Source organism: Taudactylus pleione, unplaced genomic scaffold, assembly GCF_031769625.1.
Source record: "Taudactylus pleione unplaced genomic scaffold, aTauple2 ptg000095l, whole genome shotgun sequence".
Lineage (NCBI taxonomy): Eukaryota > Metazoa > Chordata > Amphibia > Anura > Myobatrachidae > Taudactylus > Taudactylus pleione.
In genome coordinates, this window is record NW_028284497.1 from 5,521,147 (window position 1) to 5,593,235 (window position 72,089).

The 72,089-nt window shown below is 46.1% G+C and overlaps 1 protein-coding gene across 1 annotated transcript; it reads right to left on the bottom strand.

The window, feature by feature from the left end:
* Nucleotides 1-19,910: 19,910 nt before the first annotated feature.
* Nucleotides 19,911-59,408, bottom strand: LOC148526531 (protein kinase C delta type-like). The gene is made up of 9 exons (XM_088470165.1): nt 58,796-59,408; nt 57,068-57,168; nt 46,427-46,597; nt 37,923-38,014; nt 30,208-30,270; nt 27,574-27,712; nt 24,760-24,903; nt 21,767-21,895; nt 19,911-20,072 (listed from the first exon to the last, which is right to left on the bottom strand). Exons 1-9 carry the CDS (start codon nt 59,406-59,408, stop codon nt 19,911-19,913), a joined length of 1,614 nt encoding a protein of 537 aa, XP_088326291.1.
* Nucleotides 59,409-72,089: the final 12,681 nt, after the last annotated feature.

The following is a 72,089-nucleotide window of genomic DNA, read 5'->3' on the forward strand; positions in this document are numbered from 1 at the left end:
AGGGGAAAGCCCAAGGTGCCGTATGCAGCGATGGAAGACCGATCTAAATTGGAATTTAGTCAAAGGACTTCCGTCCTCGTGCATAAGCCAAGCCCCCGGCCGCATTGGCCTGCAAAGAGTATATTGGGAGGCCAAGTGAACCGGACAAATCCCGTCATCAGGACAGGACTTCAGGAAAACCCAGCGACCTCTACCCAACTGATCGGTCTTCGAACGCCGAACACGGCACAACAGCGTATCATGCAGCAAAATGTGACAACGAAGCAGAGGGGGCTGAGCGCGGCGTGAAGACGCTACCAGCTCGCTGATGCGAAAAGCCATGAAAGGCCATCGCAAAAGCGAGGCGGAATAACAGAACCTCGAATTGCGAAGAACAAATGCCCGTCAAACTTTCACCTAGACGCGCTAACAAATCAGGACCAATAGGACGACGCTGGTCATCCGTGGCAGGCCTGGCGCGAGACCAACCCCTAAGGGCCCTTTGTATTAAAAAAAAAACAAAAAAAAAAACCTTTAGTTATGTCCCTCCGCCCCGCTAGGCGCAAAAAGAACGAAATCCCAGCAAGCCTCTGGGCAACATAAGCCCGCGACCTGCCGGAATCGAACAAGAAACAAACAAAAGCAACCATATTAGTATCACGAGAGTTACCTGACGAACTCCGTCCTTGCAAAAACTTCTCCCACTGTTGCCAAGATGTCTGGTAGGCCGTCAACGTCCGTGGGGCCACGGACCGACGTGCGAGATCTTCCATTCTGGTTTGATGATCTGCCAACAATGAAATGAACAAAGCTCACCTTTTAATGCCGCGTACGGGGCCAATTCGCGGAACCTTCGCCAATCCTGTCTGGAGAGCGCATCAGCAATGGAATTATCAGTACCCGGCACATGACGAGCTGTGAACAATATGTTAAACTGCAAAGCGCGCAGAACCAGCCAAGCAAGCAGCCGCAACACTGGCAGCGACGACGATCTTTGGTTATTGATCGCATGTACTACCCCCAGGTTATCGCACCAAAAAACTATGGAACGGTCGCGCAACCGCTGACACCATAGCTCTAATGCCACCACTATGGGAAACAGCTCCAGTAGGAGCAAGTTCTTGGTCAATCCTGCCTGTACCCATTCAGCCGGCCAAACTGAAAAACACCAATCTCCTCCCAAAAAGGATCCGAAACCTGATGATCCAGCAGCATCCGTGAAGAGCTGCAGGCAAGCATTAGGCTGAGGATCCGCAGGCCAGACGCGCACTCCATTAAAATCGACCAAAAAAGCGTCCCAAACCGCCAGGTCCAGCTTTAGTTCAGACGACAGTCGCAGAAAATGGTGCGGGTGACGCAGCCCTACCAAAGCCCTCTGTAGCTTCCGACAGAAAATCTTCCCCATCGGGATAACTCGACACGCGAAGTTAAACAGCCCGAGCAGGGATTGACCTTGACGAAGAGTTACCTTTCCTCCTGCCAACGCTAGGAGTATAGTATCCTGCAAATGACGAATCTTGTCCGGCGGCAGCCGGCAAAGACCCTCCAAGGTATCAATTTCAATACCCAAGAAAACCAGCTTAGTGACTGGGCCCTCAGTTTTATCGTGCGCGATAGGTACTCCAAATTCCGAGAAGAGTGCTTGCAATGAAAAAAGGAGACGATTGCAGCGACGCGAACCAGCTGGACCTACGCACAAGAAGTCATCCAAGTAATGGGCTATGCTCGTCTCCCCAGACCCCACCGCGACACACCAATGGAGAAAGGAACTGAAACGCTCGAAGAACGCGCAGGAAATAGAACAGCCCATCGGAAGACATTTGTCCAGGTAATAGCCATCCGTCAACCGAAACCCCATGAAGCGAAATGATTCAGGATGCAGGGGCAACAATCTGAAGGCGGACTCAATGTCCACTTTCGCCATAAAAGAACCCGGACCCGCTGCGCGAACCAATGCTAACGCAGATTTGAATGACTGGTACTGTACGCGGCAGACCTCAACATCTATGGCGTCGTTAACCGACGTGCCTGACGGATGTGACAGGTGCTGAATTAAACGGTAACTCCCGGGGGCCTTCTTGGGGACAACACCCACAGGGGAAAGGACCAGATCGGGTATCGGAGGCTGCGGGAAAGGTCCAATCATGCGACCCAGCCCGACCTCCTTCATAACCTTATCCTTTAGCACGTGAGGTAAATCGCAGGCCGAGCGTAAATTCCTAGGGGACCCGGAACCGACAGGCCGTATTATTGGAAGCGAAAATCCCTCTGCAAAACCCTTACGCAAAAAGGCGGCGTTGTCCCGCACAGGATACCAGTCTAACCATTTTGCCATGGCATCCAGACGAATGGGAGTCGACGCTTTACTTCGAAGTCCCAGCCCCCGACCGTTTGGCAGAGGGTGCTGCAGAGGAGGCCTGAGCTCCTCCTGGACCGCGGGAGCAGTCCTTACTGGGGTGTGCCGCGCCGCAGCGGAGGCACTGGTGTCGAAAGCGACACCTGTTACCAAGGGTACAATTCCCATTGTTGTATGCGTAACACTTCCGCTTGTTTTGCCATCCATTGACTGTCCTTGGTGCCGAGGGGGACGAGGGTTGAACTGGCCGCCCAGGGGACTGATCAACAAGGACGTGTGTAGGCTGTGTCACCTCCATCCACACTTCAACATCTTTACAACCCAATTCCATGACCTTAACCCGATCTTGCTTTCGACGAAACTCTTCGTAGTATTGGCGCCACGCCGTACTGCGTGAGGCCTTGAATAGGCCATGTATCAGGTGTAAATATCTTATCACATTAAGGTACTCGGAAGGCCTGGTTTTGAGATAGCAAGTTGAGAACACGCAGAACCCAGATAACCAATTCGTGTAAGACTTAAAGGCCTCCAGACCAATACCCCCTTTTGCCTTTGCGGTCGCACCAGCTTTCTTCGCCGTAGCTGTAAGGGTGAACATATCTACGTAGCGCCCTTTTTGATCCGCTGCTTAACCCTGGTATGCATACCTCGAGTGACAGCTGTATTAGTGCAGTGTACAACATCCTCCAAACCCGCTCCGCGATCTACACTGGTACTACTGCCAGAGGACCGTTCGCTAGTATGCCTGTGACGACGTGAGCGACGTCTGCGAGACCTCCTTGCCCTTTTACGCCTAGCCTTCCGCGAACTATCGCTTGAAGAGGAGGAGGAAATGGAAGTAGACCCGCAGTCAGATGTACTGTCACACTCACCAGAAGCACTGGCAAGGGCATTGGTAACTCCAGCGCCTGCGTTAGCTCCGACTTCCGCCGTCGCGCTTCTGGTCGGGGCTGCGACCACTGTTAACTCCTCCAGACTGTCGTCTGTAAAAGAAGAGACTGAGGCGGCATCGTGCGCATTGTCTGTGTCCGTAGCCTGATTGGGCTGTGGAAGGGAGATGGCAGAGGGAGAGAAAGAAACGGAAGGAGCTGCGGGCATGGGAGCGAGGGAAAGACCGCAAATCCTGCCTAATTGCTGCACCAGAGGGCCAAGCTGCGTCTGCACGGCGGACACCGCCGACGCAGAAGGGCCTCCAGTGTCAGCGTTTTCGGGCTGCTGGGTCAAAAGTGGTGTCAGTGCACCCACCACAGACACCAGCAGTCCGGCTATGGCACCAGCATCCAGCAACGGAGCGCTCCCTGGTGCCGCAGGCCCTGCGGGCATAGCAGACGCCGGAGCAGCTGCCACCCCCGCAGGCCTGGAGGAGCTGGCTACTGCAGACATGGGGGACCCCATGTCTGCATCATTATAAACAGAGGGCAGCAGAAGAGGGGGCGGATTAACCTGCCTGTCACATGCAGGCGTTGGCTCCGCCCCCTTCGTCTCCGCCCCCCGCCTGAAGAAATATTGGCCTGCGTGCAAGCCGGCGCCATGACAGGCATCCGGCCTGCACGCTTATGTGGCCGCTTCCGCCGCCCTTCCCCCCGGACTTCAGCCGGCTCACTCTGAGCGGCAATTGGGGGAGAAGGGACGGGCGGTGTAACTGAGTGCTGCTGGCCGCGGGAACGGCCGGAGTGCGCGCCCGCTACTCGCGCGGGCGCTGTATTATGCCCAGCCACCCCCGATCCCCGCCTGCCCTGGTCCCCAGTCGCACTAGTACTGGCGACCAGCGGGGAACCAGGGGCAGGCGAAGGCAGCAACTGTGGCGCCTCACGGGACCGCCGCGGCCGCGCTGATAAGGGGCCCGCTGTACCTGACCCTCCCGAACGCCGGGAGGGCAGGACCTGCGGGGAATAAAGAGCACCGGGCCCGACACCGTCTGACAGACGGGCGGGTACCGAGCGCGCGCGCTGGGGGCGGCTCATAGTGCTAATGCAGGTTAGCAAGATAGGTAGAGCAAAGAAAGAGAAAGAAAAGTTAGCTAAGAAAAAAGAGTGTAGATATAGGGAAAGTGAGAAGAGAGTAGGGAAAGATATAAAGTAGGGAAAGAGAAAGTAGGGATGAGTACAAACGGTTATCCCAACAAACAGATCTGCTAAGAAGGAACTGTACTTCCCTGGTCGCAGATCAATTCAAAGAGGCAGATTTTCCACAGTAGATTCACTACACCCTCTCACTCACCCCGCCCCTAACCTAACGTCCTATCACATCTGCCTACTACTGTCAACAAACATTTTTAACTTTATTAACCCCTCTATCCCTGACTAGAAGTTTATGTGCCGTCGGCTCTATTCCTAACCTTCGTTATATTTCTCCCCAACAGCTGTACGCATGCTAAACTATCAAAATGTACTGATTTGAGTTTTATAGGAGAAGATATATTGCTTGTTTTACTGTGTTGGGAGTGTTTTTACTTAATATTTCATTGGCAGTTACCTGTTGTTTTGTTAATGACAATTGTATCGTACATAGGCAAAGTTCTGGAAGGGTGTGGCCATGCAAATGTGACCTGAGCAGACCAGCAAGTAATCATTTCTACCTACAGTATTAGGAGGCGTATCTGTTGTACCTGCTATAGGTGGATGCAAGTACATACTAACAATGATGACTTGGCAGATGAGCATGTACCATAAGATACATACAGCTCTGCATATGTGGGCAGACACAGTATGTTACCATGCAGTATTTTTAGTCATTACTCTCACCTTGCTACCAAATCTGCATCGGCCCCAAAGTCTGTTGGAAAAAATATTGGAAACCACCTATATCTCGGGGTACGTCCCACTGATAAAAAGCACAGGTGTTTCTGCATCAGGTGGGTGTCAGGTGTACAAATGCATGTACATACACCACACAATAGCACTGAGATGTGACACTGTTAGTAGTAAATAGGAAAGTTGCATTAACCTGTATTGGTGCTCAATATAATGTAATAATGTGTCGTGTAGAAAAGAGACTTGTGTACTGACAGTGTTATCATTATTTGTTAAATTTTCCTTATAATTTGTCATGAAATACACCTTACAAACATGTCCACATCCAGGGCCACCATCAGGGGAGGACTGCTGGGCCCCCAGTCCCGGACCCGGAGAGAGAGGGGGCCCGGGTGGCAGCGGCAAGCCGGCAAGGAAGATCATCAGCGCTGTGGCATGTGAATGGAGCTTGCCGTGAGACAATCATAGCTCACAGAGCGGCAATCAATCAGAGCTGCCGCTACTGATTGGCTCCTGTCCCGCGAGCTGTGATTGGCTGCCGTTCCGCAAGTTGTAATTGGAGCCAGTCGTAAGCCAATCAAGAGCGACTGCCGTGATTGGCTGCCATTCTGTGACCTATGATTGGCTCACGGCCAGCTCCATAGTTCACATGCCGCAGCGCTGATGCTATCTCTCCCTGCCTGCCGCCCAGTGAAAAGAGAAGGTATGTTGATCCTGCCTTGTGTGCCCCCTCGAGTCCAACCAGCCTTTCCTGCACTGCCCCTCCAGTCCAGCCAGCCATCCAGCCTTCCCTGCACTGCCCCTCCAGTCCAGCCAGCCAGCCATCCAGCCTTCCCTGCACTGCCCCCCAGTCCAGCCAGCCTGCCCACCCCCCAGTCCAGCCAGCCACCCTGACTTCCCTGCACTGTCCCCCCAAGTTTAGCCAGCCTTCCCTGCACTGTGCCTCCCAGTCCAGCCAGCCTTCCCTGCGCCCCCCCATTCCAGCCAGTCATCCCTGTCTGCCCCCCAGCCCCAGTCCAGCCAGCCTGCCTGCTTTCCCCACCCCTCACCCAGTCTAGCCAGCCTTCCCTAAGCCCCCTTCCCAGTCCAGCCAGCCTTCTTTCCCTGCCTACCACACCCCAGTCCAGCCAGCCCTCTAGTTTAGCCAGCCTGCCTCTCTCTCAATCCAGCCAGCCTTCCCTGCGCCTCCCCTCCTACTCCAGCCAGCCATCCTGTCTTCCCTGCCCCAGCCCAGCCAGTCTTCCCTGCATCCCCCCCATGTCCAGCCTGCCTGCCTTCTCTGCCCTGCCTCTCCCCTAGTCCACCCGGCCTTCCCTGCCCTTTGCCACCCCAGTCCACTCTTGCCAGTCCAGTGCCCCACTTGTCCAGCCTTCCCTGCCCTGTCCCCCCCCCCAGTAATGTCCATCCTTCCCTGCCCTGTACCACCCTCCACCATGTTTAGCATCCCTGGTTTATGCACCAATTGATGCACCACCCCCACAGTAGCTCCACCCACATTATCCACAGCTCCACCCAAGTCTGCCCTATTCCTCGGAGGGGGCCCTGCCTATTTTGTCAGTACCGGGCCCCACAATTTCTGATGGCAGCCCTGCCCACATCTGCTGTGTACCTTCTTCATAACCCAGTAAGAATCTTCTTTCCTGCAGTAGTCCAAATGTAAATGGCAAAGACAAAATCCAAAGAGATGGTTGTGACCTGATATAATGTAGCCGCAAATCTAATTAATAAAGCTCTGTCAGCTGGAGGGGTCAGCACACAAGCAGCCAATCAGAATCAGCTACTGTAGGTCAGTGGTCTCCAACATGTAGCTCGCTGTCTTAATTTTGTTATCTCACCTAGCTGCCGCACTCTGTTCCGCCTGGGTAGTCTTTCCTGCACCATGCGTGACCGGAAATGGGGTGTGGCCTCATTGCCATAGGTCACCCCCCCTATATGACGTTATTTGGGGACGTGCCCGCAGCCCTCTCCTGGCACTGAAAGGATGCTGTGTGTATGCGCGCAGCATCCATTCAGCTACTCCAGATTCCGGTGCCCAACCTCCCGACCAGACCACCCACGGGACACTTGGGCCCACTGGTGGAACAGCGGGACAGTGCTGTCCCGCTGAAATCATGATGTTGGGAGGGGGTGTGCCCTCTTTGGGGTGGCGCCCCTGTTCGACCGCACTGGTCAAACATGCCTCGGGCCGGCCCTGGCTGAGTCAACTAGGAAGAAGTGACCTCTGACTTTTGCTCCTCTACTGCACGTACCTCCTTGAAACCGGTAATTAACAGTGAAATGTGCCTGTGCTTAAATTTTATTTACAAACTACAACAATATCACTGTAATAATTAAATACATTGTTATTTTCTCTAAAACATTTTTTTTATTATTTTCATTACATTACCTTCAATTGTTCGGCTATTACCCAGATTTTTTTTATTCTACAATTTTAGTAGCTCTTCAGGAGGTTTCATTTTGCTAAAGGTTGGCGACCACTGAGCTAGATGGTGTCACTATCATCCTCACGTATCTTTGCATCAGTCACCCTAAAGCTGGGTACACATTTAACCTATTGTGCGACGGGACACAGCGGGGGTCCCAGCATCGGCAAGTGCATACACAATTGCTGATGTTGGGAGTGACAGCGGGGGCCAGGTCCGAAGTGCGATGGCGCTTTATGATGTGAGGGTGCACACATCATCAGTGACATTGAGGGTACACACTGACTATGTGGACGACATATCGTCTAGTGTGTACCCGGCATTAGAAGTGTTCAACCAACTTTAAATATTGCCCAATGAGTTCTAGCTGTGTCAGGGACTACTAGGTAATGACATTTATTTTCATTGTGTAAGGTGCTATAAGATGATACTTAGATATTAAGATATATAGAGGTCTCTTCTTGGTTGTCTTGTTTTATTTCCCTGTCATTCTATATGTATTTAGCAGCATTTATGTGAATGTATGCAGGTAATAATGTGACAGCTTGGGAACTATCACACATATAGGGGTATTCAATATGGGTTCGATAACATAATTTTTTGCGTTAATATCACACTTTTTAACGTTTTTGCGTTAATATCACTTGTTTTAGTTTTACACCGTATTCAATTTCAAAGACTTATCGCAGTTTTGAAAAGTCTTTGATAAAAAACGGTGATAACTTTTCACCATTGAATAGGTGTCGAAAAAAAGTGCAGAATTGGGGTTTAGGGGTGCAGGCTTAAAAAAAATAGCCTGCACCCCTGAGATTGACATTTAAAAAAACTGTGTCAAAAAAAGTTTTTTAAAAAAAATAGCGACACCCCAAAAAATTAATTTAAAAATTGGGGTGCAAAAAAAAAATATGGGAAAAAATTGTTAAACAATAGGGAAATACGTTCAGGGCTATTCTGCAAGTATGCGGCAGATGTTTTCTAGAATAGAATTATAGCGGCAGGTGCACAAATGCAGAATTTTTAAAAACTGACTTTAGGGACACCAAAATATGCTAGTACCCATTTTCATGTACCCCAAATTTGATGGGACCACTTAAAAAAACGAAAAAAATAACCTAAGTGCTCTTCTGCATCACTTCTTCAATGTCGGAAAAAAAACACCTGCTGCGGCTATTTAAATCCCCGACTTTCAATTAAAGGCTAAAACGGGGGTACCCATAGTGATCCCCCATGTTTTTGCAACTTTAGGGGGGTCTTACAATTTTTTAAGGAAAAATTCGTAACGCAAATCCAACTTCGGAGTTTCCCGTTTTTGTTAATTTTATTTTGAATAGGGGGATAAGCGGGAGCGCGCACCATACCTTTACGCAGTAAAAAACTCCGATATGAAACGTTAACTTCGCCTGGGAAGTTAATCTTTCATATTGAATACCCCTCATAGATTCCTATAGAACAGCACCCCGTGTGGCCATGCTTATTATGATGACCTGTAGAACGCTTCCTATTCGTAATAAATATCTAAATAATGCATCACTTAGAAAAATTATCCCAGAACATCTCCTGCTGTTTATAAATAATTTTCTTTTATTGAACATGTAGTAAAATGCATACAAAGTACAAGCAGAGGTAGACAATGTAAGTGTGATACAGTATCACAGCATGGTAATGATACAAACAATAAAATACAAACAATGGCAATAAAACATGAGAACAGATGTAAATGTTGTACTAATAAGAAATATAATATAAGGTATACATACAGCCAGATCATTATCATATATTGGGTCTGATTCAGATGTGGACGCAATGCTGATATTTACACAGTTGAGTGATTATCATCTGACTGCGCATACCTCATGGTCGCACTGCGCATGCGCCAAGGTACCTCAGTGGTGAGGATCTCTGTGCAAAGTGATTGATATTCAGGGATTATTTCCTGATGATTACAGGAAGTGGCGGCAAAAACGTGGGCGAGTCGTGACCATTTTTGGGACGTGTATCTGCCTACATTCCCATTCCCATACACAGAAAATATAGCGCCAGCGTCTCGGTTTCCATTCTGCGTGACCATAGGGTTACTCAGATGGTCGATTATTGAAGAATTTGCGACCGCCGCTGCGCATTTGTACGCACTTGCTGGGATCTGTGAAACCTCTGCTGGGCGTCTCAATACATTTGCAGGCGGCTGTAGCATCAGGATATTATCACACAACAGCTGAGTACCAGATCACAGCTGTGATTGCATTACTGTCCACATCTGATCAGGACCAATGTTCATGCAGTCAAATCATTTATGCAATTTGTGTGGCAAGATATTTAGTAACTCTGCCACCACTGCTCTGGCATATGCTATAGTGTCTGTAGCCAAAAATGTGAGGGAAAAGGAGGAAAAGGTGAGGGGGTAATGTAATAAGCCTGTGCATATTGTGAGACATGTGTTTTGTGTATAGCTAATTAGAAACTAAGACTACCTGGAGCAAAATATTACAGCACACATAGCGGCCTATTCATGATGTTAATTATCGTGGTCCAGACCCCAATAATTAACATTCTAACCTCGCCACAGATTCTGGACAGCTGATGCGAAAATCGGATGTCCAGCGAGCGGCTTCACTGCTCCTTTTCGGAGGAGTAAATGTTTTCACTGCTCCTTTCGGAGCAGTGACGGGAGTGCGCATGCACAACCTATAGGTCGCACATGTGCACAAGAGCCCCGACGTCTGGCGGAAGGAGCCGGATAGGGGCAGAGGTCTCTCTTCGCAACCTGGGACTCCTTCCCATAGTAAGGAGCGGGTATTAGGAGCTTTTGGCATCTGAAGATGACAAATGCTCCCGCACTCAAGCTCTGAACATATAATATTTTTGGAGCTTGATGAATTCTGTCCCCATACTGGGTATGGGGACAGCGAGCCATTCCGCCAGAGAAAGGTAAGCAGGAAATATCTGTGATATCTCCTGCTTTACCTCCTTGATGAATGGCCCGAATACTTAATTTTTACAATTGCAGGTGAAAATGTTAATTTTCACCTGCTTTTGTAAAAATAAAGTGATGATGAATAGGCCCCATAGCAACATAGGAACTGGGCGCTCACCGCAATTTCTGACTTCTAAGTGCCCGCTGCTATATATATTAATGATGCCATGCTCCCACACTAAACAACATGTCCCAAAAAGGCCAAATGTCTGTCCGGGACGGTAGAATTATTTATCATGTTGAGCCACTGCAGCTGGGAGGCCGCTGCTCACACCCACAATGCCAGGGGCTACAGTTACCACAAATTTATGTATGTATGTATGTATGGTGCGGTTAAAATCTAAGTACAAGTAAAGATACTGAAAGTGGGTACCAGATGGTGCAGATGGCAACCAGTGTGCAATGGGAAAGGTATCAAATGTCTCACTTGATATGAGCCCGAAGAAGAAGGAGGGCGGTCATAGATGCCTAAGGCTTTTAAGGCTCCAAAGATGGTGGAGGGCAGTCATAGACACCAAAGATTTTAAAGGCTAAATTCCAGTGCTGAAAATGTCTCTGAACCCAATTGCTGCTCGAAGGAATAACCCATAGATGTTAACATGACCACTAGTTAGGGTCAATTACAGGAGAGAACACTTCTAAATAGAGGCTATTAAAGTGCTTGGCTGCAGGAGCCCAGATAAGATATGGCCGCACTTGGTGACCCACCCACAGGAAGTCTCTAGAAAATATTTAAAGTGATTATAAATTCTTCATAATTTATTTTAGTGTCCATTCAATATTATCTATCCAGCCTCCGCCACCCCTACTAGCCGTCCAATCACACACCTTTCTATTGTGTTATTACTGCCTTCTGAAAATGAAAGTATACTAACATACTAAATATTAAAATGTAAATGTAGAAGAAGTAAAAAACATAAATAGCATTATAGCTATCCGGCCTCCAACCTCCCCTTCTAGCCGGCCAATCACACACCTTTCTATTCTGTTGTTATTGTCTTATTAAAACTAAACTATTCTAACATACTAAGGGGCCTATTCATTAAACCTAAAAATTCTCTAGAGATAATTAGGTTTAGAACTCGCATGGAGTTCTACCTAATTATAGGTGGAATTCATCATTCCACCTCTCCATAAGTATCTATTCCGAAAAGCTGTCATTTTTGCGATGACAGCTTTTCGGGAAATAGATACTTTTCCCTGCCTACACTACCTTATCGCATCTGGAAACAGTGCTGCGCATGCGCTGTTCCATCTGTAAAACCAGCACATGCGCAGCACTGCCTACAGATGCGTTAAGTTTGTGTACCCCCCCGACCCCCCCCCCACCCTCCGCCCCCCTCCGCTCACTTCCCCAACTTACCTGTCCGCGCAGCAGCCTCCGGCTCCATCCTGCTGGTCTGTCATGTGGTTTCCCAGCAGACCACATGACAGATTAGAAAAAAAAACAACTTTTTTTTCTTCTTCAAAACTTTCTTGTGCTGTGCTGGGGAGCACACATGTCCGACCAGCCTCCGGAGCCTGAGGACGGAGCAGAGCGCCGGAGGGACTCATCGGGGGACCTGCACACGCGGATACAGGTAAGTCGATTCTGCTATTCGCCACCTCACAGTGGCGAATAGTAACTGCATCAAATTCCGAAAATTCATAATTTTCGGAATTTGATTAATACCACAATTTCCACATCCCCATACTAATGTATGGGGAGTGTGGAAATTAACGCAGGGGAACTTAGCAAGGAGATATCTGTGATATCTACTGTGCTAAGTCTGTTCATGAATACCAAAATAACGTTATTTAAGGAAAATGTCCTTAAAAACGTTATTTTAGTGTTGATGAATAGGCCCCTAAATATTAAAATGTAAATGTAGATATAGTAATAATATAAATAGCATTATAGCTATCCGGCCTCCAACCTCCCCTTCTAGCCGTCCAATCACACTCCTTTCTATTGTGTTGTTATTGTCTTATTAAAGCTAAACTATACTAACATACTAAATATTAAATTGTGAATGTAGAAAAATTTAAATATATAAATAACATTATAGCTGTCCGGCCTCCAACCTCCCCTTCTAGCCGGCCAATCACACACCTTTCTATTGTGTTGTTATTGTTTTATTAAAACTAAATTATTCTAAAATACTAAATATTAAAATATAAATGTCGAAAAATTTAAATATATAAATAGCATTATAGCTATCCGGCCTCCAACCTCCCCTTCTAGCCGGCCAATCACACACCTTTCTATTATGTTATTATTTCATTACCCCCCTTAAAGAGGGATCAAGGGACCCCAATAACAGGGTTTATCAGGAACCCTTCTATGAAAGCCTCTCATCAAAGCCTCAGCATGAAGATCTCTACCAGTCACCCGGGAACATTCCTGAGGTCCATACCCCTTCCAATGTACCAGGTAATACCAGGTAATATCTCCGCATAATCTTAGAATCAAGAACCCTTTTGACTACAACTTCCTGGTGACCATTCCCTAGCACCGGTTTTGTATTTTCTGGTAGGCCTAGGTGGAAATCTTCAAAGAGGGTGGTAACTTCACATGAAAATGTACAGCATTTTATTTTACTGCAAATTCTAAATTAAAAAAACCACCCCTTGGGTAATCGACTACCAGGAATAAGTTCAATACTGCAATCATAGGGCCAATGTGGGGGTAAAACCTTAGCAGCGTTTTTATTGAACATGTCCTCAAAATCATGATAAGTACTGGACAACTCAGCAAGGAGAAAACAACTCTAACCAGGAGAAAACAACTCTAACCAGGAGAGCAATACAGCACTTTCTGCATTTCTCACTCCAATGAGTAATCTTACCAATCTTCCAATCAATAACCAGATTATGCTGACGTAACCAGGGAAACCCCAAAACCACAAGAAATAAAGAAGACTCAATAATAAAAAAAACGAATGGATTCCCTATGTAAGCCCCCCAGAAACATTTCTACTAGGACGGTAACAAAAAAACTGTTTTACCAGACAAAAGTTGCCCATCTAATCCCATTACAGAAAGAGGATTTGAAGTCTCTCTACAGGAATTTTATGTTTTTAAACCTCTTGCTGATTAATAAAATTAGTTGCAGCCCCAGAGTCAATCAAAGCACTCAGAGCAACAGCCTCCTTGTCAGGGGACAGAAGTGTGATGGTAAAATTCAAGGAGCTAGTGGCTTGATTCTTCATGGTACCTAGGGGGCACTTCCCTTCACAACCTAGGCTCTGAAGTTTTCCACCTTTTGTGGACACTTCCTAACCCATTGAACTTTATTGCCACAATAAAAGAATAAGCCACCAACCTTCCTCCTATTTTTCTCTTTGACAGTTATATGGGTTACCTCCAGTTGCATAGGCTCATCTTGCTCAGTCTTTACATTGCCAGAATCACCTGATTCAAAACTTTTCTCTGATCTACATTCTCTGAAATGTCTATCAGTTTTAATAGTGAGTTTAAGAAGATAGTCTAAGGATGTCTCCTGTGGATATTGGAGAAGAGCATCCTTGATAGTCTCAGTTAAATCCCAACAAAATTGACTCTGTAAAGCGGCATTTTTCCAAGTGGAATCAATGGCCTACCTACAAAATTTAGTAGCGTAATTCTCAACTGACCCAGAGCCCTGCCTCAATGACTGCAGCTGCCATTCCGCTGAAGCGACCCTATCAGGGTCATCATATAAAATGCCTAAAGCACTAAAAAACTTCTCTACAGAGGATAATTCCTCACAACCCGATTTAAGCCCAAAGGCCCAGATTTGAGGATCCACCTGCATTAGTGAAATAATTATACCAACTTTCTAAGTTTTAGAAGCTGAAGAAACAGGTCTTAATTGAAAGTATAAATTGCAACTATCCTTAAAGTTAAATAAACTGCAATTCCCAGAAAACCGATCTGGCAACTTAATTTTTGGCTCAGGGGATAAAGTCTCAGTTAATCTAGAAACAACTTGTTCATGAACTGCACCCTTCTTAGACAATTCCTGAACATAATGAGTCATTGACTGCACCTGACTCTTGTGCTACATTCATCTGCTGGGGTTCCATAATGTCAGTTCCTGATAATATCAGTTCCTATAATAGTGGTGGGTTGTAATGTTATGACACCTGATGAACTCCTGCACTGTCAAAACCTAAACAAAGTGCCCTTCACCAATAACAACCCCCTTTCCCGGAACACACACTTGTTCGTAGGTACTCGGCTGCCGCCTGGACTTCGCACTTAAAGTAATAACAGTGCAGGAAGCACAGGTATCAAAATATAGACATGGGAATGTGACACTCTAAGAACTCATATAGGGAGCTACACCTAGATTCTAAGGATGTCTCCTATCCAGGAAAAAACCCAAACCCTTACTGCTTAGCTTCCCACACTAGACAGAAGAAGTCTTTCTAAAACTAATTGATGAAGTAATACAAATAGCACTCCTAAAGAGTGATTACCAGAATACTCTCCTGCAATTAACATCAAGCTAGTAACAAACAAGGATTCAATTTAGCTATTGAAGCAGCAACAAAAGGGTATGCAGTTATACTTTCACTACATTAGTAATATGTACATACAATAGTACTAATTCCAGAATGATCATTTAAGAAACATGAGAGTAATTGCAAAACTCAGTAATTTCTTTAGATATACTACAAACTGCAGTATAAGACATTTCAAAACACACTGACTATCCAGAGTAGTATATTAGCCAGGTGTACATTGCCTAGCAATAATATGTAATAGAATATTTGCAGAATACTTAGCAGATGAAGAAATCAGTAATCCTTCTTAGGCAGCTTGCAAACAGCTAGAATCAGGGACCAGGCAAGAAATGTAATCCTGTGGGAGCCACAGCCAGAACAGGACAACCCACAAAGGCCCAAGAGCCAGCACCTGATTAAAACTGCTGGCAAACCATTCATAGTTGACAAGGCCAACATGCAGGCTGACATCATCATAACAGGTAAACAAGTCAGCAACCATTCCAATGATTCAGTCTAGACTCGACCAGCCGAGTACAGATACCTCCCCTTCTAGTCGGCCAATCACACACCTTTCTATTGTGTTATTACTGTCTTCGGAAAATGAAACTATACTAACATACTAAATATTAAAATGTAAATGTAGAAAAAGTAAAAAATATAAATAGTATTATAGCTATCCAGCCTCCATCTGTTATGATACCTGATGAACTCCTGCACTGACAAAACCTAAACAAAGTGCCTTTCACCAATAACAACCCCCTTTCCCGGAACACACACTTCTTCGTAGGTACTCGGCTGCCGCCTGGAGTTCACACTTAGCAAGTAATAACAGTGCAGGAAGCACAGGTATCAAAATATAGACATAGGAATGTGACATTCATATAGAGTACTACACTGAGATTCTCGGGAGGTCTCCCATCCAGGAAAAAACCCAAGCCCTTACTGCTTAGCTTCTGACACTAGACAGAAGAAATCTGTCTAAAATGAATTGATGTAGTAATACAAAAAGCACTCCTAAAGAGTGCTGCAGTTAACATCACTGTGAGCTAGTAACAAACAAGGATTCAATTTAGCTATTAAAACAGCAAACAAAAGGGTATGTAGTTATATCTTGACTACATTAGTAATATATACATTCTTAAGCAATAGTAATAATTTCAGAATGATAATTTAAGAAACATGAGAGTAGTTGCAAAACTCAGTCATTTCTTTAGACATACAGCAAACTGCACGATAATACATTTCAAAACACATGGACTATCCAGAGTAGTATATTAAAATGTAAATGTAGAAAAATTAAAACATATAAATAGCATTAATGCTATCCGACCTCCAACCTCCCCTTCTAGCTGGCCAATCACAAAACTTTTCTATTGTGATGTTACAGTCTTATTAAAACTGTACTATACTAACATACTAAATATTAAAATGTATATTTAGAAAAATAAAATGTATAAATAGCATTATTGCTATCCGGCCTCCAACCTCCCCTTCTAGCCGGCCAATCACACACCTTTCTATTGTGATATAATTGTCTTATTAAAACTAAACTATACTAAAATACTAAATATTAAAGTGTAAATTTAGAAAATATTTAAAATATAAATAGCATTATAGCTATCTATCCGGCCTCCAACCTCCCCTTCTAGCCGGCCAATCACACACCTTTCTATTTTGATGTTATTATCTTATTAAAAGTAAACTATACTAACATACTAAATATTAAAATGTAAATTTAAAATTTTTTAAAAATATAGATAGCATTATAGCTATCTATCCGGCCTCCAACCTCCCCTTCTAGCCGGCCAATCACACACCTTTCTATTTAGATGTTATTATCTTATTAAAAGTAAACTATTCTAACATATTAAATTTTAAAATGTAAATTTTGAAAAAAGTAACACTTAAAATATATAAAGTTTTCATTAATTATAAAAGTACTTCAACAGTCTATGGAGATCTTATGTCCTCTTATGCTTATCTTGTAAGTTTCTTCCATGCGCTGTATAATTAGAAAATAATATTAGTACAATGTATCGATTATACCATGTGCACTCAGTAATATTTATAACAAGATATTATATAACATACTATAAATTTTTGTTTCTATGTAGAAAAAAATATAGACCTTAAAACCTTATGATTATTTAGTAGAGTGTAACATCAGGCGTGCACGCAGGGGGGGGTTTCCGAGTACCTAGAAATCGGTGGCCAGGGCTGTTTCCAGAGGCGGGCTGCCCATGCAATCGCACGGGTGCTCCGCCCTGCCCCTAGCTGTCAACCTGTCACAGCAGGCATTCTGGTGCAGCAGCTGCAGCGCTGCGTGGCTTGCCTCTCCAACCACTGACTGTCTCGGCACCTGCAGAGCCTGGGCACTGCAGGTGCCATTTCTGAGAAGGACAGGAAAGGAGAGACACCACGCCACCACTGGCCAGGCACACGGGCATCCAGGCAGGCGGCAGCAACAGCACTCAGCAGGCAGCCAGTCTCTCTTATAGTGAGGGTGAGAGAGAAAGTAGAGGGGGCTGACACTCTGCAGTAACATAAACATCCCATCTGAAAAAAGTATGTGGTGTGTTCTGTGGGGAGCAATGTGATAAGTTCTGTGGGTAGCAATGTGGTATGTTCTGTGGGAGAGCAATGCGGTATGTTCTGTGGGAGAGCAATGTGGTATGTTCTGTGGGAGAGCAATGTGATATGTTCTGTGGGGGAGCAATGTGGTATGTTCTGTGGGGGAGCAATGTGATATGTTCTGTGGGAGACCAATGTGGTATGTTCTGTGGGAGAGCAATGTGGTATGTTCTGTGGGAGAGCAATGTGGTATATTCTGTGGGGAGCAAAGTGGTATAGTCCATGTGGTATATTCTGTGGGGAGCAATGTGGCATGTTCTTTAGGGAGCAATGTGGTAAATTCTGTGGGTTCCGGACTATAGATAGATAGTAATAGATAGACAATGTCTCAATAGACACCAGGTGTTAGACAGTCATTAGTTAGAAAGGGACAAAAGGTCTCCAGGGACAAAAGTCAGACACACTAAAGGTAGACATGTAAAAAGATCGACAGGTACAAAAGGTCGACAGGGTCAAAAGTTTTACATGAAAATGGTCGACACAAAAATAGTTGACATTTTTATTTTAATTTTTTTTAGGGTTAGGGTTAGGCACTGACTGGAGAGTTAGGATTAGGCACCAGGAGGGAGAGTTAGGGTTAGGCTCCAAGGGGAGGGTAAGGGTTAAGGTAAAGACTAGAGCTAAAAAAAAAAAAAAAAAAATTGTTGACCATTTTTGTGGTGACCATTTTCATGTCGAACTTTTGACCTTGTCGACCTTTTTACATGTGTAACTTTAGTGTGTCTGACTTTTATCCCTGTCAACCTTTTGTCCCTGTCTAACTATTGACTGTCTAATATCTGGTGTCTATCTAGACATTGTCTATCTAATTACTGTTTATCTCTTATACCACACCCATATTCTGTGTGGTATTTTCTGTGGGGGAGCAATGTGGTTTTTTCCTCCTATGGGGGGAGGGACTGATGGTGTACCTTAGAACAGGAATCTGGAAAAAAGCAGTTGGTTCTGCTGCCCCTAATCCTATGGTTATGTTGATGTCATTTACTCATAATGTAGTCTTTTCGTTTGAGGCGTGCACCTTATTGCAAGGCCACACCCCTTATTGTGAGGCCACGCCCTCTTTCCGACAGCACCTGATTATTTGGCACCTGATCATTAATGATGGCAACAACAGCAGCACTGATCAGTGGCTCAGGAGCAGTGATGTCGGCATCAGCAGCAGTGGTGGCCTTTTCTCCCCCACGGTGGCCTGTCAAATGTAAGGAAGTGAACTGCATCCAGGGGCGCCAAGAGAGGGGGGAGCGGGTACAGATTACACGGGCCCGGGCTTCTTGAGGGGCCCGGCGGGGCCCCGGCGGGGGCCCAGGTCCGACGTCGCCCCCCCTCCCTCACAGCAGCCCAGCACACAGCGTGTGCTGAGCTGCAGTTGGAGACTGCTCGTGTCTCCTATGCCTGTGCGGGGGAGCGATCGCACTGATCGCGCCCCCCCTGGCTTTGCGCTGGGCTGAGGGGGCTCAGAGCGCCCCCCTCCTCGGCGCGCAGCGCCGCTTAGCGGTGCTGCAAATCTTTTTTATTTATTTTTCGCCAAGGGGGCGTGGTAACGCCTCCCGAGATTAGGCCACGCCCCCTATTATCGGGGCCCGCCTTGGCTCTTGGCGGCCCTGACTGCATCATGTAGTCCATGGTGCCTAGTGCTGCTGGTGCTGAGTGTCACTCACCGGCATTAACTGCACTCTGAAAGGGCATTCACTGACAGCCATCCATTACATGAATGCCAGTGTGTGCCCTTTCAGAGTGCAGTAAATGCCTGTGATAGGATATATAAAAACAAGGGAGCTCTTAAAATACAGCTGCCTATTGAAAAATATATCAATAGAATTTAAATATATTGTTGAACTAATATTTAAAACACCATCTGGTCACATAAAGCCATTTGCTGTTATTTAATAATAAAAAATATATATAACCATAAAATATCCTCAGACAATAGTATCCAATGATTAGTGTTTGTAGAAAGGTGCTCAGCATTCCCACCCCTACATATATTCAGGCCCTGTAGTGATCACACACAATGTGTTTTCATCAACAAATAGATCTTACTAACTGCTTTGGGGATCATTTATATTTGGATGTAAATCAATTTTATGACACGCCTCTCAGATGTAGCAGCACACGTCCACTTTACCACCGCGCTCATAGGTGTTGCTTTCACTATCTCCCTGAAACTTTTTTCAAAAGTTGGCAAGCATGACTTGTACCACTATGTCATGCTTCAATAAAAGGATGTTTAAAATAACAATAATAATAAAAGAAATATATAATGTACATACATGCAGAGGATGCCATTCTTACACCCAGCAGTGCTGCAGCCTCAGCTCTACGTTCTTAAAGGCCAGGTGGCTTTGGCAGGGTTCTCCAGGTGGAGGTGACGAATGAGAACCCTACAAATCCTTCCTGCTCCTCGGCTGTTAGTGGTGGCTTACGGGCCTCTGCTGCCTCCATTCTTTCCAGATGTTTAGTTTTGGAGGCAGGCGGTGGAACGGTTGGCTACAGAAATAAGAAATAAAGTTTATACCAGTGACTATTGTATCTTTTATTTGACTTTGTAAGAGAGAAAAAGCGGAATTTACAAAACTTCCTTTTGTAGAGGTTTTGTACAATAGTTTAAAATAGTTTAAATATTAGATTCTTACAAGAAGGTACATTTACTACAGTGCAGGTTTTTAGAAGTGGAGTTGTTGCCAATAGCAACCAATCAGATTCTAGATATTATCTTCTAGAAGATGCTAGATAAATGATAAGTAGAATCTGATTGGTTGCTATGGTTAAAAACCCCACTTCTAAAAACCCTATATCAGTAAATATACCCACAGATGTCTATATAAAGCTAAAGTAAGTGGCATAAATGTTGCACAAAGAGCTGTCACTCAGACCATATATAACAGTATTGCAGTAGATGTTAGATTGCTCTGTTGCAACTAAAGTTGTTTGTCTACTCTATGCTCTCTGTAGAAGTCTATGGGCTCTATTTATTAACATTATTTTTACTAAAATAAAGTGAAAAAGGGTGTTTTCACACCCTTTTCACATTATTTTAGTTTCACCTGTATTTATTACAGGGCAATTGGAGTAGAATTAGTAAAATTCTACTCCAACCCCCAGTATCACTTATTTTTAGTAAAGCAGATCGCATTTCCCATAATTGTAATGGGAAATGTGATCTGTGTGCAAGTTACTAAAAATAAATTGTAAAAAAATACCGGGGGAAGCCCTGTGATAATAACGCCACCTGGAGGTGGCGTTATCCAGGGTCTCCCCCGGTTACCGGGCTCCCACTCTGCTCTAACGGGGAGAGCAGAGCCGGGAGCCGGTACCAGTAATCAGCTATGTGGTCTAAATAGACCGCAAGCTGATTGCTGTAAAAAAAAGAAAAAAAAAATTAAACATTTTTTTTTTTACTTACCTGAATCCAGGGACCGGTGATCGGGCCTCCGGTGATGGCTCCTCTCCGGTCAGCTGGTCTCCCACAGTGCACTGGGGCCCGGTCATCAGGTGATCGGGCCCCAGTGCAGTATGGGAGATCACCTGATCGGGAAGCCCGGAGAAGACCACCGGAGGCCAGGAGGATGCAGGTAAGTGTAATGAAGGGAGGGGGGGTTGCGGGGGTCCGCGATCGCGGGGGGCGGTGATTAGCGCCGGGGGGCGGGGCTTAGCGTCGGTGGGGGGGTAGTAGCGGTGGTCGGTCGGCGCATGCGCGGGCTCTTAGTCGCTGTATTTTTTCCGAAAATACCGCGACTAGAGTGCGGATGGGATCCGCAGGGACAGAGCTTTATCGCAAGCTCTGTCCCTGCAAGGGATTTATAGTAAATCCCTGTGATATTACCTGAATTCGCAATGCGAATTCACTCGGTAATATCACACTACAATCCGCATTCAATATGCGGATTGTAGTAAATAGAGCCCTATGTAAGCTAGAAGTGCACCTTGATGTTTATAGAGGATAATTCGTTTTTAGAGGATCACCATGGAAAAGAGTAACCTAAGCTTTAAAGCCCAACCTCCAACCACTTTATTTACACCTATTTATTAAATGTCACTAATAGGTTGAGTGACAGCTGGAACATACATGCACATGTGCACATCTCCTTAGATCCATGTGTCTGACACGTATGCATTATCTGCTGACCAGCATTTAGTTACAGGCTGTACAGTAGCTCATGGAACGTCTGTGCTATACTTACTGGTGCAGGTATGTATGGGGGTACGGTGCTAAGGGCTTCAATGGCGACCCAGTCAGTTGGCTGAAAAAAGGGATGGTGGCGGATGTTGCCATTAACTCCTAGTCGTCTGGATGAATCTTTATGGAGGAGCTGAAAAAATAATTAGCATTTAATTTAATGACTTATACAGCACAGTAGCTCAATATAATAGTTTGAGAAACATTTCTACTGCCTGACACAGAGGAATATAAAGTTGTTTGTCCATGGCCACAGCATGTTATACTGACATTCTATCTGTGGTTGTAGTATGTCTCCCATTATCATTGCCCATTCCAAGAACATCTACATACCAAGCCATTTCTTCTCATATTGGCCCTAATTATGATTTATCTGTGTAACAATGGGTGGTCAGTATGGGTGTTTCTATAATGGGTGCAGGGTGTACAGTGAAGACTGGCCCCTGGGTTCAGGGAGCCTCACACCGGATACTCTGCACCCATACATTATAATACTCTTTCTGGCATTGGCCTCACAGAAATCACTGGGATAAAGGTGCTTAAGTAAATTTTCCAGAAGATCTGCACATGTGCAGTAGAGAAGTCCCTGAGAACATGGCACCATCGCTGTGATCCCGGAGTCCTGCATACGCACAGCAGACACTGGCACAGTCCCAGAGACTACTCGGCAAATATGCTGGAGAGAGGGGGAAGAGCCATACGGAGTCAGCACATGGGCCCCCTCCTCACTTGCACCACACCTGGTGCTCAGGCTTTTTTTGGAAATGGGAATATTATTTTTACACTTATTAAACAAAGCATATGAATTATCAGCAGCATTATGGTGTACTAGGCCCAGTGGACACTGCCAGAGCTTTCCTATGACTTCACCTGTGATCACTAGAAATATATTTATTGGGCTTTGTAAGAAACATTCCTGCAATTATCTGTAATGTCTCCAATTTTTCTCACTATACAACAGTCTTCCATTACTTATGCCAATGGTTCCTGAACTTTTCTGAATCACGGAACCCTAGAGTATCAGCATTGTTTTCACAGCACCCCTAAGCCAAAAGTTTGTTATTGAGAAATTCAGAAAAAATTATAGTAAAGTAGTAAAGTGAAGTAATTGTACTTACCTGTCATCCTTAGGTTATGTTACGTGGTGGTGGACTGGTTTGCACTTCTGTTTGTCCACATGCTTACATTACATTGACCATAAATAATTTGATTTGGTCTGGACCACCAACCTGATGCACCCCTGCAAGGGTCCCGAAGCACCCCAGGGTGCCACGGCACGCAGTTTGGGAACCACTGACTTATGCAATAATTGTATTTCTGATTGCAGAGAAAACAGTTGGATGATACATGTAGCTGTGTAGGTTTTGCACTGAAATGTACTTTATATTTATTAAGTATATTTATTTAAATGAGAAAAGCCATATCTACCTATCTATCAATAGTGACAGCATTGTTAATTGCAGCGATAGCCCTCATCAGAGAAAAGATTAATTTATATTCCATAAAGGTACAGCCACGCTCTTTCTTCTGTCAAATAAAATAGCACTAAAACATAATATTTTTTTATATATTTTATTGCCATTTACTTTCTATATATTTTATCATCTATAAGTGGGCATAAAAACCCAAGGCTATCAGTACCATTGTGCATGTGTGAGCCAGCTAGAAGCTGAGTTTGGTCTGGAGAAGAAGTAAGTTAAGCCTTACAGCTTCTGTCCAGTATTTAGTAGCATCTGAGTATCACTAAGCTGACCAGGTGATATTGCATTAATAAATATATCACTCTGCATGCCTGAGATTTCGCAAACATTGCGAGATCTCATGCACAGACGGACTTCTACAGAATCCATAGACTGGAGTCCTGTTCCTGGACAGAAGGGGGCCAGCCCGCAGTGTCACTGTGTGGCTGAGATCAATCACCCCTGCTTTTTGTATTCTCCGTATGCTAAGCTTTGCCAGGATCAAAGATTGTGGATTGATTATGCTGTCTGCCAAAGTCTGCATGTTTTGAGTGCTGAGCTGCTCATGACCCAGGCACTGTTACAGTGTGTGTATGAAGCCAGCCCCTCAGCCACAGAACTTGTGTGATTTAAGAGTGTCTCAGTTTTATTGGATTATGTGAGAGTGTGTGGCTCCGAAGAAGTTCAAACCTAGGAAAAATCCTAATCCTGGTCAAACTACATCACCATGCCAAATTTGGTGGAGCTAGGTACAAAACCCTGGCTGTGCATAAAGGAAAAACAGACACACACACTTTCTTGCTTAGATTCAATTAGGTCGGCGATAAAATTGTCTGATTTTACAGCAAATTGTCGCATTCAAAGTCCCTATTTTTGCCTGAAAATGTGGGGATTTCTGTCAGAACCCTTTGTGCACCCCCCCAATGATAAATGACACCAAACGTTTTTTGGGTGAAAAATAAATGGGTTTAATGTACTGGATCTGGTATTTCGAGGGGCTGTATGAATGCGTCAAGTATTTTAAACCTTGCATGTGGTTACAGCAGGCGCTTTTTTAATAGTTTTTAAAAGTGCGCTTTTACGACACAAAAATATACTTGCACCCATTTTGACATACCCCCAATTTACATGGAACGGTCATTTCCTGGAAAAAAATAGCTTTCTTTAATTTTTTAACACTTTTTCATATTTGCAAATTACTGCCAACCGATGCAATTTAAGTCCCCAAAATACTTTTATTACGGCCAATCATACACCTAAAATAATTTTCAATGTATGTCAGCCATTTTTGGGGGTACAGACACAATTTCCTGCATGGCCCTGACTTTTATGCCTTTTTTCGCCTGTTTTTTTTCACATCTACCCATTTTCGCCTGGTTTTTGGCTAAAATCGACCAATTCCACACCTAATTGAATCCGGCCCATAGATGTGTATCTATCACTTCCCTCTTGCTGTGTACAATGTCATATAAAGTTATCTATAGCCATTAAAATCACATAAGTTACAGTAGTAATGTATAAATGTAATCTTAGTTACCTCTTCAATGATGTCTTTGACTGCAGTGCCTGATGCAGGAAGTCTTTTAGGATTGTATGTCAGACTTCCGGTAATCATTTGAGTTAAAATAACTCCAAACGAAAACCAGTCTGCAGCGGCATTATACTCCTCACCAGAACGCACCTACCAGAAGAGAGATATTCATTATCAGGCTTTTAGCAATCAGTTTTACATTACAACTTTTTTTAATTGACCAAGTCCATCATTCTGTATAATATGTGTTTATGTGGAGACAGAACACACAAAAGTAGAATCATAATACAATGTAATGTGCCAACTGAAGACACTGATGTGTGGCTTTGTGCAGTCTTGTAATCGTATTAGCATGTGCTATGTTTCCTGCGGAAGAGTGCATGTATATTAACCTAGCATTATATTTGTGTGTCGACCTAATGACCCTGTCGACCTTCTTACTAGTCGACCTTTAGTGTGTTGACCTTCAGACCCTGTTGACCTATTGTCTGTCTAACGTCCATTGTCTACCCAAACATTGTCTACCTTTTTACTGTAGACCTAATGACCAGATACCATCTCCCCCTCGCTGCCCTGACCTCCTAGCGCCCAGATCACCTCCGCATGTCTCCCCTTCACTTCCCTGACTGCGTCCTCCAGTGTCTGATATCTCACTGTGATATCTCCTGCATTACAAGAATAATGAATGGGGTTGATACTTGAATTATACAAAATGAGGTTCAAATTAAATTTTTCACCTGCTTTTGTATAAATTAAGGGTTTATATTTACTATTGTTTGATTTTGATTTTAGTGTGATTTCACATTCGATTTTCTTTTGAATTTGCATTTGGAGATTTACTAAAGGCAAAATCGAATGTCAAATTGAACATAAAACCTCACTCAAAATTGAACATCGGAAAAACATTGGTACTTTTACATAGACCAACACACAATTTCCTTATTTACTATTATTCAATATGAAAATGAACTTCAAATCGAACTTCAAACCCCCAAATGAATAGACCTGCTTTATGCTTTCGATTTTAGCATAAGCAGGTCGGATTGACAGAGATACATGCATACATCTGTGAGATGCATGAATGTCTCAGTGTAAAATGCTAAGTGTTAGTTTTTTTAAAATAAAATTAACAAGCATTTTACAGTAAGATACATGCATGCATCTCACTAATGTATGCTTGTATCTGTGTGAAATCGAACTGTTCATGCTGAAACTGAAAGCATTAAGCTGTTCTATTCATTTGGGGCTTTGAAGTTCATTTTGAAGTGGGATTTGCTGTTGGATTTGTACATGAACATGCAAAATCGAACATCAAATCACTGTTCAAAATCGAACCAAATCGAATTTTAGTAAATGTGAGATTTGATGAGGGATTTCTACATTCGACAAAGATTTGATTTGAGGTGAGCTAAATCGAACATCAAAATAAAAGTAAAATCAAACTTTGATAAATATACCCCTCAAAGTCTTACAGATCTCTATGTTCTGTTACATTAAAATTGTGATGTGTATGAATTTACCAGCTGATTAAATCAATCTTATTGTAATGTGTGTGCTAAAAGTATATATTTCCTAAATGCATTTTGATATCTATATATGTACTTAGCGTTGTGTATTTCAGTTAGTAGATGACACAAAGAAAGCGTACACTCATCCCCAGACTATTTAAGCCTGGGTGGTAAAAGCAGCTGAATGATGGCTATATTCCTAATGCAGATATCTTGCTAACGCAAAGCTAATGCAACTTTATGTGCGTCTTCGTGCTAATGCATCTCGCCGCCACACTGTTTCCTGTCTGCTAGCGTAGCTGTCATCATCAGTATTGCCTCTTACACCTACTGTACCCTATGCCTGGAGGAACAGATCAGTGTAAAATAGGTGTCCCTCAGGCATATGCATGACTATTCCATGACACTGACATAAGTCGGTCCTCTTCTGTGCTTCCGCCCAGTTATCACCCAGAAACACCCATTCTTGTATGGAGAGAAATAGCCGACATCCATAAGACTCAGAATCGCCCAGAAATACGCAAATATGCATTTATGTACTACAGTGCATGCCTAGTTTGCTAAGTTTGGCTGGATGTGGCTGCATACGTGGGTTAAAAGCAACTTATGCTGGGTACATCAGAGGGGCAGATTGGTAACCTATACAAACTCGCAAATTGGCCGCTCAACATATCTGGGCAGCCATCACAATTAGCGGGTATTTAAATTTGCCCACCCAGTTGAGATGTCAGTGTTATTGGTCCTTGCAGCAAGTGAATGGTCAGCTGCTGGGCCAACCTGATATGTCTGTGAATTACATCGTCCACAGACATATTAGGTGTACACACCTGCTGATGCACTCGCAATATATCGTTCACCGATCGAACACCAGGACCGGTGCAAGGTTTCCGGGCGCCCTAGGCAACATTTCACCAACCACCCCTGCTCCCTCCAATTAATAATATGCCATGTATTAGTCTCCCCAGTTAAATAATATACCACACATCATTGTTCTAAATTCATGATATACTGTATAGAATATTGCACACAGCAGAGCAGCAGAATCATAATGTACCTCATAACATTGCTGCAAATTCATAATATGCCACACAGCTGTGCCATAAATTCATTATATAACACTCAACCATGAATTATGCCATTCATTTTTTTTTCGTGTGACTCAGCTGCGCCCTCCAGTGGCTGGTGCCCCTAGGTGGCCGCCTAATGGTAGCACCGGCCCTGTTGGACACAATTATATATTGAAAAGTGTGTGCCCAGCATTAGAATCAGGCCCAATGTGTGTAGTTACATGAGAAACCCATGTGCACCTCACCTCAGGAGCAATGTAGCCACGTGTCCCAACACAGCCAGTGGCTCTCCGGTCTCCATGCATGTTCTCAATTGCGAGACCGAAGTCGGCGATCTTGATATTGCCCGTTTCAGCCACAAGGATGTTCTCTGGCTTCAGGTCGCTGTGAAGAAAGTAAAATATTTGTATGCATTATGCTTCCATACAAACATGATTTATTTTGATACATAGAATTATATTACACTTTATATGTGTATTTCAATGCTAATATGTATGGGTACTGCATGAATGATTATTGATATTGACATTTTAAGCCCAAAAAGTGCAAAACTAGGCTCAGCAGTGATGGGGTTTAAAGAACCTTTTGTGCTCTGCACAGGATTCCATTTACTGCTGCCAGTAAAGGTGACAAAAGCTGTTTTTGTCACTCTAAGAAAATGTAGTAGAATGCCTCTGCCAGGCCGTCAGTAGCCCAATTTACTATTCCCATCATTATTGTTCCCAGTCCTATACAATAATCTCAGTAGTGTCCCCACACATTATACCAGAAGTGATCCCAGCACATTATCCCTAAACAGTGACCCCACATAATATACCAGCACTGGGCCCCTGTGCAGGGCCTGTCCTGTTACTAGTGTACAGCATGTATTCCCCATCCTCTTAGCCACATATTCTCATTAACTTATTTATTTGCTGAAAGTCCATCAGTATAACACATACATGTTTTATAACATTAATTAAAATGCTCATGTACGCATGTTACTGGTGTTGGTGTGTGTGCCTTAGTACTTATGTGAAAAAAGTTTAAACAATGTGCTGTGATGATAACACAGTGGCCAGCCTGTATTGGACGGCCCAAGTCTTGTGGCATAGAGAAAGCACGATCAGTCAGTAATCACAGAAGCTGGTAACTGCTCCAAGACCAAGTTTCTTAGCCCAGTTTTCCTGCAGTTGTTGGCAGAGAACTAATCTGCTAGTACAGTGATTCCCAACCTCGGTCCTCAAGGCATACTATCAGTCCTGGTTTTGGTGATATCCATGTTTCAGCACAGGTGGTTAAATCAAAATAACTGAGGTACTAATTGAGTCACCTGTGCTCAAGTATGGCTGTCCTTAAAACATGGACTGTTAGTGTGTCTTGAGGAGCGTGGTTGGAAAAACCGCTGCTGTAGATCTTCAATCCCTGTTTCACATAGCTCTTATACCACCTAGGGGTCTTTTACAAAAAAGCGATAAGAATTATATATATTTTTTTAAATTGCAGTTTATAAAAAAAAATAGCTGAGTAATACTGGGTCGGGACAGTGGGGGTCATTCAGAGTCGGTCGCAAGCGCTGAGAGCTCGCAACCGACTCGATGTTGCCCCACTGGGCATGCGCACAGCGGAGCCGGTACCGGCGTGCGCATGCGTGAGACCCGGCTAGCGACGGGTGCTCCGTCTCTAGGGGTCTCGCTGCAAACGGGGCGAGCTGTCGATGGTGAGTGACAGCTCGCCCCGTTTGGTGGGCAGGCAGGGGGCGTGCCCGGCCAAACGGAGGCATTCCAGTCGGAACGCTTGCCCTTTGGGGGCGGCCCCACTGACATCATTGCTGATGTCAGTGGGGAGCTTCCTGCTCTGATCGAGTGCCCACATCCAACCTTAGGGTCTGTTCGTAAGCCCCGATGGTCACGATGGTCTTGACCATTGCGACCATCACCAGTGTCAGTCGCTAGAGCTGTGGGTGTTAACCCACAGCTTAGTGATCGACAAGGAGGCGGTCGTTCAGGATGCAAGCGGCCGCCCTGATTCAGTGCGACCACTTGCAACTAACGGCCGCCTCTGAATGAGGTCCAGTATGTGTTACTTACCCCTTTGCCGACCCAAAAACTGCCAGTATGCTCATGCACTGTGGAACTGAAAGCCTAGACCAGTGATTCCCAACCTCGGTCCTCAAGGCACACTAACAGTCCTGGTTTTAGTGATATCCATGATTGTGCACAGATGGTTAAATCAATATAACTGAGGTACTAATTAAGTCACTTATGCTCAAGCATGGCTATCCCTAAAACCTGGACTGTTAGTGTGCCTTGAGGACCGTGGTTGGGAACCCCGTGCTAGTAGCACAGAAAAATGTGAGTACAAATTTTCAAAACTCTCCTCACCCGAAAATTACATTAAATTAATAAAACACTTGTGCAGAAGGGAGGGAGTGTGTAAGATATAATATGTGCCAGTGATAAAAAGTATAACACCTAGACAGGCAGTGTGCCCCTCAGCCAGGGGCAGATCAAGGGGAGGGGCACAGTCAGTTTGATCGCTCCTCCCCTACCTCCACACAAGAGGTGCAGGCAGAGGAGATTACTGCCCAGCTCAGCGGCAGCAGCTTCCCAGGTCCCACCGCAGCCCAGCACACAGCAGCATGTGCTGGGCTGGGGAGAGAGGATGCTGGTGCTGACATGTAAGAGGGGGCAGGGAGGGTGGTAGACCTGGATCCCTGCTGGGCCCCTCCAACATCCTGGGCCTTAGCAATTAGTACCCACTGTCCCCTTCCCTCTGAGCAGCCCTGCACATAGAAAGTAGGGAACAGACATGATAATAAGTATATTACATTCTGTATATTAGAATCTATAGTAATATAACTTCATTATACTATTGCTAAATTGTAACTATATAATTACCGATGGACTATGCCCTTAGCATGGAGATACTGTATCCCGCATACAATTTCTGCACTGTAGAACCTGGTGGATAGAAAATAACATAATGTTACATTGTTGGGACATTTAAATAATGGATGAATGATTTCCAGCCAACACTCCCCACATTTTCTGCCAATGTCCCCATTCTTTTGTTTCATATTTACCAACCGCCTAATATGATGTTTCTGTTCTGTGCGTTGGTGCAATTCACTATATATTGATACAGCTTATAAGGCCGGGTACACACTGGAACGATGTCGGCACGATATGTCATTTTCAGCCGAATCGGAACGACATATTGGCCGCATCGCTCAGTATGTACAGCCAATATGCGCGCTCCTTCGGCCACTTGCGTCACCATTCGGACAATATTGCTAGTGGTCCCATTGCAGGTAATGAGGTACCTTTCTGTCCTTTAGTACCTTGTTCTGATGTGTACCCATAATCCGACACATCGCCCCGTGGGTGGGTACATATCGCTCAGTGTGTACGCAGCTTAAGAGTTTATGTAAAAGGAGTATTATGATACTGATGCCTACAAGATGATACTCTCAAAGTCATTTTCTTATAACAGTCTCCTTTATTTATCAGGATGGAAGGGAACGTATGGAAACAATTTCTTTTCACAATCTCTATCACTAATCTAATGACGTTCATCTCTCGATTAGATAGGTCAGTGCACATGAAAACAGCACCTTTATAGAACGTCAGCTCCACCCCAGCTCTATCCTAATTTGCTGGTGTTAAACCCAAGATTTCTTCTCCTTAATTCAAAACCAGACATCAAACTGCCCAATCTGTACCTATAATCCCAATAATTAGGAGCCATACAGATTAGGCTTGTCTTAAACAGCTCAAACCACATAGCCAATCACCACTAGTCATAAAAAAGAAAGGTGTCTCTGACAGATGCTAGACCACATGCCATTTGTGCCATCTTGTCTGTATACTGAAAAACCAATGAGCAGGCCCCCACACATTAAGAGTACCGACCCAGGGACAATGGGTCCAGGTCATTAGGGGCCAGGAACATACTGTAAAATAATGGAAACTCTTGTAGAACTACAAGCATCAGTATGCACTATTGGTGTGCTACAGATGTTGCCCCCGTAACAAATAAAATAAAAAGTATTACCCTGCACTTAATTAAATAGCTGTGCCCCAATGATATAAAAGGAGCAGTGTGCTGTAATAAATGAAAAGTAGCACCACTGTAGTACATAAAATAAAAAAGAGATCCCCTATAATAATAAAAAAAATAAGTAGAGCAATGCATTAAATAAAATAGAGAGTAATGCCCCTATTACAAACAAAAATAAAGAGTAGTGCCACTGTAATTAACATAATAAAGAGTGGTGCCCCCGTCTCATGTCTGAGGGTTGGTTTGTGTAGGAACAGGCGTGGGAGGCCGAAGGGGAGATCAGAGATGTGTGAAGGAACTTGGGTGGCTTGAGCCAGGACTTCCTCATGTAATGATGTGAGGAGATAGAGATATGGCAGTGGATGATGGGCCCGAAGGCAAGGACAGGAATAGAGGCCCTCATTCAGAGGAGGTCGCAAGAAGCGATCGCTCTCTCTGAATGAGGGCGGCTGCTTGATTTTTAAAGTGCGGCCTCTTGGTCGCTAGCTAAGCTGTGGGTTACCACCCACAGCTTTAGTGACCGACCAGGTTCATGGTCGCGATGGTCAAGACCATCGCGGCCATTGGGGCTTGCGACGAGATCCTAAGGTTGGGTCTCGGCAACCGCAAGCCCCAGGGAGCTTCCTGCTCTAATCGAGCAGGAAACTCCCCAGTGACATCACTGCTGATGTCAGTGCGGCCGCCCACAAACGGCATGCGTTCCTAAAGGAACGCCTCCGTTTGGTCAGCCACCCCCCCCCGGCTCGCCGAACAAACGGGGCGAGCTGTCGATCAACATCGACAGCCGCCCTGTTTGTAGCGAGCCCCGGAGCGTGAGAATTTCTCTCTCGCTCCGGGGCTTGCGCGTGCGCAGAGCCAAAGCATCGACCCGTTGCGAGCGCTCAGCGCTAGCGACCGGGTTTGAATGAGGTCCAGAATGTCTTTATTAAACAGTAGATTGGGATGAGAACTGGAGGTGATAATACTGAATGAATGAGCAGAATAGGATTGGGACCGATGATGCTGGATTGAGATCTGAATCGATTTGAGACCCATGTTGATGATTTGAAGAACTTGATGGATTTGAATCTGATGTTGAAGAATTGATTAACTTGATTGGTTTGAGACCGATGTTGAAGAATTGAAGAACTTAATTAATATTAGTCCGATGTTGATGAATTGATTAACTTGATTGGTTGGGACCGATATTGATGAATTGAGGAACTTAATTTATAAGTCCGATGGTTGGAGGTATCGGCTGGAACTGATGGCTGTAAAAACAAGTCTCAGTGGTAAAAACCAGACTGGTGTGAAAGATGGTATGAGACTTGTTTATCAGATCTAGGAACTGGATATAACGGACTGGGGGCCTGATTCAGACCCGCTCGCGAGTGCTGAGCGCTCGCAAGTGGGTCGATGTTGCCCAAGTGCGCATGCGCACGATGGAGGCGGCTCCGTCATGCGCATGCGTGAAACCCAAATAACGACGGCCAAGTCGTCGTTACGGGTCTCGCACCAAAGGGGCCATGCTGTCGATGGTGATTGACGGCCCCTTTGGGAACGCCTGCCGTCTGGGGCCGCCCCCACTGACATCACTAGTGATGTCAGTGGGAGTGCTTATGATAGAGCCAAAAGCACTCCAGGGCTTGCGGCAGCGAGACCCTACTGCAAGTGTCTCATCGCAAGCCCGATGGTATCGCGACCATCATTTTGGCCACTCACTATAGCTGTGGGTGGTCACCCACAGCTATGCGAGCGGCCAGGAGGCCACTCCAAAAAGGAGGAGGGATGGCCCTGATTCAGAGCGAGCGATCTGTCAGAGCGTCCGGCTCTGAATCAGGGCTGGGACCATTCAGATACAGAGAATCTGGGAGCTCAGCAATGAGCTATAACTTCAGCAGGAAGCATTGTTGTACTGGCAACAGAGGCCAGTCAAGAAATGGAATTTATAGGGGAGGATCCCCAGGGATTGAATGTTGCGATCATCTGGTCTGGGAGCAGCACACTGAGTGGTGGAGGAGAGTCAGGTGACAGAGTCCAATATGGCTGCACCCATACTGTTGATCTGGAGGGAACTCTGGCATGCAGTTTGTATACCATTAAGCTGAGGAGACACGATGTTAGCAAGTGACTGTGGAGAGCCATCTCCATGCTCAGTGACAGGACACTCAGCAGACGGGGCAGGAGTAGACCTAAGCACCAGCTGGGAGTGATGTGCAGCATGAGCGGGCCTCAGCACTAGCCTGGACAAGCACCGGAGAGGTTGAAAGGTGGTTTTAAGGGGTCTATTTACTAAGGGGAGAAAAGAGGGAAAATCCCTGTAACATACTGCTTCTCAGTATGTACTAAAGGGATTTTCTTTGCTTGCAGCCTGCCAGCGCTAAGTGCAGGCTGCAATATTGCAGTGCACCTGGGGTACTTAGTGCTGCCATAAACACCTATGGCAGCGCTAAGTGTCCCAGGTATTACTAAGGGGAGATGTCACTTACGGTCAGGTGATTTCTTCAGCGCTGATATCGCCTCCTGCAGCTGCCGGTATCTGCTTCTCCTCACTGGAGAAGCAGGTCTTGAGCTGTGTCAGGTTGGCCATTTGTTAATAAAGTTTGTTGAAAAAAACAAAAAAACAACCTCTCTGCTCCCTGCTCATAGTTGCCAAGTCTGCTTATAACAAGCGGAATTGGGCTTGTTTTTCCCCCCAGTTGCTTGTTTTTTTGGATGGTTGCTTGTTGCTTGTTTTTGGGCTTTTTTTTTTTGGTAGCTTGTATTTGGGCTTGATAGCCAGGTCCCACTACTAAGGTGAGCAAATGTTATATAGCTCCTTCACCAATCCATTTATGTTTAGCTGTCGGTCTGTATGTATATCTCTCTGTATAGTTATATAGATTTGGATTACTAGAATGACTCGTTTAAATGATCAATAGAAGTTACATTTTCCCATATGTCAGTTATTTTGTTTTGACGTGTTTGTTTAAATTACTCTTTTGTCCTGTACTTTACCACGCACAGAGGTCCTGAATCAACAGTGCACACTAGTTGCTTGGGAATCTGCGCAGGACCCATTCAGTGCATGTGCAGAACGGGTCCTGCTATATCGCACAGGCACCAGTATGCATTTGTCTGATAGGCAGAGGAGTTTGCGGGGCGGAAACGGCCTACGTTCCTGGAAATGGGGGCATGTTGCCTCTGTTTTCTGCATTCCCGGAAACGGGGGCATGACTTCCTGGCCTTGCATGATGACAGAACACGGCCAGCTTCAGCTACTGCAACCTGACCAAAGGTGTAACCATCGCGATCGATGCTAGATCCCTTGGTCACAGCCTGGGATCGCAGATGCAGCAAGGAGAGTCACCTTCTGCTGCATTTGCATTTTAGGAAGGACAGAATTACAAAGCTGCTTGTGTGCGGCTTTGCAATTCCGTCCTATGCCAAATCAGGCCCCGAGTGCCCTGCGCTTTACTTCGCACAATGGAGTTTATTCGTAGAGCAGGAAAAAGCCGTGTTTTACAAATATTTATATGTATTTTAATAAAATGAACAATTAACAATAACGTTTGTGGTTTCATTAAAATACCCCAACCCCCGTACCACCATATTACGTTGGACTTATGTTTTGGGCTTTATCGGATTGGGTTGGGCTTGTTTTTCACTCAAGAGTTGCTTGTTTCTCATTTCAGAGTTGACAACAGTGTTCCTGCTGCACGGAGACCTGGTGATGGTGAGTCCAGTGTCTCTTACTGTGCTGCTTACACCGCCGAGGGGGCGACTTAACGTTCACCCTCCACAGCTGGTCTATTTTTAGTAATACCTGCAGTAGCCAGTTCCTGCTTCACAGCGCTAGCAGGCGAAGCAGGAGCGGCAACAACTCCACATTAAGTGGACTGTTAGTAAATAGACCCCTTAGTGTCTGTAGCGTGACACCCCGTAATTAATAAACAGTAGTGCCCCCGTAATTAATAAAGAGTAGTGCCCCATGATAAATAAAGTTAATAGTAGTGTCTCTATGGGAAATAAAATAAATAGTAGAACCTTTAAGATCAGTTTTTCAGGTTCCCCCTTAGAGGGCAGGGCCCAATGCTGTGTAGGGTGGGCTCTTACAGAATATAAAGGGTAACACCCAATGCAATTTAGAAGTTTGAAAACCATCACAAATCTGGATGCAAATTGTTTCAAAACACAGAACAGTAAATACAACGGGTTGGATCTAAAAACCACATCTGATCTGTGGCGGTTTCCAATCCACATACAAAACTGCCCCTTAGTAAATGTCTGCCTTCATGTCACTGACCAATATATGTATAGAATAATCAGGGCCGCCATCAGGGGGGTACAGCTCAGTGGGGAGCCCGCAGAGTGCAGATAATCCCACCTGTGAAGTGAATATAAAGCAGTGTGCTGACAGGATCATCTGTGCTCTGCGGACCCCATGTCAGTGTCAGTCACTGTATTACTACCGGTGGATACAGACCCCCTTCGCATAGGAGTGCAGAGCAGAGGCTTCAGCAGCACTGCAGCTTACTGCCAGTGTCTCTGCCTGACCTGGACTTCATCTTCGCTGCAGGCAATGTGTGTGAAGCCCCTGTCCCCGCCCCCTTCCCGAGTCACCACCCCTTCCCGAGTTCCAGCCCCTCCTCTCATGCATGCAAAGTTTGAGGTGCCATCTCCCTGCCGATTTCCAGAGGCCCCACACTCTCTCCACGAGTCTCCGCCCCCTGCTGCTTTGCCAGGCCTGTTCTCCTAACCTGCATTGATGCATTTCTGCAAACAAAGGTATGTATCTGGGGGGACTCTGTACTTATTCATATTTGGGTGAGGTATATACTTATATTACCTATGGGGTGAGGTGGCTCGAGGGATGTAATTTATCGTGATCAGTGTAAACATATTATCTGGGGGGGGGGGGGGCAAGTGATGTGGGTTGGGTGGGGTATAGTAATGTATCAAAGAGTGAGAGATGTAATGTATCTGGGGGGTGAATACTTATATTTTTTGGTAGTGAAGGTAGATTGGGGGGCGTAGTAATGCATACTAATATTACTGGTGGTGAGGTGGGTTGGGGGGGTAGTATTGTATTCTGGGAGTTGTGTAGTAATATTTTGTGTGGTTGTGTAGTAGTATTTTGTGCGGTGGGGTATTTTAATATTATGGGTTGTACACTATATTCTTTTGTGATGTATTGACGTCATATGGTAATGGTGTGTGTGTGTGTGTGTATATATATATATGTTTACAAATTAAGTCCGGCACTCAATGAACAGATTTCTTATGCCAGGGTGCCCGAGCCATCCAGGTATTCCATGGAAACACGATCAGCAAATATAAGGGACGGTACTCCTGGACTTCTTAAAGATATCAACATGATGTTTATATTCAAATATTATTCATCCATCATCAATGTTTTGGTGTTAGTGAACACCTTTTTCAAGATGCAAAAAAGACAATAATTCAAAGCAACATTCCACCTACATTATCCCTCCCCCTAACAACCCCACTACTCACCGTCGGGATGCTGCAGCCAGGATTTAACATCAATATGAATATGAATGTATGTGAATATATATATATATATATATATATATATATATATGTATGTATCAATATGAATATATGTATGTGTGTTATGTAAAAATATATATATTTTATTAGAGGACCAGCATCGCTCACAGGTACTTTCATGCAAGAATTCAAAAGACAAACAGTGTTTGTGCCCAAAGTTCAGTCCATCTGGACTTTTAGCAAGAATTTTCTTAATAAAACTCCGTACTGAAACGGTGGGCACGGACACTGTTTGTCATTTTAAGTCTTACATGATGGTACCCCTGAGTGTTGCCGTTTCTCCAGTACTGTACTGATATCTTGTATATCCAGGAGGGCACATCCTGGTAATCTTTCTATATAGGTAACCCCTCCCCTTGCAAATCCAACATTTTCCCCTGCAATCCCGCTGCCCACCCACTTCACCGCCTGCCCACATCCCTGCCATTCAATCCACGCCCCCAAAAAAGAGGCGCATGGGGGTTAGGTCTCGGAGCAACAAGAACAATGTAAGGGTGGGGGCTGCCTGGGTCTGTAGATCCAGAAGGGAGGCAGGCTGTAGATCCAAAAAGGGGTCTGGCTGTAGATCCAGAAGGGGGGCTGGCTGTGGAGACACAGAAGAGGAGCTGGCTGGGGAGACAGAAGGGGGCTCGCTAGAACTGGAGACACACTGCATGGCTGGAGTTGTAGAAACACAGGGTGCCCTGCCTATTCTATCAGTCCCGGGCCCCACAGTTTCTGGTGGCAGCCCTGAGAATACTCAGCTGTGACCAGTGATGTGTTTCCCCACTTTGATGAAAGCAGCTGCTCAATTCTGTTACAACTAATGTTTGTCACTGCTAATAGTATTGATATCCCAATTCTAAGCTACAGTATAAGACACATATAATCCATCCATGCCTTTACATACTGTGTTATCTATTTCTATACATCAGGAGAACCCTTCCCACTGAATAAAACATGAATATTTATAATATATCATGTATCATTAAGTCCTTCCTCTAACCAGTGTCCCTAACAAGATATTCTCCTATATCCTCACCTTGCACTGGGGATGGTAAGGCGGCCTTTCCTCTGCAGGAGACGATGGAAATCTCCGCCACATGCATACTCCATTCCGAGTAGTAAATGCTCCTGTGTATGGTAGAAGCAATAGTATCATTATACATGTCAGAGAAGCCAGGAGGGAGAAAGTTGGGCCGTGGGGATTGGCATCTTTACACCGTAAATAAGTAAAGATAAATTATATATATTATTCATTTTTAAAAATGATCCTTTGCTTCTTTTCTCCTCATGGGAATATAATGGACAGTCATGGGGAGGACAAGGAGAGCAGAGAGAGGGCAGGGGGCAAAAGGGGTAAATAGAAGTATTACAGTTTATGGAATATGGTCCATAATGTTATTACAGCTGAGTTATTAATACATAACACCAGTTATATTTTTATTTTTATACCAAAATATTATACCAGGTAGTAAATTGTCCTGAATGCAGAGATTAATGGTAGACGAAATCTGTATAGGATTGAGGATAGATAAGATTGATGGTTTCTGCAAGGTGTTTTTGTGTATGACAGCCTGGTTGCCTGAGTGAATGGTTTGTGTCAGGTGGCCAGATCATCCTATAGGCAGAGGGATAGGAGGAGTTAAATGGAGGATATATAAGGAAGGGTTAGAGGGCAGCTCAGCCTCTTTTGCAGTGGAATTTCGGAAAGGCTGAGTATCACTTGCATATTTATTCCTATCCATTTACACCAACTGTCTCTATCACCATGTCTCGTCCTCGTCGCGATGCCCCCCCTCCCCGCAGGCTTGCTGAATTTGCTTGTCCCCTGCGCGCTGTGCCAGCCCGAATATCTCCCCCATCCTCCCCTTCCCAGATATTTATGTCTTCCCCGAGCGGCTCTGCCCCGCTTACCGTCGGCTCCCCAGCGGCTGCTGGGCCCGCTCCCTCATCTTCCTGCACGATTTGCCCAGGCGCGTCAGTATCTGGCCCGGCTGCATCCCCACCACGCCCCGGCGCCAGCTCTCCTTGCAGCATCACGGCCCCTGCTTCTCCGGCGCGTGACGCGCACGGACGTCCCCTTCCATGCACCCTCACTCCGGTCGGCAGCACGTCTCCTCTGGCGCCGCTGGGGTCCCCTACCATACCGGCTTTGTCCGCGGCTTCTGCGGGGGCTCTCGGCAGCGTCGCGGAAGTGCACGCGGCGTTCTCAGCTGGTCTGCCCCATGCAGTCAGCAAGGGTCACCTGACCTCAGCCCCGTCCTGGCCTTATGCGGGGTCCGGTGGGGGTATATACACCGCGGCTGTGACCTCCGCCGCTCTGCTTACCAGTGGCCCAGCCGGCCTGGCCCATGCGGCGGGCCCGGCGGCCATCTTGCCTCAGGCGGCCATTTTAGGTGCGGGGTCTCCCTATTTCCCCGGCACCTTTTCACATTTTTCGGGGGGTTCAGTGCAGCGGTTAAGCTCCCCAACTTTGCCCGCAACTCCATTCGCTGGAGTATCATTTGGGCACATGGTGCCGGTTTCGATTCAACCCCCATGGTACACCCCAGCTGGCAACCAGGCACCATCCTTTAATGTGCCACCTCCTCTTTCTGTGGCTGGCCCTTCTTGGGGTCAGACTTCTTGGAGCTCAGGCGTAGCTCCTCCGATTTTGTCATCTTCTGTTGCTGTTCCTCCTGCCCACTTTTATTCTCCCCATTTCGCGACCCCTCCTTCGGCATATCCTCCTGCTTTTCAGCATGCGCAGTTTCAGTACCCGTACCTGCCAGCTTGGCAAGTTTACCCACCTGCAGCGGGTGCGGCTCTGCCTTTGCCCCCAGTTTCCTCGTTCAGCTCACACTCCGGCCAAACTTCCTCTGTTTTTCCCCCGCCCAGTTTGTCGCCTCCTCCGCGGGCGCCAGCCATTCCGCCTCCTAAGCCGGTCACCCTGTCCCTTCCCACCCCGGGGGTTTCCGGGTCCGTTTCTGCGGTGGCTCACACGTCTTCCTTAGTTCCAGGCCTTGAAGTATCTGATGGTCCAAGTGGTGAGGCGTCCGCAGTTCTTTCATTGCCTGCTTCGGGACAGGAAGATTCGGCACCGGTATCTGAAGCTGTGGCGCCGTCAAGGGAGAAGTCTGCTGAAGCGGGTCCGCTTCCATCTGGTTCTGGTGAGTATGAAACTCCTTTGTCTTCTTCTGACTCTTCTTCTTCTTCATCCCACTCTTCTGGTTCCCCCGCTCGCCCCCGTAAAATTGCTAGACTGGTTGCGCGGCGGCTGGCGAAAAAGTCAGGCGGCGAGTCTAGGAGATCTGATGAGTCAGGGGCAAAAGCGCAGGAAGCAGGGGCAGATACAGTGCATTGCGCGAATACTGCGGTGCTACGAGGCTTGCGAAAAAGTGTAAAAGGCAAAATTCGCAAAGGGAAATTTGTAGACCTGTTTTCACTCACTGATGACATGAGGAAGGGCTTGGTGCAGGCTAAAAAATCGGGAGGCATAGGAGAAGATGCTTTTTGCAACTTTAATACGTGGTTGAAAGGCATGCTCATATTTGCGACATGTTATTTGGAGACCAGGGCGCAGGAGCACGTTAACATTCTCAGGTATCTATTTTTAGTGCTCGACATGTTCGTCAGGTCTCGTAACTTGGCATGGCGTGAATATGATTCACAATTTAGGAAAAAACATGACGGTTCTTTAGTTATTCCTTTCGGGGTTAAGGATGTTGAAGTCTGGTTAGAGGTCTCTCAACAGCGTCGGCCTCCGTTGGACGGTGCGCCTCCTCGGAAAAGCTATGCTGCCAACAGACAGGGGTCGGCAGGAGTGGGGAGAGGAAAATGCTTGCCTACAACGACTCCAAATGTACTAGGGGGTCGGGGTGTCGTTTTCGCCACTCCTGTCGTCTCTGCGGAGGTGAGCATCCGGCCAAGGACTGTCGACGTGGGGCAGGAGGTATTTCCCAGGACCGTGCTGAGGGCCCCAAGAGTGCTAGTTAAGGCTTGTTCTCCAGTCCGTTTAGATTCTCTTATTAGATGGTTACATTTATACCCATGTAGAGAGGATGCACTTTTTCTTTACAAAGGTTTTTCAGTAGGTTTTCGTTTACCCATTGACAGGCAGTTGATTGTTAGGGCATCCCAGAATTTGCGCTCTGCCAGGGATTTTCCAGGGGAATTGAGGGTTAAGGTGTGTGCGGAGGTTTTGCTGGGGAGGATGGAGGGTCCTTTTCCTTGTCCTCCCTTGCATAATCTCTGTATTTCTCCGGTTGGCGTAGTTCCTAAAAAAGTACCGGGCAAGTTTCGGTTGATTCAGCATCTTTCATACCCGCAGGGAGGTTCTGTTAATGATGCCATACCAGAGAATTGTCGTAGGGTCGTTTACCAATCATTTGACGATACCTTGAATTTAGTTCGTAGTTTTGGACATGGCGCTTTGTTGGCTAAATTAGATATAGAATCAGCTTTTCGTTTATTACCAATGCATCCTGAGGCCATGAGATTTCTGGGTTTTAGGTTAGATTCGGGCTATTTTGTAGATAAGTGTTTACCTATGGGCTGCGCGGTTTCCTGTGCCTATTTTGAGAAATTCAGCTCCTTTCTTCAGTGGTGTCTCCATGCCGGGACCGGACAAACGGGCATAGCACACTATTTAGATGATTTTCTCTTTATGGGTCCAGGAAGAAGTGACGTTTGTGCTGACCTCCTTTTTTCTGCGCAGTCCTTATTTAGAGTTTTAGGTGTTCCCGTTGCGAACGAGAAGACAGAGGGTCCGTCTGTTTGTTTATCTTATTTGGGAATTGAGATAGATACGATAGAGGGCTGTTGTAGACTTCCCATGGATAAGGTTGAGAAGCTGCGTGGTCTTATTGAGGTCTGCTTAGCAGAGGATTCAGTAAGGTTACGTAGAGTTCAGTCTCTCCTCGGCTCTTTAAATTTTGCTTGCCGTATTATTCCTGTGGGTAGGGTCTTTTGTAGAATATTGGAGAGGGCAACAGCTGGCGTGGTTCGGCCGCATCACTACATTCGCCTGTCCGCGGAGATAAAGGAGGATCTTCGCATGTGGAATAGATTTTTGATACACTTTAATGGTGAACGCATCTGGCCTTCGCCTCCATTAGCGAACAGTTCGTTGCAACTTTTTACGGATGCGGCCGGATCATCTGGTTTTGGGGCCTTTTTCAATGGGGAATGGTGCGCGGCTCCATGGCCGATAGCTTGGCGTGAAGAGGGTTTGACGGATAACTTGTTGCTGCTGGAACTTTTTCCAATTGTCGTATCAGTTGAACTTTGGTCCGTGCGACTGAGCAATTGTCATGTAGTATTTTGGTGCGACAATTTGGGTGTGGTTCATGCCATCAACAATCAGCGTTCGTCTTCGCATTTTGTTTTACGTTTGCTCAGACATTTAGTTTTGCGCTGCTTGGAGTTTAATATTAGATTCAGGGCAAAGCATGTGCCAGGGGTGTGTAATGACATTGCAGACGCGCTGTCCCGATTTCAATTTGATCGCTTCCGGGCGCTGGTGCCGTCGGCTTCTAACGTTGGTTTGGTCTGCCCCTCGTTTGTGTGGCAGATTATCAGGCCGGCTTAGAAGGTTTGGCGTTAAAGTCGCTTGCTCCATCGACTTTCCGGGCTTACTCAGCCGCTTGGCGGGATTGGTGCACGCATTGTGCTCTCCCAGACGTGGAGGGTAAGTCTCCGGAACAGTTGATTTCATCTTTTGTTTGGTTTCGTTATCAGCAGGGCAGATCTAGAGCGTTTATAGGTTCCGCGCTTGCTGGTATCTCCTTTTTCTGCAAATTAAAAGGTTTGCATGACCCCACCAAGGCTTTCGTGTTAGTGAAGGCTTTGAGGGGTTGGGCTAAGGGGTCGCCAGCTCGTTCAGACTCTCGCCGGCCAGTCGATTTGCAGCTTTTGTCCGGCTTGTTGACTTCAATGGGAAGGATAGCGGTTGATTTGTATGAAACTTTTCTTTTTAGGCTTGCTTTTGCGGTAGCATTTTTTGGGGCGTTTCGGGTTAGCGAGGTAGTGTCTACCAATAAAACTTCCACAGTTTCTGGTCTTTTGTTAAAAGACATTGTTTTTCGTGACTCAGCGATACTTTGCAAGCTGCGTTTCTCCAAAACAGATCAAACAGGCAGGGGGAAATGGGTTACTCTGCATAAGAATAGGGATTTAGACATCTGTCCAGTTCAGTTAGCTGCCAGGTTTATGGGGTTACGTCCTAGTGGGGGTGCGCAGTGGCTAATTCATGCGGATGGCACTCCTCTGACCAAGTTTCAATTTGCAGCGGTTTTTAAGAAATGTTTGTTAGAATTGGGTTTGAATCCGTCAGAGTATGGCACGCATTCTTTTCGTATTGGCGCTGCTACTTGTGCGGCCCTCTCAGGGGCGTCTGTGCAGGACATTCAGAAGGTGGGGCGCTGGAAGTCAGCTGCATATAAAAAGTACGTGCGATGCGATAAGGTATAGGGGCGCACCCTGCGTTAACCCGAAAACGTTGCTTACCCGCCAATTGGTCAACGGTTAGCGTTGAGCAATTGGGGGTGTGAAGGGATTTTTAATTTTTCCTCCCGTTAGCCATGATTTGACCCATTTGGTTCACGGGCAGGTTTTTTGGTTTTTCTTCTTCACTCGGGTTCCTGTTTTCCCCAGTTCTGCATCCCTGCTAGTCAGTTGCTATGTGTTACTAAAGTTGTGTCCGTTTGGAATTGGGTTTGGTGCGGTTCTCACGGTTAGGTTCTCTCTTTTTCCACAGCATTGACGGAAGAAGAGGGGCAGGTGTGGCTTCTTGGTCACTCATATATTTTTTGGGCGGAAAAATATGTGTTGTCCCAAAAACAGGTTTTGTGGCCTCGCAGGTTTAGAGTGCGTTGGATTGGTGTAAGGGGCTTGCGTGTGGCATCTGTGTTGGCACTGATAGTTTCATCAGTGGCTAAGTGGGGAGTTCCGAATATATTGGTTTTACATGTTGGTGGCAATGATGTGGGCCAGTTGAAAGGTGTGGAGCTGATTGTCAGGATTCGTGAAGTGATGGACGAGATACGTTTGCAGTGGCCCAATATTCGGATTGTATGGTCTGAAATGATGCCTCGTTTGACATGGAGGGGAGTGCGCAAGTATGGTGCTTTGGAGAGAGCACGTAAGAAAGCGAATGTTGCAATTGCCAAGCATGTGGAAAAAATTGGAGGAATTTTGGTGAGTCATGGCTTTTTGGTTGGTGATATTGGGAAGTTCCTTCGTCATGATGGTGTGCATTTGAATGCTGTGGGGACCAGTTTGTTTGTGAAGGATTTATTCTCATTTTTGGTGTAGTTTTTGGGTGGCGGGCCAGTCTTTCCTTAGGGCCTGGCTTTGGCGGGAGTTCGCTGCAACTCAGTGGCTTTAGGTGGCGTAAGACAACTTTGTGGGGGCACTGTCCCTCATTGCCCCTGGCGAATTTGTCCTTCTCTTTGCGGGGGGACCCGGGTGCTGTTTTAGTGCGAAAGCACCTCGGATTGGCCCAGGAGGGAAGTGAGACTCTTGCATCGTTAGTACGTCTTGAAGGGGGGTCGTTTAGTCGTCCTCCGAGTATTGAGCAAGGTGAAAGCTAGAACTGAGTTGCAGCGTCTCTTGGCCACCCTGGTTAGGTTGATTGAATTTAATTTATAAATAAAAAGCTGTGACCTTTTTTAGCCAAGCTCTGGTGTCCGTGTCTTTATTTATTTGTAACTTAAGTTAAGTAAGCTAATCAGGTGTTAAAGTATTGTAAAGCAGTAAACCAATACAGATCTTATGGTAGACGAAATCTGTATAGGATTGAGGATAGATAAGATTGATGGTTTCTGCAAGGTGTTTTTGTGTATGACAGCCTGGTTGCCTGAGTGAATGGTTTGTGTCAGGTGGCCAGATCATCCTATAGGCAGAGGGATAGGAGGAGTTAAATGGAGGATATATAAGGAAGGGTTAGAGGGCAGCTCAGCCTCTTTTGCAGTGGAATTTCGGAACCCACCATCCCACCCACATTTAAGTTGTGTTCACTAATCTGCTTTTTTCCAATTTAGGTGAGGCACAGCATGGCGGGAGTTCGCTGCAACTCAGTGGCTTTAGGTGGCGTAAGACAACTTTGTGGGGGCACTGTCCCTCATTGCCCCTGGCGAATTTGTCCTTCTCTTTGCGGGGGGACCCGGGTGCTGTTTTAGTGCGAAAGCACCTCGGATTGGCCCAGGAGGGAAGTGAGACTCTTGCATCGTTAGTACGTCTTGAAGGGGGGTCGTTTAGTCGTCCTCCGAGTATTGAGCAAGGTGAAAGCTAGAACTGAGTTGCAGCGTCTCTTGGCCACCCTGGTTAGGTTGATTGAATTTAATTTATAAATAAAAAGCTGTGACCTTTTTTAGCCAAGCTCTGGTGTCCGTGTCTTTATTTATTTGTAACTTAAGTTAAGTAAGCTAATCAGGTGTTAAAGTATTGTAAAGCAGTAAACCAATACAGATCTTATAGTAATGTATGCATCTAAAACAAAAATAATGAATAATTACAGAAGAGCTGCACAACTGTATTATCACTAGAAGCTGTTATCTATAGCATTGATCCTCAATCCACGGAGCGCATGACACAAGTAATATGCAGGGGAATGTGTTACTGTATAGGTGGGAGGGATGGGGAAGAAATACTGTACTATAGGTGAGAGGGGAAATATGTTACTACAGAGATTAGAGGGGAATGTGATACAGCAGTGATGGTGTTATAATAATATATCAGTAACTATATGATAAAAGGAATTATGGACAGCTAGTTCTAAACAGCATTTCCAAGTTAGGATATCCCATCCTCATGACCTGCTATTCCCTCCCATTTACTAGTCCAGTGAATGTCGCCCCTTAGATAACCCCATTATTAAATGACCATCGTCTAAGATCTGTGCCAAATTTAAATCAGGTAAACAGCCCAGTTCCAACAGTGGAGGAGCAGATGGGGCAGTAGATATTACTGTAATAAATGCATACATGCCTACTCGCCCGGTTTTCATGGGAGGCTCCCGATTTTTTGGATAACCCCCCGCACACAGGTAAGGGCAGGCACTTCTCCCACATTCTGCCCACTTCTTAGTGAAGTGGGCAGAATGGGGAAAATTTCTGCGACGATCGCGGGTCCCCAAGTAGGGGGCGGGGCTTAATGATGTGATTCTCGAGAAATCTCATCATTTAGCCACATCCCCTTTTTAAATTTAAGCCAATCTCGGCAATTTGCTATGAGGGGGTGGGGCTTAATGATGCGACCCATCAGACCCCGCCCCCATCACAGCCCACCTGCCTCTACTCCCCAGGCTACTCCCGGGGAGGAGCAGCAGAAGGTAGGCAAGTATGAATAAATGTAAAACAGAAGGCAGCACCCAACATACACCCAGGTACAACAGTTAATTCTGTCTTCCTGTCTATCTTCAATAATCCCTTTATCACCAAGTGCTGTAGATACAGTATATGCAGTTTTGGAAATGTATTATAAATATGTGGTGCCAGCATATTCAATTGTGCTTTACATCTAGATGAGAAAGGAAAAAAAATAAAGAGGTGATCACAGCAGTACCTTGGTCTGCAGAGCAAAGTGTGCATGTGTGAGGAAGGCGCTCCCATGTGCAAGCTCTAACACCCTCCGTTCCACAAACGCAAGTTCTTTGCCCTCGTCCAGCAGATCCCTCTTCTTGATGACCTTGACAGCCAACAACTGGCTGCTACACGAGTCTGCTGCCAGCAGAACCTAGAGGAAATATCACAGTGTCACCATCATAACCAACACAGGAACATGAAGGCAAATGTATTGTTGTCCAGCAAGGATGATGTATTATTTATTTACTTATTTAAAATAAGAAGACAGAGCAATAAGAAGCTTTTGGTCTGCACAGTCACTTTCCCCCGCCCATAATGCAATTTAGCTAAGGCCGGGAGAGGGGGGGGGATGAGGCTCTGAGGGGACCTGGGACAGGTACTCTGTATATGTACTTCCCTCCACCCCCTCTCAGAGCCTCTGTCTGCTGGAGAAAATGTTTGCAGCCACTGATGGGAGGAGATGTACGAATGTAAAGCAGTCTGTGCTAAGTGTGCATTATACGCAGAATTGTAACTAGTTTTCCACTTTGCACATATAGGGCTCTATTTACTACAATCCGCATACTGAATGCAGAGTGTAGTGTGATATTACCGAGTGAATTCGCATTGCGAATTCAGGCAATATCACAGGGATTTACTACAAATCCCTTACAAGGACAGAGCTTGTGATAAAGCTCTGTCCCTGCAAATACCCTTCGGAGCCTTATCACGGCATTTTCGCAAAAAATACTGTGATTAAGTGCCCCCCGGCGCTAAGCCCCGCCCCCGCAATCACGGACCCCCCGCGACCCCCCTCCCCTCCCTGTGACCCCCCTCCCTTAATAGCACTTACCTGCATGCTCCGGGCCTCCGGTGATGTTCTCCATTCCTCCGGTCAGGTGATCTCCCATACTGCACTGGGGCCCGATCACCTGATGACCGGGCTGCAGTGCACTGTGGGAGACCAGCTGACCGGAGGGGAGTCATCACCGGAGGCCCAATCACCAGTCCCTGGAGTCAGGTAAGTAAATTTTTTTTTTACTATTTTTTTTTCTTTTTTTTACAGTAATCAGCTTGCGGTCTGTTTAGACCACACAGCTGATTACTGGGACCGACTCCCGGCTCTGCTCTCCCCGTTAGAGCAGGGCAAGAGGCCGGTAACCGGGGGAGACCCTGGATAACGCCACCTCCAGGTGGCGTTATTATCACAGGGCTTTCCCCGATATTTTTTTAAAATTTATTTTTAGTAACTTTGGTCGGATCACATTTCCCATTACAATTATGGGAAATGCGATCTGCTTTACTAAAAATAAGTGATACTTAGGGGTTGGAGTAGAATTTTATGAATTCTACTCCAATTGCCCTGTAATAACTATAGGTGATACTAAAATAATGTGAAAAGGGTGTGAAAGCACCCTTTTTCACATTATTTTAGTAAAAATAATGTTGATAAATAGAGCCCATAGAATTGAATTATCTATGACTTATTTTAACAAATGATTTGCTGCTTCTCTTATGATTGGCTGAGCATGGTAAGAGATCGTTCCTGCTTAGCTGCCTATTAACTTGCCCTACTCTCTGGAGCTTAAATAATTTTATGCAGTGACAGTCAGGTGCTCCTCGGTGCAGACCATTTTATTCCAAGGGGCAGATGCAAATAACCAGTGGTGTATCTATAATGGGTGCAGTGTGTGCGGGACACACATGCCCCCAGTTCCAGAGGGGCCCCGCACCACACACCCTCCACCCATATTATTTTAAACGTACCAGTCCGTGGTCCCGCAGCGGGTGTCAGAATACCGGAAAAGGGCCGCCACGGCCATTTTTCCAACGTACTGTGCATGCGCAGTAGACTCCGGGCACACTCTAGTGCCCAGAGTCTACTAATGCTCCGGTGGCTGGCCAGCCGCATCAGTTGGCTGTCAGCCACCGGGAAGAGAGGAGGGCCCCGCACGGGGAGTGCACATGGGCTCCCTCCTCTCTTAAGATGTCCCTGCAATTAGCCATGAGTTATGAAGTTTGTTTTCTTAGGTAAAGTACTCGGAGATATTCAATTACAGAAAAATTCCTATCACAGGCTGCCAGCTGCCGTGTGCTGCCTGTGGGGGACATTAATTAAAACTGAAGTGCTGCTGTTAGTGCTGTAGGGTAAGCAGAAAGGAAAGGGGTGTGTTCTGAGTACAGGGGGCGGGGCTAAATGGCCCATTGTACTGCCTCCTGCTGCTTGTCTGGCTGCTCTGGCATCATGGGGCAGAGGGCGGATCTGCTACAGTCCCACGTCCAACTCCCCAGTGATAATTAGAACAACCAGTACCTAACCTACAAGATAAGAGAGTTTAACTACTGTATAAGTATGTGTGTGTACGTGTCTCTATCTATGTGTGCACGTATGATGCTCTGTATATGTGACCTTGTATGTTTATCTGCATAGGAATGTGACCTGCTGCATGTGTGACTGTATATGCATACCCTCCAACATTTTATAGTAAGAACCCAGTACAGGGACGTGGCCACAGATAAAGGGGGCGTGGTCACATATAAAGGGGCGTGTCAATGGCGGCTGGAGACAGCTGGTGCTGGCTGCTTCCATACCCTGTCCAAATAAGATTGTATGTATGTATGTATATATATATAGATATATAGATAGATAGATAGATTCATGTTGAAATATATAATAAATATCTACATGAGTAGTTTAACTTGGGGTGTTTATAATTTATTTATATAGTGGGCGGACTACCTACCTCTTTAGGGGAACAAATACACTGTAAGATTCTTTTTACACAGCAACCGACGTGACGCAGCAGCCCTAGCTCAGCCTCACTGTCATTGTCTCGCGGGATGATGACTACATCATCTCGCAAGACTTTGACTGGAGTAGCTCCTCGGTGGCCCACTGTAAGAAGCAGTTGAGAGCTGACTGAGGGCCTGATTCAGAGCCGCTCGTAAGCGGCCGCTCGTTCGCTCCGAGCGATGTTTGCCCAACTGCACATGCGTACGGATCGTAATACGCATGTGCGAACCAGTCAGTGCGGCCGAAAATCGTTTGTTCGCTAAATAGCGAATGCCTGCTATTTTGAGTGACAAGATGAAGCGTATGTGGGTGGTAACAGGGGAAGGTGCTTGAAAACGGGGAGTGGAGATCAGAACGCAGGCATGCTTAAAGGTCAAAACGGGCATTTTAAGGGTGTGCATAATTAATACAGCAGCGTCATTGACCACGTCACTGGGTTATTTTATAGCCAGAACTGCTCGCAAGATTGTGGTAGCAAAAACCAACCACAAGAATAGCGAGCAGTTCATACGCTGTTCGATGTACTCGATTAATCTAATAAATAGCGGACATGATGTAGGATGAGAGCGGCCAGGGGGCGTATTTTTTAAGAAAACGACCGCAAGTTTTGTTCGCTCGTTCAGACATAGATGAACAGACCGCAAAGAGCGAACGGTTCATTTGAATAGCCACCCCTATTTTCTGGACGAACGACCGCAAATAGCGTCCGGCTCTGAATCAGGCCCTGAGAACACAGAGGACGGAGCCACCTGTCACTCAGTAGTGCTGCGGGAGTCTGTGTCCCTGCAGCGCTGCTATAGAATTCAGGAGATAATGGAGTATCACTCATCTGCTCTGCTTTGTGTGTCAGAGTGTACTCACCTGGTACAATCGGTACAGCCCATTTGCTGGTACAGACCATTACAAAATGGTACTGTACCAGCTAAATCGGTATAGTTGGAGGGTTTGGATATGTGATCTGCTGCATGAGTTTCTCTGTATATGTGAATCTCTGTATATGCATACATGTTACATACATTTTTCTTATGTGATGGAATTGATGTGAAAGACTCTTTGTATTTACCGCCTATTAGTAACTCCCTCTTAAGGTGCATACACATGACAATGACAATCAGCAATTTGCTCCCAAATGCCAGAAAATGGACAAAAACTGTTGTCTGAACAAATTGTTTAGATCAAACATTTAACAAACTTGTCTGACGACCATTTTCATCTGTTTTCTGACATTTAGGAGCAAATTGCTGATCATCAGTTACTCCCATACGTTACCAGATTTTCATTCCAACCAATCAACTAGTTGGATGGTTGGACAGAAAATCTTTACGTGTGTATGCAGCTTTACTATCTCTATATTACTTATTATATATATTATTATTATATTATTTATTGGGGGCGATTCAATTAAGCGCAATGTTGAATTCCCAGACCTATTCAATTTACCATGATGTTAAGTCCAAGTAGTACCCCATAATTTGGAGAATGCTGGTTACTGCACCTTAAGCTGGGTGTTTAGTCATGGCATTATCTGGCTAAAGAGCTGGTCACGAGGCTGATAGCACCGCTCTAAGCCAGAAAATAGCATTGCAGCCGTCACTTAGGCCGGATTTCTGTACGCAACTAAGGAGGGTAGGAGTAGAAATCCTGTACTTGGACTTAACAACACGGTGAATTGAATAGCTTTAGGAAATCCTTCCCGGGGCTATTTCAACATCGCGCTGAATTGAATCGCCCCCATTATGACTATGCTCTTAATTTTAGACTATATGGGTCCCCTCTTTTAAGTCTTCCGGGCCCCCAAACCCTTAATCCAGCTCGCCATGCTGCTCCCTCCCTACACCGCCAGTCCACCAAGGAGAACTCCATTCTACGGAGCATAATATAGATCACCACTGCTATAGCGCAGTGAAAAGCTACACAAGTCCCCCTGTACAGCATAAAGTCTTAGTGCCTCCTCTGTGCCTAAAGTGATAGAGCAGCCTGAGGTCTGTGAACTCGGTCCGGGCCTCCTCACGACCATGTCCAGAAGCAGTTGGAAAATGTGCCTCTGCAAAGATCCTTGTTAAGGACAGCACTGGATACTAAAATATATATGATCCATCTTGCCTCCCGCTCCTTCCAGCCCCCTTCCTTCCCAATCCATCTCCGCTGAATAGTAACCCCATTGCTGGCACCCGCAGAGTGGTCTTCCTCCATCTTCTCCGGCAAAGGTCTGTCCCGTTGCTCCCTGCAGTGGGAACTGTTGGTTTCTTCGACGCGCACCCTGGCTCCCACTATGCAGGTCAGAGACGGGACAGATATTGGCGGATTATATATATATATATATATATATATATGTGTGTGTATTTATAAATACACTACTGTTCAAAAGTTTGGGGTCACTCAGACAATTTCGTGTTTTACATGAAAACTGACTTTCATTTATCAAATGAGTTGCAAAATTAATAGAACATATAGTCAAGACATTGGCAAGGTTAGAAATAATGATTTTTATTTGAAATAATAATTTTGTCCTTCAAACTTTGCTTTCGACAACGAATGCTCCTTTTGCAGCAATTACAGCATTGCAGACCTTTGGCATTCTAGCTGTTAATTTGTTGAGGTAATCTAATGAAATTTCACCCCACGCTTCCTGAAGCACCTCCCACAAGTTGAATTGGCTTGATGGGCACTTCTTGCATACCATACGGTAAAGCTGCTCCCACAACAGCTCAATGGGGTTGAGATCTGGCGACTGTGCTGGCCACTCCATTACAGACAGAATACCAGCTGCCTGCTTCTTCTCTAAATAGCTCTTGCATAATTTGGAGGTGTGCTTTGGGACATTGTCCTGTTGGAGGAGGATATTGGCTCCAATCAAGCACTGTCCACAGGGTATGGCATGGCGTTGCAAAATGGAGTGATAACCTTCCTTATTAAAAATCCCTTTTACCTTGTACAAAACTCCCACTTTACCAGCACCAAAGCAGCCCCAGACCATCACATTACCTCCACCATGCTTGACAGATGGCGTCAGGCACTCTTCCAGCATCTTTTCACTTGTTCTGCGTCTTACAAATGTTCTTCTGCGTGATCTAAATACCTTAAACTTCGATTCATCTGTTCATAACACTTTTTTCCAATCTTCCTCTGTCCAAGGTCTCTTTTGCCCATATTAATCTTTTCTTTTTATTGGCCAGTCTCAGATATGGCTTTTTCTTTGCCAATCTGCCTAGAAGGCCAGCATCCCGGAGTCACCTCTTCACTATAGACGTTGACACTGGCATTTTGCAGGTACCATTTAATGAAGCTGCCAGTTGAAGACTTGTGAGACGTCTATTTCTCAAACTAGAGACTCTAATGTACTTGTCTTCTTGCACAGTGGTGCACCGTGGCATCCCACTTCTCTTTCTACTCTGGTTAGAGCCTGTTTGTGTTGTTCTCTGAAGGCAGTAGTACACACCGCTGTAGGAAATGTTCAGTTTCTTGGCAATTTTTTGCATGGAATAGCCTTCATTTCTAAGAACAAGAATAGACTGTCGAGTTTCACATGAAAGTTCTCTTTTTCTGGACATTTGGAGAGTATAATCGAACCCACAAATGTGATGCTCCAGATACTCCACTAGCTCTAAGGAAGGCCAGTTTTATAGCTTCTCTAACGAGCAAACCCGTTTTCAGCTGTGCTAACATAATTGCACAAGAGTTTAAGGGTTTTCAAATCATCCATTAGTCTTCTAACGCGCTTAGCAAACACAATGTACCACTAGAACACTGGAGTGATGGTTGCTGGAAATGGGCCTCTAGATATTCCTTTAAAAACCAGATGTTTGCAGCTAGTATAGTCATTTACAACATTAACAATGTATAGAGTATATTTCTGATTAATTTAATGTTATCTCCATTGAAAAAAAACAGTGCTTTTCTTTCAAAAATAAGGAAAGTTCTAAGTGACCTCAAACTTTTGAACGGTATTGTATAAATACATATATATATATATATAATATGCGTTTGCACTCGACCATCTGTATCAGCATGCAGGGTGCTGTCACAAAGATCCACCATCACCATCCATGGTGGTCAATCATAACAATATAATTGTGGGCACTCTCCAAGAAACATCAACCTTGCTTTATAGTGAGTATTTTATTGGTGATACCACACACGATGAATCAGCGTTTGTTCTTTCGATACTGGCATACATTAAGTCACCAAAAAATAATGTCCAATCTTTAGTCATACCAATGGCTCCTGTACCATATACTGTATATACACATCCATTAACACACATAGGCCCTGATTCAGAGCCGGACGCTCTGACAGAGCGCTTGCTCTGAATCAGGGCCGGGCTATTTTGTTTTTTTTAGAACGGCCTCCTGGCTGCTCGCATAGCTGTGGGTGACCACCCACAGCTATAGCGAGCGGCCAGGAAGATGGTCGCGATGGTCAAGACCATCACGACCATCGGGCTTGCGATGAGACCCTTGTGGTTGGGTCTCGTTGCCGCAAGCCCCAGAGAGATTTCGGCTCTAACAGCCGAAATCTCTCCCACTGACATCACTCGTGATGTCAGTGGGGCCGGCCCCAAACGGAGGCGTTCACATGGGAATGCCTCCATTTGGGGAGCCACTCCCCCGGCCTGCCCACCAAAGGGGGCATGCTGTCACTCAACATCGACAGCATGCCCCCTTTGGTACGAGACCCGGAGCGATGGTTTGCGACCGGGTCTGAATCAGGCCCATAGTAGCTTGTAATGTCCATTGACACCTATGTTATATCCAGACACTCCAAGTAATTAGAGATTCCGTGCAATCCATCATACACCTGGACTGGGGTCATGGTGCAAGCATTGAAACATCCGTATTGTGCCAAACACTTCAAGTAAAAGACCCTGTACTTATACGACGGTATAAGGACAGGATATTTTACTTGAAGTGTTTGGCACAGAGCCACTATATAAAATATTATGTGTAACCATGACTTGTCTTTGATGGATATTGTGAGAAATTGTTTATGCACAATACGGCCAGAGAGCTCTTCTGCCACGCAGAGCTGTGTATGCAATTGTAGTGGCTAATTTTTTATGTACGCCCACGTAACAGCGTTCAAATTGCCAGGCATGCCTGCGTTTCACTAACCACCTCCTGTCAACACCCCCAAAGGTCACTTCCTGTCAATCAATCTGCAATGGGCCTCCGTGGTCTATATGAATGCACAGCGAACGCACTGCTGCCTTCGTGCACGTGTACTGCGATGCATGCGCAATGGTAAATAATCGTCTAATATGCGTGCGATTTGCAGTTGCGTTCATCTCTGAATCAGGCCCAGTATCATTATGTTTGTATATGTGTTATTACCTACTTGCATATACTTGGGATTATACCTATTTACGTATACACTCTGGGCCTCATTCAAAGGCGGTCGTAGGATGCAAGCGGTCGCTCAGAAACAGGGCGGCCGCTTGCATCCTGAACGGCCGCCTCCATGTCAGTCGTTAGGCTGTGGGTTAACACCCACAGCTCTAACGACCACTAAGGGAGATGGTCGCGATGGTCAAGACCATCGCGACCATCGGGGCTTACGACGAGACCCTAGGGTAGGGTCTCGTCAACCTTAAGCCCCAGGGAGCTTCCTGCTCTGTTTGAGCAGGAAGCTCCCCACTGACATCACTGATGATGTTAGTGGGGACGCCCACAAAACGGCTAGCGTTCCGAAAGGAACGCCTCCGTTTGGCCGGGCACGCCCCCCTGCCCGCCCAGCAAACGGAGCGAGCTGTCAATCAAAATCGACAGTTCGCTCCGTCTGCTTCGAGCCCGCTAACGACAGGTGATCCATCGTTAGCGGGGGCGCGCGCATGCGCACGACGGAGCAGTCTCCGTTGTGCACATGCCCTGTGGACCAACATCGAGTCGGTTGCGAGCTCTCAGCGCTCGCGACCGACTCTGAATAAGGTCCTCTGTTTATATAGTTACCAAGCAAACCCCGATAAGGATGTGCTGATGCACTTCCAGATTTACCGGAAGTAGACGCCGCCGGTTGTAGCCTGACGGGTCCATGCTGGAGACTCACATTTGAATATTTAATGTGAGCGTTTTATGATGTACATTGGGCCTGATTCAGAGTTGTACACAGGTCACACAGCAGCTGAAAGCATCTGCAAAAGTATGTAAAAGCAGCAAAATACTTTTCTGATCCACAGCTGCATCTAAAAATACAGCATTGCATCACCTGCATGAACATCGGTCATCTAAGTAACCCTCAGCTTACCCAGGATGACCGTGAGTTTCACGCTTCTGGGACCAGTGAAGCTGCGTCCAAGTATGCAGCCACTAACCTTGGTATGCCCAGAAAACAGGGCTGACATGCCACAATTTTCTGTAACGCTGGCCATTGCCACCCCTTCCCCATTCCCAAACGACCACAGCATGTCAATCATGCTGCAGTTTAGCGAGCACTGTGACCGTTGTGACCATCGGTGGTGTTACCATCGATGGTCACAACTGGCAGCTCTAGACGTGGGGCTGCAGCGCAGTCCAAAATTCAAATAGGGGAACCACACCAACTGTCATTTCAAATGCTGCCAAACATACTGTAGATGGCCGGGACTCACTGGCAGTTGGTTTGGCTCCCCAACTTGAATTGTGGACTGCGCTGCAGACCCACCCCTGGAGCCACCACTGATGGTTACTATCGATGATGATATAGCAAGTGGCCATCGATGGTCAACAACTATGCAATGGATGACCTTTGATGGTTTCACCAACTGATGGTTATTCCTGTTCTTTGACTGACTGGCGCATGGACCAATCAGAACCTGGGGGCGGGGCTTTGCAGGTGTTGTGGCGGAGCTGTGCTACGTGTCCCGATACCTTTAAAAAAAATCATTTGGTTATGCTGTGCAATCGATGGAGGGAAACCATCTGGTTCTCTCCCATCGATGGTAAAAGCATTCATCAACGGCCATAAACCATCGATGATTATGACCATAGGCCCTTCATATGTTTCAGCTGCAGGCCCATGTGGAACTTAATCTGGCACTGGGTAATTTTAAACTAGTAGGAAGTCAAACTTTACACTTTTGCACAGTGGGCCTGATTCAGAGATGGACGCTAATGCGACCGCAACTGCATCTCCGTATGCAACGCAGTTGCTAAAATATGCTAATGTTAGCAAAGATTACCCAAGCATAAAGATGCCCACTATTGCCTCCACACCTGCGTACAACTACGCATACCTACTTAAACATCGGTACCATCAAAGTTCATCGGCGCCCATTTTACCCTTGCGGCAGGTCGGACTACACGCAGGCCAGGGAGCTCTTCTGCCATGCAGAGCTGTGTATGCAATTGTAGTGACTAATTTATGCACGCCCACGTAATGGTGTTCAAACGGCCAGACACACCTGCGTTTAGCTAACCACCCCGTCTCCACCCTCAAACGGTCACTTCCTGTCAATCAATCTGCAATGGGCCTCCGTGGTCTGCGTGAATGCATAGCAAACGCACTGCTATCTTCCCGCGTGTGTACTGCGATGCATAAACATGCGCAATGGTAAATATTCGCTTGATCTGCGTGCGATTTGCAGTTGTGTTCATCTCTGAATAAGGACCAGTGTATCTATCTTTAGATGCTATCTATAACCCCAAATACCGTCTCCTAATAATACACCAACCACACCACAGAGCACAATGAATTGATACTGTCACAGCCCCAGCACTATAATTACATGTAATGCAGCAAATACAGTGTGGAATATCATTAGGTGGATGGGCGAATCAAAACTAACATTGAATAATATTGTGCTGTAGCTTTTACTAACATCCCAATACAGACATACAGTAATTCCCCTGTGACAACTGAAACCTCATTACTTACCTTTCCAAAGCCACCCTGGCCTAGCTGACGGAAGAACGTTAGTCTCTGGATGGTGTGAGAGACTTCAGATCTGAGGCTGGATGACTGATCACTGCTGGTTTCTAATGGAGTGAAAAGTGAGATGAGAACATTTCAATAACGCCCATATATAATAGAACATTAAGGGCCTATTTATCAAATGTTTTTATTTTCATAAAATTATGTAGAAACTGCAGTTTCTGCATAATTTTATCCGGCGGTAGGCAGTGCGTCCGCCGGCTTCCCGACTGTTTCCCGTTGCTATGAATTGTTGCTATGTACTAATAGCCTTATGCATGGGATTTCAGAGAATCTCCTGCAGAAGGCTAATTAGTACTGCAGATCACAGTCCCCATTATTATCAATGAGGACTACGATCTGGCCCCTATGTACCAAATTCCAAAAAGCAAATCATGTTGGAGTTTGGCGCCATTAGTTTACATCTTCAGATGGTGTAAACCACTTTAAGTCTATGGAGGCGTTACTCACAGAAGAGAATCTTCTGATTTCCGATGAAGTGTCAGATTCCCCTGAAGGAGTTTTTCACAAATTTTCACTATGCGTCTGCGAGCACTTTTATGCGAGTTCGGGCTGCCATCAAGTGCGACCGTTGTCACGATGACTCGCACCTGCGAGTATATGGCATTTAAGTGGACTGAGCCCTTAACCTGAGTATCATTACTCCAAACCAGAGCTCTTATTTGTCTCTGATGCAAAAGAGCAGCTCCATGGCAAAGACAAAGGGTCCTATTCAGACCCGCTCGCAAGCGCCTGAGAGCTCGCAAGTGGGTCGATGGTTGCCTCTGCACACGCGCAGCGGCTGCACTGCGCGTGTGCAAGCCCCGGAGCGAGAGAGAAATTCTCTCGCTCCAGAGCTTACTACAAAAGGGGCGGCTGTCAATGGTGATCGACCGCTCGCCTCGTTTTGTAGGCGTTGCGGGGGGTGGCTTCACAAACGGAGGTGTTCCCATGCGAACGGAGCCGGAAGCTCTCTGGGGCTTGCGGTAGAGGAGACCCTACAGCAAGGGTCTCCTCGCAAGCTCCGAAGGTCGCAATGGTCTTGACCATCGCGACAATCAACCACCCACAGCCTAGCGAGAGGCCAGGGGATGCAGCCGCCCTCATTCAGAGCGAGCGCTCGCATTTTGCGAGCGCCTCCGAATGAGGTCCAAAGTGCACAGTAATACATGTGGTGTATATGGTGCTTTACATATTACTGATACTCTTAGGGGAGATGTATCAAACCTTGGAGAGAGATAAAGTGGAGAGACATAAATTACTAACCAATCAGCTCCTAACTGTCACTTTACAGGCTGTGTTTGAAAAATGAGTTAGGAGCTGATTGGTTGGCACTTTATCTCTCTCCGCTTTATCTCTCTCCAAGGTTTGTTACATCTCCCCACAATATGTAATAGTTTGGTTGTAGTCCTTGGGGCACAATGTTTAAGCCCAGATATAACGCATCACCTCATTACTAATAAATACAAATATTTTCATTGATAAGCATTCTTTGATTACTAACCATTATTACCACTAAATTAAATTTTGATGCAAGAAACTTAATATGTTGTAAATAAATACATGTAAATGTATTTTCAAGTAATAGTAACAGAAATAGAAGCCTCGGCACTTGTCTACTATAGCTCAGCCTAGCAAAGGACATTCACAGTGTTTGTATGAAAACAGTTTGTATGTATGAGTTTCTCTTACCCCTTCTCTCTGCATCTACGTGATGTTCTTTGCTCTTCTCCTTCTTCTCATCTCCGGTCTTCTCCTCTGGGCAAGATGACAACTGCCTGCATCTCTTCTGTCTCTTGACGGCAACCTCCTGCTCTTCATCAGAGGGGTTAGAAATAATCCTCCTCTTGCTGTCATGTCCGGTCTTCTCCTCTGGGCAAGATGACAACTGCCTGCATCTCTTCTGTCTCTTGACGGCAACCTCCTGCTCTTCATCAGAGGGGTTATAAATAATCTTCCTCTTGCTGTCATGTCGCTTGCTCTTCTCTGAGCTAGATAATAGTTTCCTCCCCTTCTTGATGGAGACCATCACCTCTTCCTCCTCAGAGGAGTCAGATAGGACCCTCCTTTCTATGTCATGTTCGGTCTTGCTCTTCTCTGAGCTGGATGGCAGCTTCCTCCATCTCTTCCTCCCCTTCTTGATGGAGACCTTCACCTCTTCCTCCTCGGAGGAGATGGAAATGATGCTCCACTTCATGTCATATCCATTCTTGCTAAGCTCCTCTGAGCTGGATGATAGCTTCCTGAACCTCTTCATCTGCTTCTTGATAGAAACGATGCTCCTCTCCATGGCGGCCTTCTTCATCCCTGGCTCCCAACGGTCACTCTTCCACCAGTGGTTTGAAAGTAAACAGCCCAGTTGCCCTGACAGCAGCTGCAGCTTTCAAAAGTGGCATGTGCCATCAGTGGCAGTTACCTGCCCATATCCCTGTGCTACATACATGGTGTATGCTGGGCAAGCCTATGCGCATGTAACATCAATAGCATGTGTGCAATTAGCACTGGATTAAATAGGGGTTTCCTAATTTATGGGATGGGAGTAATTTTATCAATTTGGATTGATCAGATTAAATTGTATCTATATTAAGGTCTAAATTAAGATATATATTGAATTATGTTTGTCACCTATGTTATTAAAAAAAATATTTTTATCTCATTTATATATTATTTATTAACAGTTATTTATGTAGTGCACATATATTAGACAGTGCTTCCTATAGAACATTTCAGTCATTGACATCAGTCCCTGCCCCAGAGGAGCTTACAATCTGTATACCCTATCACATGGGCACTCAGTTTATAACAATACCAAATAGTTATTGAAAAGAACACATAGGTGTCAGTACAAATAATCTTATTTATTTTACAGCTGAAAATAAAAGGCAGTTTATTAACCAGGGAGTGAACACAATTGACATGTTCACAAGATACTTTTTTTGTATCAAAAAACTAAATATTTATTACTAAAATATAAAATTAAAACAGCATATAATCACTAACATTAAGGGGCATATGTATCAAAGCTTGGTGTAAGATACAATTGTGAAATATATATCACCAACCAATCAGCTCCAAACTATCATTTCTTAAACATAGCCTGCAAGATGTAAGTTAGAAGCTGATTGATTGGTGATATATATCTCACAATTTTATCTCACATCAAACTTTGATACATAAGCTCCTTAATACGAAAAAGCACATAAATCACAAAAGTATATAAAGTCCAGCACATTTGCATCATATTCCTCTGTCTACAACAGTGACTGGCACACATAATGCTCAACAGTCTATATATTCTCAGATGTTCACTGAATTTCTTTCCCCAACAGATTAGTATATACAGGAGTAGCGAGGGTGGTTCCAGTTGAGCATGAGCTCCAGGCGCCAAAATGGACAGAGGGTGCCATCCAGAGTTCCGGAATTCATGGGGCGCTATATAGTATGACGGACGCCTGTTAGTATTATCTCGGTTTTTATAATTATCCTTTTCATATATCTAAATAAATTTTGTATATTGTGAACAGATGGCGCTGTCTCCAATTTGATCTAGTATGACGGCCACCAGTTAGTATTATCTCGGTTTGTTTGCTCTATATCCTAAATACGTTACGGATTTTAAAAAAATATTAGGAGACCTGGAATAATAATAATGGTGGTAGACAGAACATGACATGGTTAGTAGTACTCACATTAATATACTGTAGGTGCAATGTATATTTGTGAAGTAGGAGCATAGCTGAGAAGGGAGTTCCCTATAGGTGTTCATACTCCAGTGACAGCTGCTTTTGGCCGTAATCGCAGTAATAAGCTGTGCACCCTGTGGAATCTCACTGTAGCACATGTATTCTGTCAATTTAAGTTAAATGATCAGAATATATATAATACAATCTCCTCTATTGACTGATAACAATGTTTCAAAGGAGATAAAAGTTAGATCCTAGGTGGTATACATAAATAAAGCAGTGCCAAAGGAGCTACCCCTTAATATCAGATGGTGCATCACTAAAGCATTCTATTCCCCCAATGGGACCTCAATGCCCAGCGTGATACTGACACTGTTTGCTGTCTTTCTCTTCACTTCAGTATTCCCCCACAGGCTGGCCATACCCCACTAGCACAGTTTAGTACAGGGTGGGGGGGCGCTATGACATGCACTTTATCCAGGTGCCATGGTTCCACGCTACTCCTCTGAGTATATACTAGTGCTGCAGTTAGTATATACCTCAGTGATTGCCAACCTCGGTCCTCAAGGCACACTAACAGTCCTGGTTTTAGTAATATCCATGCTTCAGCACAGATGGTTAAATCAAAATAACTAAGGTACTAATTAAGTCACCTGTGCTCAACTATGGCTATCTTTAAAACCTGGACTGTTAGTGTGCCTTGAGGACCGTGGTTGGGAACCCCTGATATAACTGGTAGGTCTTTCTGATAAAGTGTCCTTTATGCAAATGTTCAGAATCTCCAATATTTAGAGGAGGACAAGGCTCTACCCTTGTTCAGGGAGCTTATTATTCACAGATAAAAAGTTTTTTCTGCTGTAGCCCCTTATGTATTATACACCTTGCATTTATAAAGTCTGATGTACAAATAATACTTGCACCGGGATATTTAAGGCTCCGTGTGGTAATTTACCCTGGTGGCTGGAGTCTTTAGAGCTGCGGTGTTAGGCGCAGGAAGTACCTTGACAAAGACGCCAGGGAGGCGTTGAAACGCGTAGGTGATTCATCAATTACTTTTCCTCACTGACTGGACACTAATTTTATTACACTGATTGGACACTAATTTGCGGACATTAACATCTCCTTGTCTGACTGCTGCAGCCTGAGTTGGTCTGAGTAGATAGACTTCTGCTTCCGCCCCACTCAGATACAGTCCCTGACAAATTGGACATCAGCTGCCAGGACAAGTTGCTATACGGAGACCCAGGCTCCCCACTAGGTAAGCGTATGTTTAGAAGTGTAATATATTCTTTTTTATTCTATTTTCTTTTCCTGTTGAAAAAATGTTGGTAAGTAGTTACACACACACCTGGCTTTTAGTGGAGATGTAAAAGACGTCACATGTGCTATAACCAGCGCCATTTGACACTTGCATTAAACATCAGTATGCAGGACGGATTGGGAACTGAAGGTGGCCCTGGAAATTTATTTAGAAATGGCCTCATGTGGACGGCACTAATCAACTGTAGGTGGAACCAACACCAAAGTAGGTGGGATAAGTACATAACTATACTCCCAGAACCCTCCCCGGCAATGGCTGACGCACAGATTGCTTTTGCAATCATTTCACTTCTTACACATCACAAGGATAGACTCCTTTCAGAGCCCCTGTACCTGTGTGTGTGTGATTAGTGATACAGCCAGGTAATCTATAGTTTCTTATTGCCACGAATAGCGATGTTAAGAAATAAGAAATGTTATAATATGGTCCTTGTCACTTCTGTTTTTTTGCAACCCCTTTGTATCCCCTGTGAATGAGTCTTTTCTTACCTATTCTCTGCAACAGGGAACCTCTGAAGGAATTGATCCTCCCTGGACAGGCAGTGTATTGCGTCGGTATTCATGTAAGAGTTCACATGGTCTGAAAGCCGCCTGTTTGCGTAGGAATAAAGACAATTTCATCATCATGCATCAGAGTTTCAACCAAATCATACATAGTAACTGAGGTTTTGGGACAAGGCAAATTGTGACTTTCCTTGATCAAGCAATTTTATATTAATGAAATATATTTGCTAATTTGGTACCATTTGTTTCAGTAATATTATTTATTTCGAATTGTTGCCTTACTGAAGATAACTGTCCACCAGCCTTTTCTTCTAATCCTACAACGGTCCTACTCTGTGTCTCCAGCACCAGCCCCCTTTCCTCCCCCATGTGTCTCTCCAGCACTAGTTCCCTGTGTCTCTTGAACACCATCCCCATGTGTGTTTTAAACAACAGCCCCCTCCCCTGTATCTTTCCAGCACTAGCTCACTAGAACTTCTCCAGCACCATCCCATGTCTCTCTAGCAACATCCACATGTCTCTCTAGTGCCATCCAGGTGTCTCTCCAGCTTCATATTTTCTGTGTCCCCAGTGCCATCTCCTGTATCCTCAGCATCAACTCCTCTCCACCAGTGCTCTCATGTTTTCCTAGCTCTATCTGCTCTCCCCAGTGCCATCTCTTGTATCCCTAACTCCATTTCCTCTCCCCAGCAACATCTGTTTCCCCAGCTCCATCTCCTCTCCCAGTACCATCTCCTGTGTCCCCAGTGCCATGTCAACTCCCCAAGCGCCATATCCTGTGTCCCCAGATCCATCTCCTCTCCCTTAGCACTATCTCCTGTATCCATAGCTCAATCTCCTTTTTGTCCATACGGTTCCATTCCCCTGTATCTCCAGCAGCAAGCAATACTTTCCTTATCGGTCTTCTGCCTGTGCTCCTCTTCACGGCTCATCTACTCTTTGGTGGCACGGCACAGCAAAATGTCATGATGTCATGCATGTGTGCTGGAAAAGAAAAAAATTATTGAGCCATCTGGCTGCTTGGGAGAAAGAACTCCCCCTTCATGCCTGTGCCCTGCCAAATAGTGCAGCATTACAGGCAGTGGTCTACAGACTACCATGCTCAATGGCGACAGGCATGGAGGAAAATATCACGGGACATGATGTAACGATGTCAACAGGTGCCAGTAGATTGCCCAAGGCACTGAAAATGGGATGGCACGGGGGGCATTTGGCACCCTGCACCACTGCCCAGTCGCCCCTGCCCACATATCCCATCCTACTGCACCTCATTTCACTCTGCACTCTGCCATACAGCAAACAATGTCACCCTGCACCCATCCTTACTGCACCCCCATGTCACCCTGCCTTTCTGAACTTCCCAACATCCTTAACCCAGCCTTACCACACCCAGTGGCACCATCTACCCAGCCATACTGAACCTCATGTTACTCTGGTGTCCGGCTTCTGGTCAAGGTATGGCTTGATCTTCACTGTATCTTGGCCATGCTACTGGATAGAGGAGAGTGTGCAGGTGCCTAGGCTGCAGGTAGGCCTCTTACTTGTAGGGGGCCTGGTTGGGAGGGACTTTACACAGCATGTTGCATTGGATACAAAAAGTTTTAGGGCCTGATTCAGAGGCGGACTCTAATGTGATCGCAACTGCGTTTCCGTACGCAAAGCATTTGCAAAAATATGCTAATGTTAGCAAAGATCATCCGAGCATAAAGGCGCCCTCTACTGCCTTCTCACCTGCATGCGTCTACGCATACCTACATAGACATCTGTAACATCAAAGTTCATCGGCGGACATTTTACCCTTGTGGCAGGTCTGACCTGCCGCAGGCCAGGGAGCTCTTCAGCCACGCAGAGCTGTGTATGCAATTGTAGTGGCTAATTTATGCATGCCAACATAACAGCGTTCAAATGGCCAGGCACGCCTGCGTTTCACTAACCACCCCCTGTCTCCACCCCCAAACGGTCACTTCCTGTCAATCAATCTGCAATGAGCCACCGTGGTCTGCGTGAACGCACAGCGATCGCACTGCTGCATGCGCAATGGCAAACAATCGCTCGATCTGCGTTCAATTTGTAGTTGCGTTCATCTCTGAATCAGGCCCTTAGTTATAATCATTAATTTCCAGACAGCACTAATTTCTCTACAGGAAAGTGGTATACAGCCTTAATCCTGCTGAGGTATAAGATGAGTGCATAATAAACACAGCAAATGGGCTAAGGTACAGCAGCCAAATGATAGAGGTAACGTTCTGCCTAACACCTCTGTAAGGGCTACAACAAGCGCTGTGGTCATCATCTGAGGCATACGTGAAGCTCAGTCAGGACATTATTCAGCACTAACCCCCACGCACAGTTACACTGTATTTCTCATTTTCAACTGAAAACAAACTAATCTAAGATTATCCCCCATACAGCACATATGGGTCACGGTTAAAGGATGATATCAGAAATTACAGGGTAGATGTGGAAAAGAACATGACCGACACATGTGACAGGAGATCAGGAGACACATCAGGCAAAGTTCTGCCACCATAGTGCTACTACACTGGGAGAGAGTCCTGCCCAGGTGGCTGCTGGAGATTAAGGTGGGTAACTATGGGGCAGATGTATTGAGCTCTGGAAAGTGATAAAGTGGAGAGTGATAAACATCCAGCCACTCAGCTCCTGTCATGTTACATGCTGTGGGGCCTATTCATCATCACTTAATTTCACAAAAGCAGGTGAAAAAGCACATTTTCACCTGCAATTGCAAAAATTAAATTATCGTCCGTTCATCAAGAAGGTAAAGTAGGAGATATCACAGATATTTCATACTTACCTTCCTTTTGTGGAATAGCCCGCTGTCCCCATACACTAGTATGGGGACAGAATTCATCAAGCTCCGAAAATATTATTTTTTGGAGCTTGACTGCGGGAGCATTCGCCATCTTCGCAACTCGCTCCTTCCCTATGGGAAGGAGGTCTGGGTTGTGATGAGGGATCCTTTCGGATCCCTCTGCCCCTGTCCGGCTCCATCCGCTGGACGTCGGGGCTATGAAAGGAAAGGACAGTGAAAAGATTCACTTCTCCGAAAAGGAGCAGTGAAGCGGCTTGTGGGGACAGCTGTCACTGCGCCGGAGCAATGATGAATTACTCAGGTAGCCAAGTCGAGTTTGAAAAATTACAGTTAGGAGCTTATACACTTTATCACTTTCCAGAGCTTAATACATTTGCCCCACAGCCCAGTGTAGGTTGGACTGGCCCACAGGGGTATAGGGGAAATCCCAGGTGGGCCCCACTGCTTGGAGGCCCACCCCCTCCTCTAGGTGTCAGATTCCAGACCTTAAATTATAGATTATTATTCATTTAGACAGTCAGTTACCAGGAACACTGATCAGCATGGGGGCTTGGCTCCCTTCAATATAAAGATTTGCCATTGGTTAGCCAAGCATCTGTGGTGGCTGGCAACACCCCCTATGAAGGATAACCACACTCTTTAAGAATGGGCCCCTACCACTGCATTCCCCTGGTGGGCCCTTTATGTCCCTGTCCGACACTGGCCCAGTGTACCTGTGTTACGGGGACAGGAGCAGTGGAGAAGCCCCAGGCTGGTGGTGACATCGGATCACTCTCACACCCTTCCTCCCAGCTGCTGTCAGTGTCAGATGCCTCCTACATTCCAGGGCCCTATCTTAAGCGTGGACATGACAATTTACAAAACAGATAAAACTTGAGCAGTATACCATAAGACAGACATAGCAATGCTGATAGTAAAGTCGGACAATATAATGTGGATATGGAATAAGAGTAGGGAAACACAGACAAAAAAAGATAAAACAAGCGAATTGAAGTAAGGGCCTGATTCAGACCCGGTCGCTAGGCTGCGTTCACATGTAGCCTGCCGATGTTTGCAATTTGCGCATGTGTAGAAGACACAATGCGCGTGAGCGAACTAGTCCATGCGATCGGGAAGCGTTCACACCCTGTACACTCGGCCTGATTCAGAGGTGCTCGCAAAAAGCGAGCGCTCGCTCTGAATCAGGGTGGCCGCTTTTTTTAAAAAAGCCGGCCTCCTGGCCGATCGCTAAGATGTGGATGACCACCCACAACTATAGCGAGCGGCCAGGTGATGGTCGCGACCATCGGGCTTGCGAGAGACCCTTGACGTAGGGTCTCGTTCCCGCAAGCCCCAGTGAGCTTCCTGCTCCAATAGAGCAGGAAGCTCAACTACTGACATCACGTGTGATGTCAGTAGGGCCGCCCACAAATTTCAGGCTTTCCTTCAGGAATGCCTCCGTTTGCCCAGCCACCCCCCTTCCCGCCTACAACACGGGGCGAGCTGTGGATTAACATCGACAGCCGCCCCGTTTGTTGCGAGCCCCAGAGCAAGTGAATTTCTCACTTGCTCCGGGGCTTGCACACGCACGCGGCATGCGCGGCGCGTGCGAAGTACCCCACCATTGACCCGCTTGCGAGTGCATAGTGCTTGCGAGCGGGTCTGAATCAGCCCCACAGATGCTCAGCAAGCATGAGTGACAGGATGTGCCGTTAGTGGGTGGTGACAGGGGGGTGATCGATCTTAACGGGGGTGTGGTGGTGTCAATGCAGGAGTGTCTGTGCATGTGAACGCAGTTTCAAGGGCGTGCATAATTTAGACGCATCGTCAGCATACATGTCACATGGCTAAATTACACACAGCAGCACTCGCAGTGCTTGCGGTAGAGTATGGTCAGCCACAAGTTGAGCATACGCTTCCGATGTTACTCAATGTTACCGATTGTTTAATACACTTCCTGGAGATGACGTATGTTACTAAGGGAAAGTTAGCATCTAGTGTCAGGCTGGTGGGTGTCTAAATACATACCGCGATCACATGGCAAGACATAGTCGGTGTGCCAATGTCTTGCTAGCGATCGCGGGATTTGCATACTTTGGCTGCTGATGGCTACGTGCGAACGCAGCCTAGCACCGGGTCTGAATCAGGCCCTAAGTCCCACAGGCATTTGGATAGCCCGGGACAATATGAATAGTACGAGACTTCACAAGGGAAACAAATGGAACCATTCAGAATGGTCAGGAGCAAGTAGGCTCTTAGCTAAAGTCAGCTATAGAACAAAATTGCATACGTAGAGGACATCAAACCCTGGTAGCGAGCATTCTATAGAGAAAAGGCATCCAGGCTAAAAGCAATTAATACATAATGACTGAAAGAAAAGTAATAAGCAAAATAGCCTATATACAAAGCATATATGCTATTGCTAAATGACAAATATCAAGTATAAATTCAAGAAAGCAGAGGCATATAATGCACTTGGCATAGTAACTATCATAAGTATAGAGGGAAAACGACATCATGGTCTAAAGGCAAGTCTCAAAGCTGTAGTAGGAGGCGATAAGGGTAACACTAGGGTATATTTGGACCATAGCATCAGTCTCCAGCAGGGTCAGCGGTATCATCTAGGGCGAATCCGTCAGCATGAGCAAGATCTTCCTCACTTACATATGCTTCTGTATCTGGGGCTGTAGTAAAATCTTTAAATGTATTACCCTCAAAGCATCTTAGATACAATAATGCAAATTAGCAACCAGACCCAGGAGCAGAACTATGGGAGACAATGGAGGCGCCTGCTGCCGGGCACCAGCTCTGAAGGGGGCACCTCTTCCATCAGCTGCTGCCTTCGTCTATCTATAGCCTGTCTGCATGCAAAGTTGCAAATTGCTACATTACAGTGTCAGCGGCTGTGATGGGGGGGCACCAAATTATAACTTGCCTCCGGGCATCTGGGATGAACTTACGCCACTGACCAGACCAGACCAGTCTAGAGTAAAGTGGTGAAAATGCCTTACGTGCCCATGTATATTCAGGAAAATAATCTTGGAAAATATAAAATTTAGCTTGATCCCAGGTAAGATCTTAGGTTCTACGGGAGACAGACCAAATAGCTTTTATATGCAGGTAATTTAGACAGCTGAATAAAACGACCTGTGGCCAAAAATCAGATTGTGATCTGGAAGGACCAACTCTGTGCGAGATGAAATTGCTCCCGTGTGAAGCCAGGGCAGGTCGCTAGTACTAAATATATAGGAAAAGCCAGATCCATACTACATAAGAAAAGTAACATGCTAAAGATATTCCTACATACAAACGGGTCAATCCTATTCCAGGCGATGTACTTGCTGGTACGAGTCATCGCAACAAAGGCCGCACTTGACAGGAGCCCGGTTTTGCCTAAATATGCTCACAATACCATAGGGCTCAAAGCAAAATTAAGTGAATTCGGGATCAGAGCGGGCTGCGAAGGGTGTGAGGTGCCAGTCCATTACCGGTGTTTTTTAACGCCGTTGCAATGGAAACTTGCACCTTTCCCACCTATCCCTCTGCCACCTTCCCCTGTTGTCCCTCTGTCACTTTCCCAAGTTGTCAGTCTGCACCTTACCCAGCTATCCCTCTGCACCTTACCCAGCTATCCCTCTGCACCTTACCCAGCTATCCCTCTGCACGTTACCCAGCTATCCCTCTGCACCTTACCCAGCTGTAACTCTGCACCAAACCCAGCTATCCCTCTGCACCTTACCCATCTATCCCTCTGCATCTTACCCAGTTATCCCTCTGCACCATACCCAGCTGTAACTCTGCATCTTACCCAGCTGTCTCTCTGCACCATACCCAGCTATCCCTCTGCACCTTACCCAGCTATCCCTGCACCTTACCCAGCTATAACTCTGCACCTTACCCGGCTATCCCTCTGCACCTTACCTGGCTATCCCTCTGCACCATATCCAGATATCCCCAGCACCTTACTCGGCTATCTCTCTGCACCTTACCCGGCTATCCCTCTGCACCTTACCCGGCTATCCCTCTGCACCATATCCAGATATCCCCTGCACCTTACCCGGCTATCTCTCTGCACCTTACCCGGCTATCCCTCTGCACCTTACCCAGCTAGCCTTCTGCACCATACCCAGCTATGCCTCTGCACCTTACCCAGCTATAACTCTGCATCTTACCCAGCTATCCCTCTGCACCTTACCCAGCTATAACTCTGCACCTTACCCAGCTATCCCTCTGCACCTTACCCAGCTATAACTCTGCACCTTACCCAGCTGTCCCTCTGCACCTTACCCAGCTGTCCCTCTGCACCTTACCCAGCTATCCCTCTGCACCTTACCCAGCTATAACTCTGCACCTTACCCAGCTATCCCTCTGCACATTGCCCAGCTATAACTCTGCATCTTACCCAGCTATCCTTCTGGACCTTACCCAGCCATCCCTCTGCAACTTACCCAGCTGTCTCTCTGCACCTTACCCAGCTATCCCTCTGCACATTACCCAGCTATACTTCTGCACCTTACCCAGCTATGCCTCTGCACCTTACCCAGCTGTCCCTCTGCACCATACCCAGCTGTCTCTCTGCACCTTACACAGCTATCTCTCTGCACCTTACCCAGCTATCCCTCTGCATCTTACCCAGCTGTCCCTCTGCACCATACCCAGCTATCTCTCTGCACCTTACTCAGCTATCCCTCTGCACATTACCCAGCTATCCCTCTGCACATTACCCAGCTATCCCTCTGCACATTACCCAGCTATCCCTCTGCACCATACCCAGCTATCCCTCTGCACCATACCCAGCTATCTCTCTGCACCTTACCCAGCTATCTCTCTGCTCCTTACCCAGCTATCCCTCTGCACATTACCCAGCTATACTTCTGCACCTTACCCGGCTGTCTCTCTGCACCATACCCAGCTATAACTCTGCACCATATCCAGCTATCCCTCTGCACCATACCCAGCTATCCCTCTGTACCTTACCCGGCTATCTCTCTGCACCATACCCGGCTATCCCTCTGCACCATACCCAGCTATCCCTCTGCACCTTACCCGGCTATAACTCTGCATCTTACCCGGCTATCGCTCTGCACCTTATCCGGCTATAACTCTGCACCTTACCCAGCTATCCCTCTGCACCTTACCCAGCTATCCCTCTGCACATTACCCAGCTATCCCTCTGCACCTTACCCAGCTATATCTCTGCACCTTACCCAGCTATCCCTCTGCACCTTGCCCAGCTGTCCCTCTGCACCTTGCCCAGTTGTCCCTCTGCACCTTACCCAGCTGTCCCTCTGCACCTTACCCAGCTGTCCCTCTGCACCTTACCCAGCTATCCCTCTGCACCTTATCCAGCTATCCCTCTGCACCTTATCCAGCTATAACTCTGCACCTTACCCAGCTATCCATCTGCACATTACCCAGCTATAACTCTGCACCTTACCCAGCTATAACTCTGCTGTACCTTCCCCAGCTATAACTCTGCATCTTACCCAGCTATCCCTCTGCACATTACCCAGCTATCCTTCTGCACCTTACCCGGCTATCCCTCTACACCTTACCCAGCTATCCCTCTGCACCTTACCCGGCTATCCCTCTGCACCTTACCCGGCTATCTCTCTGCACCATACCCGGCTATCCCTCTGCACCATACCCGGCTATCTCTCAGCACCTTACCCGGCTATCTCTCTGCACCTTACCCGACTATCCCTCTGCACCTTACCCGGTTATAACTCTGCATCTTACCCGGCTATCACTCTGCACCTTACCCGGCTATAACTCTGCACCTTACCCGGCTATCTCTCTGCACCTTACCCGGCTATCCCTCTGCACCTTACCCAGCTATACTTCTGCACCTTACCCAGCAATCCCTCTGCACATTACCCAGCTATCCCTCTGCACCATACCCAGCTATCTCTCTGCACCTTACCCAGCTATCCCTCTGCACATTACCCAGCTATCCCTCTGCACCATACCCAGCTATCCCTCTGCACCATACCCAGCTATCCCTCTGCACCTTACCCAGCTATAACTCTGCATCTTACCCAGCTATCCCTCTGCACCTTACCCAACTATCCCTCTGCACCTTACCCAGCTATCCCTCTGCACCTTACCCAGCTATAACTCTGCCCTTACCCAGCTATCCCTCTGGACCATACCCAGCTATCCCTCTGCACCTTACCCAGCTATCCCTCTGCACCTTACCCAGCTGTCCCTCTGCACCTTACCCAGCTGTCCCTCTGCACCTTACCCAGCTGTCCCTCTGCACATTACCCAGCTATCCCTCTGCACCTTACCCAGCTATAACTCTGCATCTTACCCAGCTGTCCCTCTGCACATTACCCAGCTGTCCCTCTGGACCATACCCACCTATCCCTCTGCACCTTACCCAGTTATCCCTCTGCATCTTACCCAGCTATCCCTCTGCACCTTACCCAGCTATCCTTCTGCACCTTACCCATCTATAACTCTGCATCTTACCCGGCTATCCCTCTGCACCTTACCCAGCTATCCCTCTGCACCTTACCCAGCTATCCCTCTGCACCTTACCCAGCTATCCCTCTGCACCTTACCCAGTTATCCCTCTGCACGTTACCCAGCTATAACTCTGCATCTTACCCAGCTATCCCTCTGCACCTTACCCAGCTATCCCTCTGCACCTTACCCAGCTATC

What these genes read in the sequence shown, in the direction of transcription:
- LOC148526531 (XM_088470165.1), bottom strand. Translation starts at nt 59,408, where the DNA reads ATGAAGAAGGCCGCCATGGAGAGGAGCATCGTTTCTATCAAGAAGCAG. An exon ending in GCCAGGGTGGCTTTGGAAAG is followed by an intron (nt 46,598 to 57,067) that starts GTAAGTAATGAG and finishes TATTTCCTCTAG; the next exon opens with GTTCTGCTGGCAGCAGACTC. An exon ending in GTGGCTACATTGCTCCTGAG is followed by an intron (nt 24,904 to 27,573) that starts GTGAGGTGCACA and finishes CTCTTCTGGTAG; the next exon opens with GTGCGTTCTGGTGAGGAGTA.